Raw genomic sequence first — 67,165 nt, forward strand, 5'->3', positions numbered from 1 at the left:
TCAGCAAAGGGCAGTCATGGGAGAAAGGACACAGCGAGGGCTGGAGCCTGACGGTGAGACAGGGTTGGGCCCAGCAATCCTGGGGGCTTCCTGGAAGAGGCAGCTTCTAGCAAGTCCAGGATGGAAGAGCTCAACCAGATGGAGAGAAGGCCTCGCACTCACCACTGCTGGCACACGGGGAGGCAGGGGCTCCTGGGCCCTCCCCCACCCCCACTCTCCTGACACCCTGGAGCAGCGGCAGACTGTCCAGCTTGAGTTTTCCTACAGGGAGAAGAGCTGGGGTGCTGTCAGGGACACATCTGCCAGCAGCACCTGCGGCGGCTGGGAGAACCCGCCTCACTAAAGCACAGGGAGGGAGGGTGGGCCCAGCCCAAGATGACCTTCACCCCTCCTCCTTGCTGCCGGCTCCTGCCACGGACACTCTGGGCAGGAGGGGGCACCCCAGAGCCCTGCCTGGTGGGGCAGCCGCGCCAGCACCTGCCCGACATCACCGCCCTCGGCCTGCGGTTTGGCCATTCCAGCCCCTGTAGAAGCCAGAGGGCTTGACCTCGACCTCGGTGCAAGGCCCTGCCTCACTGCTCCAAGACTCAGCGTCCCTGTCTGCAAAATGGGGACACATCCCTGTGCCACTGGACAACCCAGGGCAAGCTGCCAGCATGGACACTGGAGACACTTGCCACCCGCACCGGCACTTGGCCTCTCCGCCCGGCCTCTGCTGTGGGCGGCCGTGCTCACTCCCGTTCACAGGTGCTAGTCGCAGCCCACAGACCCCTGCAGCCCCAAGCCCAGGGCCCTGCAGAGGCCACCAGCCCCGTTCAGAGGAGGGAGGCCACTGCAGGGAGGCCCCACATTGCAATGCGCCTGGGAAGGGCCCCAGACTTACCACGGCCCCCCACAAGAAGAGACCACCCAGACTCTCCTTCATGGTGGGCCCTCCCTGGACCTCGTGGGGGCTTCTCAGAGTGGGGATGGGAGGGGGGGCTCAGGCCAAGTCAGGGGCCTCAGGTGCAGGGCAGGGGCCCGGGGCAGGAGCCGGGGGCTCCCTGTCAGTCCGGCTGCCCAGGACCCAGCTCTGCCTTGGGAAGAAACCGGCTGCCTCTGAGGGATGGTGGGGAGGGGCGGCCGGGCACCCAGGTGGAGCTCCCTTCCACGCCGGCCCGGCGCAGCCGCCAGGGGCCAGCCTCCCAGTGCGGGTGGGGCGGCCGACGGCTGCCTCCCCCTGGCTGGGGGTAGCAGGGCACCCAGGCTCTGGGAGGGGTCTTCAAAGGACCTAGCACGGCTGGCCCAGGAGCAGGCTGGGACCTGGGCAGCAGGATGAGGGTGGGGCGCCGCCTGCCCGCACGCTGGACGGAACCCCCAGGGGCTCTGATGCGCTAGGTCTCGTACCCACGCCCCGTGACAGCCCCTGACATTCCCTACGGGCTGCCCCACAGACCGGCCCCAGGTCAAAGCAGAGAATAAGGGTCTCAGTGGGGGAGGGCTGTCCCGACCAGGCCGTCTCAAGGCAGACGGGTGGAGGGGGTGGCCTTGCACCCTGCATCCCGGGCGCCTCTGGGCAGCCTGCGAGTGAGGGTGTAGGCCAGTGGGGGATGCTGGAGGCAGAGCAATGGCCCCACGTCCCTCTGCCCCTCTCCTTTCCCTGTGATACAGCAGATCCCCAGGGATGCGGGCCAGGGCCGCCACGGTCAGGAGGAGGGGGGCTGGGGACCCACAGCATCTATCATCCTCCCAAGGCTTGTCCAGGGAACATCCCTGGGACGAGGGAGGCCCTGACAGGAGGCCAGCTGGTGTTCACCAGACAGACGGGCAACAGAAGGGACCATGGGGACTCCCGCTGCAGCTGGAGGGGCGTGCCCAGGCCAGGGGGCAGCCCTCCCCCTCTGCATCAGCAGCACCATCATCATCTTCCTCCTCTGCATTCCTCAAGGAGTGGGGTCCGGTCTGCGCCACTGCAGCAAGGCCCAACCCTCTTTGCTGGCAACTGGCCAGATGCCCTGGGCGTGGCTGCCGCATCCCTGACCCAGAGCTGGGATAACTGCCCCTGCCTCACCCCACCTGCCCCCCAAGACGCCGAGACACGCAGACGCGGGAACCAGACCTCGAGCGGGGACAGACAGATGACAAAGCACCTGCTTCCCATTCTGCGGGCAGAGGCGAGGGCGACACCCACCTTCCCTTGCCCAGCACCGGGCACTCTGTGGCCCCTCACCCAGCCGCAGCCCTCGGGGCCAGCCCTGCCGAGCCCCCGCCTCGCCGGCCAGCCAGCCCCACTGTGGACCCACCCAGCCCTAAGTCCGTGGTCCTCCGGCCCCAAAGCAGGGCCCCGGGCAAGCCTGGCTGCAGGTCCCCGTGCCAGGTGACCCACGGCCCGACGCCCCACTCACTCGCGGCCTCGCCGAGCGGCCGCCTCTAGGGACACGGGGCAGTGACAGGGAGGGAAAGCCAGGCAGGGAGAGTGACAGGCGGGAGCGACAGAGGGAGTGGCGGGGATGAGTCAGCGACCCCGAGACAGAGCGGCAGGATGGGAGAGGGAGGCAGAGCCAGGTGAGAGCGAGGTGCAGCGGGGCAGCAGGCGGGAGGAGGCGCACCGCTGCCGGGGGCTCCGGGCCAGGACGGCAGCACCACGTGGAAACAGTCGCACATCGCGGCGCCGGGCGGTGCGGGCCGGCGGGCCCGGCGCGTCCGGTCGCGGGTCTGGGCTCGGCGCGCGGGCGGCCGGGGAGCCGGGAGGGCGCTGCCGCGGGCGGCCGGCCTCGACTGCGGACCCCGCCGGCGCCCGGGACCCCGCCGCCGCCCCGCCCCGCCCCCTCCAGCCCATTGGCCGCCGCGCCCGGCCCCGCCCCCGCAAGGCCCCGCCCCCGTCCAGGCCCCGCCCCCTCCGCCCTCCGCCCGCCGGGCCCCGCCCAGACCGCGCGCCTCTGGCCGCGGCCCGGCAGGGGTCCCCACGCGGGCTGGAGCCGCCAGCGGGGGCGGGACCCCGGGGTCACAGGGGCAGAGGGAGCCCGAGGGGCGACGGGCCGGAGATCCGACCTGCCGGCCCCGCGCAGGGGCTCGCAGTCTAGGCGCTGCTCTGCCCGGGAGCGCGCTGCCGCGGTGGGGGTGCGTGGGGGGTCCCAAGGGGCCGTCCAAGCTGGGACCGCAGGAGTGCGCGGGAAGAGTGTTGCCTCGAGGCCACAGAGGGCCCAGGCCGAGAATTAGGTGCAGCGGGGCGGGGGGCAGCGAGACCGGTGGGTGGGAGCTGAGGAAAGACCCTCCCCGGGGCGGCGGCGGGGGGCTCGGTGCTTGGGCCCTGCTGGAAGTCGGGAGCCCTGCAAGAGGGAGGGTGGGGCTGGGCCCGGGCAGCGATATGAGGAGGGAGACAAGGCCACAAGGCCCCGGATGCTCCAGAGGGCCTTGGTAGGGACTGGAGTGGGGATGGCTGGGCGCCCGAGCTCCAGCCTGGGTGTTGTGCAGAACACCACACTCCTTGGGGAACGGCAGGGAGTGGGGAGGCCCAGGAGAATTCCGTTTCCACCAAAGTAGGAGTTCGCTGAGGCCCAGCCTGGTGTAGACCTGAGGAAGGGCACCTTGGAGGTGTGGGTCCCCCTGGGGCTGCGGGCGGGGAGCCTGGGCCAGAACAGACCCAGGAACGCATCGCTGCGCCAAGGAGGACCACGCCTGGGCGCCACCTAGGCATGGTGCCCGTGGTGCTGGGACGGACAGGTGGACACACACACATACCTGCTCCCGGGGCAGAGAGAGACAGGGAGCCACTCAGACACAGGGACGCACATGAGACACACCCAAGACACACAGGTAGACGAGATGACGCACATGTTCACACCAATACACAGATGGGCTTGGATATGTCTCCGCGCACGGAGAGGCGCACACACGGTCCCACCCATGCTGACACAAGTGCACCCGTTGGACCCAAGAGCCCAGGTATGCACAACCGGACACAGACACGCACATGCACACACAGGTGCACTCTCCTCCTGGGCCTCCTTGGGGATGCCGGCAGGGCCCAGGTGAGCCTGCCCAGCAGGATGACTCATGTGTGCCAGTTCCCGTTAGCTGGGCTGCAGCCGGGCAGCCTGCCAGCAGCAGGTCCCACAGACATGCACATCACTGCTGGGAAGAGGCTCTGCAGCCTCTCATCCATGGGGCCCATGGACAACGGGGCGCAGCTCTGTCCTTCAGGTGGGGACGATGGGGTGTGGGGTTTTCCCCATGGGCTGGGCAGCATTGCCCTGGAGCCACAGACCCTGCGCCCTCCTCCTTCCCTGGAGTCCTGCCCTGCTCTGTTCTTCTGGGAGTCAGCTGCTCATGGGCGCAGGGAGGGAGCACTTTTTGTGTGGGTGTGTCCCACATCTGTCCAGATCTGTTGGGATCCCAGCCTGCCCATCTGTGTATGTGAGCCTGGCATTGGGGGCCAGGGAAGAAGGGGCACTTGTCCAAGCGGGGACCTTGGGACAAAGAACTGGGTCTGTGTCCCCCCGCCCCATTACATCAGTGATGTTGACAAAGTTGTGTGTCCAAAAGAAGCGGTCTCATTCCATGTGACATATCCTGACGTCTAGCATGATGCACGTGGGGCTCTGAAGGGCAGAGGGGGATGGGTGGGGAGGCCAGGGAGCCGCCCACCTAAGCAGAGGTCAGGAGGAGGGGTCTCACATGGCTGCTGATGGAGCAGCCCCCAGCGGGCCAGTGTGCAGCTGGGCGGTCCCTGGGACCCTGATCCAGTGTGGGCTGGGGGGGACCAGGGCAGGGACCCTCCCTGCAGCCGCTTCTGCACTGGCCTTGGTGAGGCCTGGGTGGGCTTGCACTGCCCTGCTGGAGCCTCGCTTACCCTGCAGCAAGCGAGTTGGCTCGGCACTGACCCAGGGCCCTGGATCCAGGGCACTCCTGCCCCAGAGGCCGCCCCTCCCATCTCCTGCAGAAGGCTGGCATCACCTGTTCTGCTCACCCCTGCACACTCCCCGGGGGACCCTGTGGGCCTCATTTCATCTCTAGGAGGGCCTGGCCCCTGTGTAGAGGAAGACGGCCCCTAAATCAGCCCTCTCCCCCCTGGGCCAGCCAGACTGGGCCCTGCCTGTGTCCACTCCCTCCTCCCACCTACGGGGGCCTCAGAAGCCCCAGCCTGGCCCCAGGATCACAGGGTGGGCCCAGGGAGAAAGCTGCTCAGGTGGAGCCTGTGAAGCACATCCAGGCCTCCCCACTCCCCGCCCGTCCTCCCCCGAGCCGAAGCCTGGCAGTGAGCCTGCCGCAGAGCCCTGAGCTGCCAGAGCTGCTGTCGTCATGCCCCGAGACAGCCCGGTCCCCGTGGCCCCTCCGGGCACAGATGCCTGCTGGGGAAGGTGACAACAGTTGGACGTGGCTGAGGAGTCACTGTTCCCCCATAAGCACGGAGCCCTGGGCCCAGCCCGCCCACCCCCGGCCCCCACACGGCCCCCACCACTGAGCGCCGGGAGGGCCGTGGCGGTCGTGCAGTGCCCGGGCTCTCTCCCGTTGGCACGCACAGGCTTCACCGCCTCCCTGGGACCACCACGCCGGGGACCCCACGGCCCTCGTGATGCTCGGGGGTCTCCCGAGGCGGGCTGTCTGGGAACTGCTGGGGCCAGGGTGACGGGTGGTGGCTGCCGACTCCACAGGCCGGGGTTCCCCAGCAGAGCCCCCCACCCCCAGCCCGTGCGTCGCTCTCGGGCCTCTCCGGGCGGGCAGGGATGCCCGGAGCATCAATGATTCATGTCTCCATGCGGCAGCCACAGCACCATAAGCAAAAATAGCTCTGCCATTGTACCTGCTGCAGCCTGGCCCAGCGCAGAGTCACACGCAGGACCCCATCAGCCGCCATCTGCCCCCCACTGATCCTCACACAGCAGGGGGAGGGGTTTGCGGCAGCTTCAGGTCTCCTGACCCCTGGCTTCTGATTGCCTCAGTCTCCCCCGAACTGGGTGCCTGCTCCAGGCCTGGGGGCAGCGGCCTCCTTGACGTACCCCAATGATCTGGGGCTGAGAACCCCAGAGGAGCAGGATACCTAGATGCTTCTGAGAGCAAAGGACACCTCCTCATCCCTCACCAGGCAATGGCCAGGGGGTGCCAGGCTACTGTGGGGCTCTGGGCCAAGTGGAGGCAGGCCCCTTCCTCCTGTTCGGAGGCTGGGACGCGGAGGCTCAGCTTGGCGGCAGAGAAGCTGTCCCCACCCGTGTTGGGCAGGCTGGGGACCAGGGATGGACCAAGGTGTCCCGGGAGGAGTCGGGGGGGGGTGCATATGGACTCTTCCTCCTGACTACACTGCCTGCACCCCCTCCACAGCCCCTCAGGGCGTCCTGCATGTGTCCCCTGAACTCCTGCCTGGATGGCGCCATGCTCCCCCCTGGCCAGTCTCCCCCAGCAGGTGAAGCCTTTTAAACTTGAACAGCTATGTGCCCCGCCGCCCCAGCTGGAGGCCTGGCCCTTGGCTGGTGGCCCGTCTCCTGCCCAGTCTGCCCAGTTGCTGGCCGGAGGAGCCAGGGGCCGCCTGTCGGCTATGTGGGGCTGAGCACCCTATGTTGGGTCACCTCTGCCACTTCCTCTGAGTCTGGGCTCCCCCAAGGCAGCACCTTCCTAGTAGCCAAGGGCCACCCAAGTCTACTGACTTCACATGGCCGCTAACAAATAACCACACAGTGGCTTAAACACACATTCAGTCCCTGTGGTGCTGGGTGCTGGTAGGGCTGTTTTCCTTCTGGGGTTTCAGGGGAGGTGTACTTCCTCGCCCTTTTCAGGTTCTAGGGGCTGCCCCATCCCCTGCTTCCTTGCCCTGCATCACCCTGACCTCTGCTTCTGTCTGTCCGTCTCCTCAGACTCTGACCCTCCTGCCTCCTCCTTGTAAGGGCATCGGGCCCAACAGCATGACCCAGGACTTACTTCTCAAAAGCCTTAATGCAATCATGTCTGTCAAGTCCCCTGTAAGGTGTCGCAGCCACGAGTTCTGGGGATCGGGGTGTGGACATCTCTGGGTGGCCTTGTTCAGCTGCCACAGCTGTAATGCAGACCAGCCCACCCGCACCCTGACGGTCACAAGGCCATCCTCACTCTCCACTGAGGCCCAGACAGGGCGCAGGAGACTGCTGAGCTCAGAAGACCTGGTTCCAGCCCAGCAACACCCCCTCTGGGCCCGGGCCTCAGTTTCCCCACCTGCACACGAGTGCAACACTTCTCGTACCCCTTTCCAGCTCCCTGAACTATGAGGGCAGCAAGGACGATGGATGAGGAGGTCCAAGCAGTGGGCACACAGCAGAACTGCCTGGGACCCACAGTGTCCCTGGGGTGACACCCAGGCAGGAGAGCCGGCATCTGGTCACCTTCCCGCAGGGTCACCCAGGTGTCTGCCGGAGCTGGGTGCTCGCACACTGCACTGCCGCCTGATGCACCCCTCGGGAAGCAGGGCGGGGGGCCGGACTCTGCTGTCCCGCGGCCGGGGATGATCTCATCTGCTAATTTTCAAAATTAGAATGGTCAGTAGCGGGGAGGGCAGGTGGCTCATGCCAGCGGGACAGGGCCCAGGGAGGTCGCAGGGCGGAGACGTGGGAGCACGGAGGGGGGCGGGGGAGCGGGTCGTGCATCCGGGCAGGACGGAGTCCAGTGCACGCATCAGGCTGGATTTCCCGGGCCTGGGGGCGGGCGCGCAGGGAAGGGTCTGGAAGGGCCTGGAAGGGCCGGCAGGGAGGCCCCGGGCGGGTGGCGGCGGCAGGTCCCCCCCAGCTGGCAGCAGCGCGCCCCGGGGCTCGCGGGGGCAGCCCCTCCACAGAGGCCGCGCGGGGGCGGGGCCGAGGGCGGGGCCGGGGCACACGCAGCCCGCGGCGGGGCGGGCGGGGCCGGCGCGCTGACGTCACGACGGCCGCCGCGGCGGGGTTGGCGCGCTCCGTTGCCGGGCAACGGGCAGGCGTGGGGATCGCGGCTCGCGCAGGCCGCGGCGGGAGCGGGCGGCCCGGCCCCCGGCTGCCGTCAGCCCCGCCCGGGGCGCCCCCGCCCCGCCCCGCCCTCGCCCTCGGCCCCGAGGCCCCCGCGCGGCGCTGCGGGTGCACCTCCCCGGCTCCCCGGCTCCCCGGCTCCCCGGCGCGTGGACGCGGGCCCGGCGGCGCGGCCATGCAGGGCCAGCGGCAGCGGGGGGCAGGCCCTGGCCGCTCGCGCCCTCCCGGCCGGTGTCCCCGCGACCCCGCGGAGGGGCTGAGGACCGGCCCCCGGCCCCCGGGCGGCGCGGAGCCCGCGGAGCACGGCAGCGCCTGGGGGGAGTTCGAAGGCTTCCAGGAGGCCCCGGCCAAGGCTGGACAGTCCGCGGCAAAGTCGGAGGCCCCGGAGAGCCCCCCGCGTCCCGGGCGGCAGGCTGGGGGGACGGGAGCCGCGGGCAGCTCGCCTCGTGAGGTATCTGCGGGCCGACCCGGGCTCCCGGGAGGGCTCGGCTCTGCGTCTCCCCTGGGCCCGTCCCTGCTGCCCTCCTGACGGGGCGGGGGTCCTCCGGGGCTGGGCGCCCTGTGCCCGCTGCCCCCGCCCCCGGCGCCCAGTCCGCGGGCCCACTTTGCCCGCCGCAGTTCAGGGCACACTGGAAAGGGCTCTTCGTCCGAATTGTCACTCTGCTTCCTTAGAAAGCCTCCCCGAGAGTCCCTTCCAGCCTGCGGCCCATGCCGGGCGCTGGGCACGGCCCCTGGGCCCCTGGCTCTGCCCCTCCCGACCTCACAGCAGTTCCACCTGTCTTGTGACTGCACCTGATCCCTCCTCTTCCTCCACCATCTGCCCCCAAGGGCTCCCCCCTCCCCCAGCACCAGGAGAACAAAAGCAGTCAGATGGGGAAGGGCCGGGAACAGGTTTCTCTGGTTCTAGGGGTGAGCTGTTTGCTTCCTGAGCCAGGCGGTGACCCCTGGACCTCGGCGGGGCGCCCTCTTCATCAGTCCACCCTGCTAGGACGCTTGTCTTGGAAACAGGACTTGTCAGGGAACAGTCTGAGGATGATGGGAGCTTTGCAAGAGACACCAGGGGAATAAGGAAACCGCCCCCCGCTGCCGGGGGCGCACACGCACACCTCCAGCGCTCTCCGGGCCCCCAGGACCCCAGCTTGCACAGCGCCCTCACCTCCAGCCCCCCAGTTTGCACTCCTGCACTTGCTGTCAGACTTTACACAGCCCTCGTTCCAGCACTTGACACTAACTCCCAACCTTCCCACCTCAGGTCTCCGTCCGGGAAGGGCCACCTGGAGTGTCGTGTGGCTAGGTTTCCCAGACAGTTGACACAGGGGCGCCTCTTTCTCGTGAGTCACTGACGAGGCTTATGAGTATTGTGCCCTAACCCACTGCGCCTGCGCGTCTCATCGGGAGTGTGCATGGCGGAGACTTGCAGGAGCGAGCGTGTCCCGCCGTGGCAGCAGTAACGATGTGGTTGTTCACACGCTTCGTTTGCACCGAGACCGCGTGTTGGGTACAAGGTGACGCAGTGTGTGTGTTTCTCTCTTTCAGCTCGCGCTCAGCTACGCGGACGTTTTCAGGTTTGCATTTGAAGAAGTCCCGGTCCCGCAGGCCGCTGAAGGCATCTCCCCCTTAGACCACGTCTTAGGCACAAGCAGCGACGGGAAGCCTGGCCGTGAACCTGTACCCACACTGTGGTAATGAACCTACACGGGGACTGACGTTTCTTACAGCGAGTCTGAGTTTATACTTTTGGTTGATAAGTGGACCTTTCCCGAGCGCCCGTCTCTCCTGAAGTCCCCACAGCCTTGGGGTCAGGGGGTCCTCACACAGGGACTGGGTGCCACGGAGTGATGCTCTGGCCCCGGTCGCCCGCTGAGAGCCGCGTTCACCTGGAGCAAGGCGGACCAGGGGCGCCAGCTCCTTGTGTCTTAATGCGAGTGCTGGGGCTGTGGAAGGGCCTGGGGGCCTGGGCTGCGGCACAGCGCTGCCCCGGGGGACCCGACCCGCTGATCCTCAGCCACAGAGAAGACACGCCAATGCCCCGCAGGGACAGTCTGCACCCACAGGGTCAGCCAGCCTGAGCGCTCCGGGTGCTGCCAGCAAGGCTGGTGGTCCCCGGGACTAGTCCTGTGGCCTGTCACAAACACAGCTGTTCCAGATGGCCATGTTCTCAGACACGCTTTCACTGGGCACCCGGGGAACCCACGTGTAGCTCACTGGATCCTGTGTAGTGGTCGAAAAGCCCGAGGTCCTCTGGGTCCAGGCCCCAGGAGGAGGAGGAGAGGGCTGGTGTGAGCTGGCTTCCCTGGCCCCTGTGCTTGACCTCTTTGTCAAGGAGTTCTGCGGACTGGCCCTTCTGGGCTCTGGCTTCGGCCCCAGTCAGGGCCACCGCTGGGGTCCAAGCCAGTGCCTGCCCCAGGAAACCCCCGGCAGGGACCTGGGGACAGGCCTGAAACCCAGGAGTCTGTCACCACCATAGCCCAGAGGGCCATGTGCCCTCCAGATGTGGCGCTTCCCCGAGGTGTGGTCCAGGCCAGCAGGCAGGTGGAAGGACCTTCGGGGGCAGCATGAGCCTCAGACACCCAGAGACAGGGGCCCCCGGTGTCAGATCTGGCGGGGCCAGATGGGACATTGCTGTTACTCTGGGGTGTAAATGCGTGAGGACGGCTTGGAAAGGAAGCAGGTGCTTAGCGTGACTGCCCTACTGTGGTCCGTGGGCACCCCTCTCTTCCCTCGGAGGCACTGGGCTGGCAACTGTGGCCACTGCATGACGGACACCCAGCGGTCATCCTCTCGGCACCCCTCCAGCCCGAGTTGATGAGCATCTCTGGTACCCGAGATCATCAGGAACAAAAGTAGTACCAGGCCTCCAGGAGCTTGTGCCCTTGGAGGAGCGCTCAGCCATGACCATGAGCCCGGCGGTGCCAGGGGCGGAGGGTGGCGGTGCCACAAGGGCTGGGGTGTTCGCTGTCCCGGAGGAGGCGTGCTCTGTTCTCGCGGCCTCCGAGGGCAGGTGCCCTCCGGCTGCTGTTCTGAGGGCTTCTCCGTCACCTCTTAACTAACGTATGTCTCTTCCAGTTCTGAATCTAGAGAACTCTGGAGAGCCCTTCAGAACACAGCTGGCATGTCGGCCTCTCGATGCCTCTGGAGCAAGTCCCGTTGCCAGGAAAACTTCTTTCTTGTTCTTGGGATAGATGCTGCTCAGAAGGTGATTCAGGTGTACACGGGGCTCCTGGGGGTGCAGCTGGACTCCGCAGCGACTTTGCCGGCCACCATGCGGCCGCAGGGAGCTGTCTACACAGCATGAGGGTAGGGGGGCCTTGCTGCCAGAAGAAAGAGGTGGGGGAGAAAATGCACAGGTTTCTGGGGAGGGGGGTGATGAGGCAACACAGGCAGGGAAGGGGCGAGACGGGTCTGTACCAGGCTGACAGATGTCCAAGTGCAGGCCAGTCCTCGGCACCCAGTGGAGAAGGCGTCCTGGCAGGACATTGGCAGACTGCAGGGATGGACACAGCATTGCTGGTGGGGGTGGTGGGGGTGGTGGCAGGGTGGCCTCTGCTCAGGGACTGCAGGGGTGAGGGGGGACAGGAGCAGCCTCTGCTGGGGGCTGCAGGGGTGGGGAGGCAGGAGTGGCCTCTGCTCAGGGGCTACAGGGGGGGTGCGGGGAGGGGCACAGGTTCAGCGAAGCCACAAGTGCAGGCAGAGGTGGGTCCTAGCGCCTGAGGTGGAGCCAGCGCAGCTGAAGCAGAGGGGTGAGGGGTGGCCGAGGAGGGGCCACCGTGACATCAGAGACCCCACCAGTTGTATCCAGAACACTCTCCGTGATCCAGTTGGCAAAGACTCTCCTGTGTCCCAAGTATTAAGGACATATTCGAACACGGGGCACAAGAACGGGCTGGCGGCCTCGTGAGGACGGGGCCCTGGGACTGGCTGCTGCGTTGGCCGCGGGCCAGGGGGACCGCGAGCAGTGGGGACCCGGGGGCCCCGTGAGCCCACCCGCGCGTTGCCTTTGTGCGAGGAGCACAGCTGGGAGGACGGAGAAGGGACAGGCTGCAGGGTGCGGCCGGGCTGGGGGTGCAGGGCTCACCCTGGAGCGGGGAGGACTTGAGGAGGCAGAGGGCGCTGGGGTCTGGAGGGAGGGGGGCGGGGGCGGGGGGCGGGGGGGGGGGGCCGGGAGGGAGGGACGGTGGGACCAGCCCTGGGGCAGTTTCCCAGTGGCTGCGCAGAGGGGCGGGGTGGGGGGCGGGGGAAAGCGGCCCTTTAGCTTCCTTCCCGCTGGGTGACGGTTCGCCTCACTAGGACCTTCCGGGAGACCTGGGTCACATTCCGGAATGCTCCGACCTCAAAGAGCCTGAAGAAGCCGGCGCGCCCTCCCGTCTGCAGCCCTGCAGAGCCCTGATCCAGACCAAGGTGAGCCGCCCCCCGGGACAGGCCGCGTGGGCCTCCGTGGTGGCACCTCCGACCTGAGGCTCATGGACTCGGGACAAATGGGCACTGCCGCTGTCCGGGGGCAGCCGGAGCACCTGGAGGGGAGCAGCTGTCACAGGCCTGCTGGGCGGCAGCAGGGGCTGCAGGGAAGCCGAGGGCCGGCGCACCTGAGGCTCAAGGGAGGGGCGCGCGGCCAGGGGCCCTCCCACCCCACTCTGAGGGCCGGCACAGCCTTTCCTGGGGCCAGGCAGGGCCCCGGGGCACAGGTGGGGTTCCCTCTGCCCGCGCCCCTGCCCCGGAGAACACTGGCACCCAGGGGCGCCCACCGCAGGGTCTGCCCTGATGGTGCTTGGTGTGGAGAGCGTGTGCCGGGGAGGGGCCGGGCTGCTGCGGCCGCTGGGAACACACAGGGCAGCGGGGCAGACGGAGCACAGGAGAGGCCCTTTGTCGTCCGGTCACACAGGCCGGGGCCCTCTCCAGGGATGCCCAAGCACGCTGCTCCATCTGCTCTTTGGGAACCCCAACAGGTGGGAGAGAGAAGCTTCTAGACGTGCAAGCAGGGGCCCCTTAGAGCAGCCAGTCTAGAAACGTCCACAGCGGCATCACCCAGAGTAGCCCACACGTCCCAGCAGCTGGTAGCGGGAACCCGTGGATGCTGCAGACGAGAGCAGGACAGGCCAGACCCACAGCACCGGGGCCCTGTGACCCCACCTAGGCCCTCAGGCCAGCGTCCTAGCATCACTTGGGACCAGGAGGCCTGCGTGGCCCTGGGCCCGGGGACACAGGCCGCCGTCCTCCCAGCGTGGTGCCCCGTGCGCCGGGGGAAGCCGCGGAGCTAGCTGTGCGCTCCATCCCGCACACGCCCGGGGTGACGGCCGAGGACAGCAGCTTGAGGCAGTGGGGGGAGCCCCACGGGGCGGGGGGGCGGCGGCCGCTGGCGTCTGCGGGCCCTGACCGCGCCCTGCCCTTCCGTCAGCTCTCGGGGCCGCCCGGCGGCGGCCAGGGGAGCCTGCTGGCCTGCAGCCTCTTTCTGAAGACGCCCTTACGCAGAAACGGGCGGTACGTCCCAGTCCCATGGAAAAAGAAGATTTTCAATCCACGTAACCTGAAGATCACCTTGTTTAATAGTGACGTCTGCTGAAACAGGAGTACTTGGTATTTTTATGAGGAGTTTTATGTTTTCTTACTGGCTCAGCCGGGTAGCTGGAGCCCGGGACCGCGTCGTGGGCATGTTTCCTGGGACGCCCGGGGCAAACCTGTCCTGCGCCAACGGGCAGGGTCTGACCGCTTTAGAAGACTGTCCTCGGGCAGAGCCGTCTCCACAGGAAGGGGCCGCCCAGGGTCCCAGGAGCTCCGCCCCCGCCTGACACGGACCACGGTGGCATGAGGGGCCTGGCTGCCAGCGTGGCACCGCCCCGGGCACACCAGGCTGGACCGTCACGGAAGGCAGCCGTTTGCAGCTCAGGAAGTCCCACGTGCATTGCTGCCACCTGGGGCAGGGCACCTGGTGGGTCAGAGCGAAGCGTGAGCACCTGCCTGCCGCTCTGCCCCGCGGCCTGGCTCTGCGTCCGGACGTCCCCCCGACTCTGCGCAAGCTTTGCTGGTTCCGGCTGAGGCACGGGTTTTTGTAAAATTTTATTAAATAAAGTGGCCTGGATAAGCCCACGTTGTTGGTGACTCGTCTGCCGTCAGGGGACCGTGCCAGCAGTCCCGTTCCAGCCCGCCCCTGCCCGGGAGCCCGCCCGGCCCTCCGGGGGCGGCCTGGGGACCTGAGGCTGGCGGAGTGCCTGGCGCTCTCCTACCCGGGCCACCGTGCAGCTGGGAGGGCCCAGCTCCGCCAACCCAGGGCTCAGACCCGGAGTGGCCAGCAGAGGGCACCTGCCTCCGCCCCCTCTGCCAGACCGCGTGGCTTGGAGGCTCTGTTAAAGGGTGACCAGATGATTTAGTGCCGGGTGTTTGGGAAACGTGCCCTAAGTCTTCACTTTCAGGCACAGAGAGATGGACACTTGGAAACTGCTTTTCTTCTACGCTTTCCCCAAAGGGCAGCATCCCCCCGGGGACCCCTGGGGCCCGCCAGCAGAGCCGCTGGGATGCGCATCGTGTCCCAGTCTTTCCTTAAAGTCAGACGGGAACTCAAAATAGGCCGTTCCATGGTCTGCTTCCTCCCACCAGTCACCCTGACCCGGCGCTGAACTCCCCCAGCTGCCCTCCCTGACCTCTCCTGACCCCCAGCCGGCCCAGCACCCCCCACCCTGCCCCCCAAGCCCCAGGCCAGGCCTGCCCCTCACTCCGCGTCCACGCAGACGTCAAGTGTGGTTCTGATTCTGCGTCCTGATGTCTGGCCAGTCTGCTCAAGGAGGGCTTCTGAGCCGGGCGGGTGAGTGCCGACAGGTGCCCCGGCCAGAACGTGCCCCGGCAGCTCCAGGGCAGCTCCAGAATAGTCACAGAGCCCCGGATCCCAAGGAACCTACATTGATTAAATTCAGTGCCCCAGGGCCGGAGCGGGGGACCCCAGGGCCGCTCCATGCCCCTGGCAGGTTCAGACTGGAGCCCGGAGAAGCGAGAGACCCCCCTGGGGGAAGCTCAGGGTCCTGCTGCTCGCTCCAGGGGCCCCGTGGGGCAGCTGGGCCCTCGCCCCGGGCGCTCCCGGCCACGGCCTCTGCCCTGCTCTCAGGCCTGTCATCCATCTGACGGGGGGGGGGGGGGCTCCGCGGGCGGCCCCTCCTTGGGCCCAGCGCCCCGCCAGCGGCTGCGGCCTTCCTGAGACCCCAGCCCCCGGGTCAGCTGGCCCGGCTGCCTCCCACGGCCTCGTACTTGCACCAACGTGCCAGCAGGTGCCGGAGAGCGCGCCCGTGCAGAGGGTGGCCCCGGGCGGGCCCCATGCTGGGTGCTACCTGGGCGGGCTGGTCCCTGGGGGCGGGCCGCAGCAGGCCTCCCCACGGAGCGCTGGGCTGCAGTTTATACCTTCTGGGGCCTTTTCCCCAAAGACTACAAAAGTACAAGAACAAAATTAGCAACAGAAAGCAACTTGAGGCATAATGAGAAAAGGAAACATGTAAAGAGGCCAGATCCAGAAACGTCACAGAGCGCAGGGCAGCAGCTCTCTGCGTAACGGCCGCCTGCCTCCGTCCGCGCCTCTCCCGGGCTTCCTGACAGACGTCACCGCCTCCCTGCGACAGTACTCAGTACTTCCACCCTGTCACCTGCTCCCGGGAAGAGCTCCCGGAAGACATCCGCAGCAGGTGCCTCAGGAGGCTCTTCCAACCGCAGGCCCGTCTGGGGGCGGCGCTGTGACCTCGGGGCTGTGGGTCGGCGCAGTGGTCAGGGTCCCCTGCCACAGCCCGGACAGCAGAGGAGGTGGGGCGTTGGGGCTCAGCTGGGGAGCCGGGGTATCAGGGAGCGGGGGGGTCGGGGAGGTGGGGGGTCGGGGGGCCGGGATCTCCTGCCCTCCAGCCCGAGTCCCCGGTCCAGGTGTGGTGGAGGTACGGCCGTCCTCAGCCCCACTCCGGGGGACGCTGCACGTGCCGCCCGCCTGGGGTGGCAGAGGGGCCCCAGGAGGGAGCTCTGGGTGGGTGCAGCAGGGGGGGCAGCACAGCCTTGGAACTGCTCTACCGACCACAGCCAGGTGGGCGCCCAGATGTTGACACAGAATGTGACCTTGAAAGACATGAAGTCTGTCCCCCAGACGGTAAGCCCGCGCTTCTCCCTTGGGCAGGTGGACGCATCTGGGAATAAGAGCTCCCCTCCAGGACGAGCCCCCGGAAGGCCACCCACAGTCCTGAGAGCAAACTAGAGGCTCTTTGATGGGGCGGGTGGGGGGTGTTGTAAACAGCAAGTCCATTGGGGGAAACTGGGAGCTTGGAGTGTGGAGGTTTCTCATTGCCTGGGGCGAGACAGTCGCTCATTGGCTGGCTGGACCATCTGTCATTGGCTGGGCCGGGACAGTCTCCCATTGGCTGGGCTGTTGCCAGGGCAGGAGGAAACCTTCCTTCCTCCTGCTGGGATGGTAGCAGTGTGTCCAGGAGCAAGGGGCGCATCTTCCTGTGGGGTCTGCAGTGGTCAGTGAGTGGTGGGAGTGAGCGCTCCTGATGCCATTCTATAGGGGTGTCCTGATTTCCACACCGCTTCAGGTTATACCTTATAAAACATACTTTCTTTTCCACAAGAAAAAACTATGGAATGTGAAGGAGGCAGTGGGTGGAAGTCTCAGCCTGGTCCTGGCTCCTCCAAGGGCACCGTCCCCAAATCCAGCCCAAGACCTGGGGCAGGGAGGCGGGTGCTGAACCACGAGGTGTGGGTGGTCGGCAAAATGCCGATTTAACACACCCGAGTGCAATAGGTAATGCAGCCGAACTGAACTAGGAAAAAGAGATCCCCCGGAGAATTATGATGCAGCTGATAAAGAGCACATTTCCATTTGGTTTGATGGATAATTTTTAATGGAGACACATACATGGTTGATGTTAAGGAAAGGTCACATGTTGGAAAGAAACAGGTCTTTTTGGCCAAGGGCTGGGTAAGGAAGGAAAGGCAGAAGCAGGAGTGGGGCAGGGGTGGGGAGAGAGTGTGGTCTTACATGTAAACCAGTGAGACAAATAAAGGTCTGAGTGTTCCTAGCGTCCAGGACAGCGTCATGGGGTCACGCACGCAGGTACCCCAGAGCCCACTTAGGTGGCACTGCCCCACCAACCCCACCAACGGCCCCCGGGATTGGGAGGTCACATGTAGCGAGGGTCCAAATTTAATTCTAGACTTAACCTCTAAGTTCTGTCCCAGCACCAGCGTCCCAGAGCAAGCGTGGCGCTCTGCAGGCCCGCGGTACCCAGACAGCACCCTTCCCACACACACTGGGCACCCGGCAGCCTGTGCACGCCAGCCCAGTAAACGTGGGTCCAGCGGCCAGGCGAGTGTTGACCGTTTTACCAGCAGAATGGGTTTATTCAGGGATAAGAGAATTGCAACCCACTGTGGCAGAACCAGAGGCAAGGCCAACAAATGAGGAACGTTATTTATGGAGAAGGGAGGAAGTTGGAAGGGCTGTTTTGAACAGAAGTCCACAGGCGAGAAGTGGGAGTCCAGGGTGACAGGGACTCCTCTCTGGCCGTTTCTGGTGGGTTTCTTCCCGTGGGGCCTGGAACCAACTCTCTGGCCGAAGCTTCTCCTGCTGGGCCTGTGACTTACGATCCCTGATGTCCAGTGGGACAGCGGGAGAGCCCCCCGGCCTCCTCACCGCATTTTAATGACGCTTCCCTTGATCAATGTCCACGCCAGTCGGGGCCTCCACGGTGGCAGGGCACGTACAGGAGGGGGCCCGGGAGTCAGAGCCCCTGAAGGCACCGCCTGAGGCCCCCGGGGGCCTGAGACCCTCGCCTCCAACACTGACACATAAATAGGCATAAATAAACCCTCCGAGATCCACACTGGAGACATGGCTGGCACAGCAGATCTGGTAATGACACTCAAGAATAAGAGGTGGGGCAGCGCAAGGTGCTCTAATTGTAACAGGACGTGGAGAAGGCTCACGCCAACATAAAGAGAAAATTCATGATCCAGGTACGCTACACAGAATGTAGTGAAGCCTCGTGTAAAAAAGTCCTTATTTAAACCTTATAAAAAGAAATACACCAACTGCAACTGTTTAGGTTATAAGTTTCTAATGTAGCAGCAGAAAATGTTTATAGAAAAAATATACTTTTAAGAAAATAGCTGAAAAAATCTAAAAAGATAAAAGTATAAAAAGTTTAAAAAATATATCTTAAGACAAAATATTGCCCAAAACATATAAAACTTAATTTAAAAAAATTCACCTATCTAAAGTTAAACCAGGCTGGTCACGGAGCTGCAGCAGGACACCAGCGGCCGGCCTGGGTGACCAGCCCAATGGAAAACCGCGCAGCCCCTTCAGGAAGAAAGGGGAGAGGGCGACTAGATGTTGTTCTGGAAGGTTCTCCTCATCACAGACAAACCAGGCGCTGAGCTCGCAGATGCACGGCAGCGAGCACTCCGGGGCCAAGCACCCTGGACGCCTTACGAACCCATCCGTGAAGTGTCCCATCGGGGCACAGGGGCCCTCTCAGGTCTCCACCAGGATCTCCACCGCGTGGTCCAGCTCGCCCAGATCCGACCTGCAGCTGGAGCCGGGAGGCGGGGTGGCCGCAGAGGTGAAGGCCTGGAGCCCACTGCCGTGGCCCGACTGGGTGCTGCCCACCATCCCCGTGAGCACCGCGTCCAGGTCGTAGTAGGAGCTGTCCACGTCGGAAAACAGCTCCTCCACAGAGCCAGGGGTCTTACTCTCCAGCGTTTCAAAGATCTGATCTAGTGACTTCTGGAAGCCTCCTCTGTTCTCTCGAGAGCTGTCCACTTCCCAGAGGCTGCTCTGCGGGCTCCGCAGGGCCTGCGCAGATGGGACCGCGGAAAGTCCCGGGACCAGGCCTGGCATGCGGCCATCTCCCACGTCAGGGGCAGGGCGCTCCCCCTCCTGCTCCCGCACCGAGCGACACAGGATCTCAGTGGACACGAGGCGGTCCAGCGGCGCCCGCCCTGCCGCCTGGGGTGCCACCACCCGCCAGGTCCCGTCCTGGGTCATCTCTTCTTGGATCTGCCGGACCGTGTTGGCTATGAGGACCGAGCGACAGAGGTTGGGCTCGACCAGCATGTGGCACAACTGGAGTTTGACCAGGGACATGTCCAGGAGCGACTGGCGCTGCAGGCTGTAGGAAGGCGTGGCCTGGGTGCCCGCCAGGCCTCCTTCCACGTCCTCCCCGTCCTCGGCGCTTTTTCTCTTTAACCCTCGTGCAAACATCGTGCCCTGTGGAAAGCAAGGAGATGCCATTTAGCACACTGCAGAGTCCCCAGCAGACCCTGCCCCGAGACTCAGTCTGCAACTGTCAAAGACGGGGTTCCTGGGAGGGGACGGCTGCAGTTACATGACCGCTGTGGCCCCGTGGGCCTGTGTCCAAGCAGGGCCCGGCTCCTGGGACAGCCCTGACACAGAATAGAGCTCTAAACCGCCACACGGCCCCCCCACCCTCTGCCTCCATCAGAAAAAAGAGAAATGGACTGTAAGTAAGGGAACACACTCGTCGAGAACAAGGCTGGAACGCTACACCCGGATTCTGGGCACTGGTGCCCACCGGGCCCACAAGGGAGGAGAGTGGAGGAAACGGGACAGGTGCCTGCCTGCTGCCACCTGCCTGTGCCCAAGCTGACAACTGTGGGTCCCGGGCACTGGCAGCCGCTCTTCCCTCAGGGCTCACGGCAGCCCCTGGGCGGCTTCCCTACAACCGTGTGCCCTCCCCCAAGGTACAGATGGGACTCAATCTCACCGGGCACCGGTGGGGCCAGGCACCTTGCGTAGGCTCTGGGGTGGCACTGGTGTCACTCACACAGCAGGCCATTACCTCTGCTCGCAGAAGCCAAAATACGAGCAAACTGTCCTTCGAACTGATTCTAGGCAGAGAGAGCTCCGGAGAATCACAAGGCAGAGCAGGACGGGTCTGGGGGCTGCAGTGTGGCACCCGCACCCCCAGCCTGGCACCAGGAGGCTCCAGAGCCGGCGCGGGGCACACGGCGAGCAGCCTGAGGACCACCCTCTTAGACCAGAGGCGGGGGTAGGCATCAAGCGTCTCTCTTCTCAGGTTTGTAGGTACCTAACCGTGTTGATTTCCAATAATTCGTCTGAGTTATTCACGAAGAGGATTACGGTCTTTCAAATCTGCAAATTTCTGTATTTCCTTTTTTAGAAAGATCAATGCAGTGGCTCTCTGGGGCTGCTGCTGGCCGGACTTTGGCAAGCCCGGGGCCCCTGGAGACCCGGGTGGGGTGGGGTGGCGCCGGTGCTGTCTGCACTCGGGCCCCCAAGTTCGGCACCCCTGCCAGGAGCCCCTGAGAACTCCCTCCTGCCAGCCCCACCCTTCAACAGGGAGGAGGAGGAGCCCCATCCCCTGGGTTTCCTTTCAGTGTCGTAGATCTCATCTCCTGGATGTTTAACATTTTAAGACATTTTTAAAATGAAGTGTTTTGGGGGCACTTATCCCAAACAAAGGAAAGCCAACATTCATGCAATAACCTGCACAGGAATGTCCACGGTGGCTCTACACGGAAAGCCCTGCTCCAGGGAGTGGCTGACACCCGAGGGCACCGGCCACACACAGCCACTGGGCAGGAGGGCAGAGGGCCCTAGGGACACCAGACTTGGAGGGATCTTAGGGGAGTTATGCTCCAAGAGAAAGCCAACCTCAAACTGGTGTGCGTGGTACGCATATTTGGGGAACAGGACATAGAGATGTGGTGGGGGTAGCGGGTCCATGAAGCCGTGCGTGTGCTCTAAGGGTGCAGAACCCGGTGTGAGCACGCAGGATCGCGACCGGCTCTGTGGTCACACACAGGACACGCTGCCTGGGCATCTTGCCGAAGCTCCGACACCAGGGAGGCAGGTGTTCTCCAGGCCGGTTCTTTACAGCGGCCCGTGCACCTGCATGTATGTGTGTATTTATTTTAAAAGATTTTATTTATTCATGAGACACACAGAGAGGCAAAGACACAGGCAGAGGGAGAAGCAGGCTCCCCTGAGACCCGACCCCAGGGCCACGGGGTCACGCCGCGGAGCCGCCCGGCTGTCCCACCTGTAATTATTTGAAACTAAGTTTACAATACGAAGCGCCTGTAGCTTGTTCCCTCCTGGAGCAGCAGACCGGTCTGACCTACCGACTCTGAGGCCCTGAAGCCACCTGCCATTTCCACCACGACACCTGCCTTGTTGCCTATTTTTAAACAAACGAGTGAAAGAGCTACTGGCAACCGCGTGAAGATTTCACTCACTACGACAGTAAGGATCCGAGTGTTTCATGGCTGCAGACTCAACTCTTACAGGTTTTTTCTGTCAATCTTTGTGTAAAGGTCACTTGCTTAACACTGATGAGCACACGGAGGATCTCGGTGAGATGATGGGGGACTAGTGCCGCCTGGGGAGGACGTGCAGGGTGCGGGGTGCCTGTCTTCAGGGCCTCAGACCCCAAGTCCGTATGCAGCCCATTTCATATAGGGCCACTGAAGGCCCCGGAATCACAGGATGAGCCTGAGCCCCGCTCCCGCCCCCAGCAAGACGAGTCAGCAGCAGGGCCCGGCTGCGGCCGCGGGGGCTCCTCGGACGGCATCTCTGTCCTCCGGACGGCCGTCGGGCAGGGGGCCCGCGGGAGCCGGTGCACCCACAGCCGGGGCGGCCAACGCGGCCTGCGGAGCGGGAGCATCACGTTCCACCAAGAAGCCGGCGGGGGGGGGGGTGGGGGGGTGGGGGGTCACAGTCGCTTTCAGAGCCCGAGTGTGCACCGGGCACCGGCTACACCCGCAGCCGCAGCAACAGCCGCGGGAGCCCAGAGGAGGGGCGGGGGCCACGGCGAGCACCAGAATGCGCCCAGGGCACCCCCAGCTCCCCCACCGCGCCACCCTCCACTTCCTCGGACCCCAGCAGCCTCACGCCGGCTTACCATCTGTCATTGGCTGGGCCGGGAGTCTCCCATTGGCTGGGCTGTTGCCAGGGCAGGAGGAAACCTTCCTTCGCCCTGCGGGGATGGTAGCAGTGTGTCCAGGAGCAAGGGGCGCACCTTCCTGTGGGGTCTGCAGCGGTCAGTGAGTGGTGGGTGTCAGCGCTCCTCCTGCCGGCCTCCTGATGCCATTCTAAAAGGCATCGTTTTACTAAGTTTTACACCCTGAACTGCTATTGTTATTCCCAAATAAACCCATTTTTTGCTAGTGAAATAACGAACTTTCATTTTCAAGGTTAACACGGCCCAGGACGTCAGACTTCTATCTCCATGACAGGCCAGGACACCAATGACTTCTGTAACAATCACCCCCAAGGGCCTGGACTTCATCAGTAACAGACGGCTTTCCTGGTATCTGTCCCCACCTCCTAGAGAAATCCAAACGTGCTCCCCCCACAAAGCCACCAGGGCGGCTGGCTCCTCAGGCTGCAACCCCATCAGGGGCCCCGGAAGCCCTTCCAGTCCGACTCCCCCGCCTGTCCCCAAGTGTCTTTCTGCAAGCCAGAAGGTGGCCCAATCCCTGGCGGCAGCCACTTCCACTAACAGCCTTTGCTCTTCTCATGCAGGCCCTTCCCTGGTTTCCGCAGCTTACTGTACATGATAGGGAAGAACGTCAGAAAGTACAAGACAAAAATCACCGTGGCCCACTCCTCAGAGAAGCAGTCACCACACAGGTTCTTCCCGGCATCTCCCTAAGCAGCCTCCTCTCTGCATGAGGGCTCGCTGCGAGCTGTTCTTGGTTACCGCATTTTCCATGTCAGCAAAAGCCGACCCTCAGGATAAACAGCGCAGGAACTGAGCCTTATTCCCTGCATTTGCACCGCTCACAATCTCCCCAGTTACAGTGACGCTCGGCTCCGACCCGGGGCTTTATTGACAGGCACATGATCCACATTATCAAGCTGCTTTCTAAGAAGCAGAATCAATTCACTCTCCACCAGGATTTTCTGTATGGACTTCCTCACGTTTGCTGGCAAGTCCCCCCCCCCACCACCACTTCACCCATTATCCCTGCTCCATACTCCTGCCACAAACCCAGTTCACCACCCCGGGTGTAGACATTATTTTCAGATTCAAAATAAACAAGTCAGACATGTAAGCTGTGGTATGTCTGACAACCAAGCATGATCCACCAACAAAGTTCACGCTGATCTACGGAACGAGAGCAAACCTCGGCCACCACGCCTAAGCACAAAGCAAGAACAAAGAAACAGGTACCCTATAATTCTGTCCACGTGAACTTCGAGAAGAGGTAAAGCTAACCTAAGGTGGAAAATAGCAGAATGGTTGCCAACGGAGGGGCAGGGATGGTCTGGAGGTCTCCAGGATGATGGAAATGCACCCTACCTGGACAGGTGCACGGCCCTTGTCAGATCCACACAACTGCACAACTGCTAACTGCCCGCTGCATTGCATTAAGCAAACGATACCTTGGTTACAAAGAAAAATACAGAATCGAGTTGACGGGGGAGGCTACCACATTCACTTAAATTGAAACCATTTTAGGTAGGGCCTCCCGTGCATCACTAAGCGCCGGGTCTCACTCGGCACGCCAGGACTAGTATGTGTTCAAAGTCACTCTAATTATTCCCTTCTGATGTTCCAACCCCTGAACAACTGTTAACTTCTGTTACGCTCAGTACCAGCAAACGTGGGCCGATTAGGATTTCAGAAGGAGTAGCCGGAGGGCAGCACATCCAATTCCGGGAGCCGATGGAGGGTCCCCAGAGCCCGTGCGGAGGTGATGCGTCAGGCTGAAGGGGCCGGAGAGCCTCAGCCTCCTCACACAGTTGTGTTTACAACAAAGTCAGCACAAGGTGGGCACACAGACCCCCGGGGCCGGGCTGGCCCAAGTTACAGCTCCTGGGGCAGCCCGTGACAGGGGCCTGGGGCTGGACTTTTCCAACTGCGCACACAAGGCCCCAGGCTTCCGAGGCTGCCCTAACTGCAGCAGCAGACTCACGGTTCAGTTCTGGACAAGCAAGCGTCGGTACTACCTCCACCCCCCACACAGCCAGAGGGTCCCGCGGAGTTCAATCCCGTCACCTCCTCGGGGTTAAGGGTGTTTTGCTCCAAACCCTCCAACGTCAGGGGACAAGCAGGCCATCAGTGTTCAGCCCTCGGTCAGAGCACAGCAGCCTCCAGACCACGGGTTGATGGAACAGAGATCACGGGAGGGGTCCCGCGCGGTGGGTGGCGCCTGGGAGGGCTGCTGTGCCCATCCTTCAGGGCGCCCCCCAGACAAAGGGGGCCCGGCCTGGGAGCTGCCTCTCCCTGTCCTGCCGCGGCTCTCCCTATGTGGCCAGCAGCCCCCGGGCTGCCAGGAGGGCCCGGGGAGCCGGGAGCCGGGGCGCCGGGGAGCCGGGGCGCCGGGGCACACTCGGCCCTGACCTGGCGCATCCCTACGACCTTCAGCCACCCGCGAGCTCGCTCCTGACTCGGGCTTTTCCGGCAAAATAACGTGAACGTGCGTTTCGGTCACACGCTCAGGCGGTCTCTGAAACACGTCCCGGAAAACCTGCGGTCGGGCGGCGGCAGAAGGGCCCGGGCCCCCCGCGGGCGTCTTCCCGCGGCGCCGCGGCTCCCGGGCCTGGGGTGGACACACGGTCCGGGCGCTGGGGGACACTTCCTGGCGCCCTCCCGAGACACGGTTCCTCCTAGACACGGCAGAGCGGGGCCTCTCGTGCTGCATTTCCGCTTCGGGTGGAAAACACGGCAGAGCCTGCACCTGAGGTCACGCGCGGGGGGCGGGGGCGTGGGCCCTCCGTGCCCGGGGCCGCTGACCTCCGCTGACCGCCGCTGACCGCCCCGCAGCACCCGCGCCCCCCGGGGCCCGCACCGTTGCCCCCGCGGCCCCCTCGAGGCAGTGAGGCCCGGACACAAAGGACAAGGAGCCGGCGCGCAGGTGGGCTCCGGCGGGAGGGCGGGGCAGGCCGCGCGGCGACCCCCGGGCCCCGGCCCCGACAGCCGCGCCCCCGCCGCCCCGCCCCGCCCCGGGCGCCCGCCCGCCCGCCGCTCACCTGGCCGCCGCCGTCCGCGCCCCAGCCCCGGCCCCAGCCCCAGCCCGAGCCCGAGCCCGAGCCCGCCGCCGACGGAGGGGCGGGGCCGCGGGGGCGGGCGGGGTCGCGCCCACAAAGGGTCGCCATGGCGCCGGCCGCCCCGCACGCTGATTGGCCGAGCGCGGGGGCGGGGCCTCCGGTTCAAACCGCGGGCGGGGCCTGGCGCGAGACTTCCCGCGCGGACGCGTTGGCCGTTGGGGCCCGCCCCGCCCCGCCCCGCCCGCTCCCAGGTCTCCGCGCGCGGCCCCGGCGCGCCTGCGCAGGACCGGGGGGGGGGGGGGCAGGGGAGGGGGAAGGGAGAGGAGGGGAAGGGAAGGAGGGAAGGGGAGGGAGGGGAGGGAGGGGAAGGGGAAACGGAGGAGAGGGGAGGGGAGAGGATGGGGAGGGAGGAGGGGGAAGGACAGGAAGGGGAGGGGGAGGAGAGGGGAAGGACAGGAAGGGGAGGGGGAGGGGGAGGAGGGGGAAAGCAGGGGGAGATGGGGAGTGAGGGGAGGGAAAGGAGGGGGAGGGCAGAGAAGGAGGGGGAAAGGGAGGAGAGGAGGGGGAGGGGGCAGGGAAGGAGGGGGAAGGGAGGGAGGAGAGGAGGGGGGATGGAGGGGAGGAAATGAGATGGAGGGGAGAGGAGAGGAGAGGAGAGGGGCCCTGAGAGGAGGGGTGCAGGCAGGAGTCAGAGGGTGGGCGGGAGGGAAGAGGAGGGGGGGGCAGCTCCGCAGACAGCCTAGGACCACAAGTACTTCCTAGTTTGTTTTGTTTTGTTTATTCATGAGAGGCAGAGAGGCAGGCTCCGTGCAGGGAGCCCGAGGTGGGGCTGGATCCGGGACTCCAGGATCACGCCCTGGGCCCGAGGCAGGTGCCCAACTGCTGAGCCACCAGGCGTCCCAGGACTTCCCAGTTTACATGCAAGAAATGAAACCCTAAAAGTGCAAAGCAGGGGAGGTTTTGTAAAAATAATTTCTTAGTGGAAAAACGTCTTAGACTACAAGATCCTGACGGCATGAATTGAAGCAACATTGCCTGAGCGCAGGCTGGGCCGCAGGCCTGGGTGAGGGCCCCTGCGCCCTGCTGTCTGCTGATGGGGCTGAAGACATCACCCCCCTGCACCCCACCCAGGGTGGGAAGTGCTGGGCACCCTGTGCAGACAGCGAAGTGGGGGGAGTCCTGGGCTGGAGACGAGGAGCCCTGGGGTTCCCAGGGAATGTGCAGTGGGGGGGTTGGAGACCCCAGAACCTGCTGTGGAGGCCGAGAAAATTAAGGCTACTCCACCTCAAGTGTAGCGTTAGCACAGGTATCGCCATCTCAGGCCCCTGTGAATAAGAGCTGAACCTTACAGGGAAAACCGCAGAACACCCTTGACAGAGAGTCAGTCCCATAACAGAAAGAGAACAGAGCTTAATGCCCTTGACAGAAAATCCCATATCAGAATGAGAACAGAGCTCAGAACGCCCTTGACAGAGACAGAAAGTCCCATACTGGAATGAAAACAGCTCAAGAAATTCCTCCCCGCCTTCCAAAAATCCCCTAGACCAGCCCATAAAAACCCAGCTGTAACCCCCCGCCCCGGGGTCCCAGTCCCTGCTCCGCTGTGTCGGGTTCACGTGGCCCCAGGCTCGAGCTTGTTAATAAACCCTCGTGTGTTTGCATCCAGTCGGCTCCTCGGTGGTTTCTGGGATTCGCGATCTTGGGCACAGCACTGCGTGTGCCGGGGGCGGAGGGGCGCGTTCCCGGGGGCTCGAGAGCCTCGCTGTGGAGAACAGGTGTGCGGGGGACGAGGGGAGAAGGAGAAAGGCCGCCCAGGTTACGGCCACGTGCTCGGACACGTGGGACTTGCACACGCGTAAATGTCGGCGCGTCCAACGGTGGCAAGCTGGGGGAGCCCTTGGCCAGGCCACATGCCGCACAAGGGGTTAGGTTCCCTGATACGCAGACACCCTCCCAACGAAGGGCAAAGGATATCAACGCACAGGTCAGAGCTCAGGCGACAACGCTTCCTTTCTAGGTGGAAGGGCCTCGGCCCGGGCAGGAGGGCCGCGGTGTCACCGCTGAGCTAGGTGCGCGCCAGGCCCGCAGAGCCAGACACCCACAATCCTCTGCAGCACGTCTGTCTGCCGGAGCCACCAGTCTTTTTGACCCCAAATGTCCAGCATCAAATGAAAAGTTAATAGGCACCCTGGGACCCAAGCCCAGAAAATGGAAAAAACAAGGTAAAAAGACAAAACAAAAACATACAGAGTATATAGTAGTGGACTCACGGGTGATCCTGACATTGGAGCTTCCAGACTTTTTTTTTTTTTTTAAATTTTTTATTTATTTGTTTATGATAGTCACAGAGAGAGAGAGAGAGAGAGGCAGAGACACAGGCGGAGGGAGAAGCAGGCTCCATGCACTGGGAGCCTGATGTGAGATTCGATCCCGGGTCTCCAGGATCGTGCCCTGGGCCAAAGGCAGGCGCCAAACCGCTGCGCCACCCAGGGATCCCCAGACTTTTTAAAATAGTGATCATTGGGCAGCCCGGGTGGCTCAGTGGTTTAGCGTCGCCGTCAGCCCGGGGCGTGACCCTGGAGACCCGGGATCGAGTCCCACGTCGGGCTCCCTGCGTGGAGCCTGCTTCTCCCTCTGCCTGTGTCTCTGCCTCTCTCTGTGTGTCTTCCATGAATAAATAAATAATATATTTTTTAAAAAACAGCATTATTTTATTCACAAAAAGTAGTGACAAGTGGAACGGGAATGTACTAAAATGACTCAAATGTAAAAAAAATAAAATGACTCAAGTGGAGGGAATAACGTCGATCTTACACGAAGTTTTCTGGATGAGAATGAAGGAACTCTTCTCAGTGAAAGGGCCAGCAAGACCCCAACGCTAAAACCCCCGAAAAGGAGGCCGGAAAGGACGAATCGTAGGCTGATGGCTCTCGGGGCCACACCGGGAACTTGCAACAGTATTAGCTGCTCAAAGTCCCGCGATACACAGAGAAGACGACGCAGCACAACCGAGTGAGGGTTGCTTCTCCCTCTGCGGCTCTCTCTCTCTCATGAATAAATATATAAATCTTAAAAATAAAAAAACATGCAACCTACGTTCTTGATAAAATACTGAGCAAACCGGGGATCCCTGGGTGGCGCAGCAGTTTGGCGCCTGCCTTGGGCCCAGGACGCAATCCTGGAGACCCGGGATCGAATCCCACGTCGGGCTCCCGGTGCATGGAGCCTGCTTCTCCCTCCGCCTGTGTCTCTGCCTCTCTCTCTCTCTCTCTGTGACTATCATAAATTAAAAAAAAAAAAAATACTGAGCAAACTGAATATACGCAAGCGCAAGGTTAGGAGCAGCCCCCGCTCCCCCCTGACCTCGACACCCGCGGCAGGTTTGCGCCCACCAGGGCCGCCCTCGGTGCCGCGATGCACAAGGCCTCACTGGACAGACCCCCGCCCGGCGGGGGAGGCCCAGGAGGGCCCAGACCCGGGGCTTCCAAGCACGTGGCCCCAGGCCCCCACATGGAATCACGCTCCCTGCTGCCGCCAACGGACGGGCACGCGGGTGTCCGTGCTCCCGGGGTCCTGGGCTCCCTGCTCGGTGCGGAGTGCCCCCCTCTGCCCCCGCCCCCATTCTCTCTCTCTGTCAAATAAATAAATAAAATCTTTTCTGAAAGGAGGGAGGGATACTCCATGAACAGCCCCAGGGTGAGAACAAGCCGAGCGCCGCGGCAGGAGAGCGGGCAGGCCGCCAGCTAAGAGCAAGCCAGGTCTACACCCGGCAAAGCGGGTGGATCTCAGAACACAACAGAGAGGGAAGCCTGACAGGTGGAAAGCTCAGAGCAGACAGAGCTGTTCTGTGGGAGGGGAAGTGGGGGCGCAGGGAGATGTCTGGGACGCCGGACCCTCCATGCTCCATCTGAGTGCAGGGCCTTGACCCTAGGTTGACCCGTTCCCACGGGGAGTCCCCTCTATCCGTGCTCCGATAGATAAGCTGATTAGGCATCTAAGGCAGGCCCCAGGCCCCAGGGTCGGGCGACACACTGGCTGTGGGGCCCAGGCCGACCGGGCGCCTCGTGTGTCTCTTAGACCCTTGGAATTACGGGCCCCACGTGTGTGCGACCTGGTCCAAGCGTCCAGTGTTTTCTGTAATACAGGAAAGCATGCGTGTGGCTCCAGCCTCACAGCAGAGCCCCTTCCTACAGCCTCAGGGAGCACGTGCGGCCTCTCCAGGCGGGAGGAGGGGGCCACAGCCCCCACCTGCCCCAGTCTCCGGGGTAGAAGCGGGCGGCGGGCGGTGACAGGCCCAGGCACGGAGGAGACTCGGAGGTCGTGGGCCAGGTGGCCCTGCCGCAGAGATGCTCCAGGCCCGCCCGCTGCCCTGGACCCTCGCCAGATCCCGGCACCCTTCCCGGGATCTCTTGTCCGCTCTTGGAGGGGTCCCACGGGGCAGGGGACACGTTTGCTGCCACAAAGAATAGGTCGGGGGCTCATGGCCTCACGCATCTGGTTTCATCCCCCCAGTCCTTTGGATGCGGCCGGACATAGAATCACACTGTGAGAGGCCGACTTGACTTCAATGAACGTCGTCGGGAACCTTGTGCCTGTAGACGTAGACGCGTGCCCGGTTTTGGTGAACTTCCCGCCTGACACAGCCTGGAAGGTTCTTCATTGCTCTCTGTGTTGTCTACAAGATAATGGAATGACGTTAAGAGATGCTCTCCTTTACGCGTCTGCTATTTGCCTGGTTAGGGCCGAGCTGCCCCGTGAAGGGTGACCCACCTGGCAGCCGCTGGGTGGGCTGCAGACCCCAGGCCCGGGAGGGGCAGCAGGTCTGCGGGGCAGGAGCCCGCGGACAGGAGGCACGTCCGGCCTTCCCCTGCACCCGCCGCGGCCCTGCTCCTGCGCCCGGGGCTGTGCGGGGACCGTGCTGTCCTTCCTGTACACACCCCGCTCCCAGCTCCCCGGCTTTCGTGTTCCTGCCCCAGTGAACAGCCCAGGCCCTCTCGGTGCCCCGAGAAATAGGTCTGCCGGGGCCAGCTGAGCAGCGGGCCCCCTCTGTGTGGGTCCAGGCCGCGGGGATGGGCAGGGGGTCATGGGCTGGCACCCCGACACTGCCCATGGCAGCCCAGCCCACCAGCACAGCCTTAGGGTGCCCACAGGCAACACGGTGCTTGAACCGCAGATGCTGCCGGGACTCGGGGTCCCCCGGCCACCGTCCCCCCACATCTCAGGGTGAGCCCTGTGGCTGGGCACCCTTGGGGGGGCAGGGATGTGATGTTGTTGGAGGAGCCCTCCGTTTCCGAACACGGGTAGCTATTTCGGTGTGCACCTCCCCTGTCCGCATCCACCACCGGGTGGGCCCTCGGGACCCCCTAGAGGCCTGGTGGGCCCCCTCACTGGTGCCTCCTCTTCTCCCCCCTCCAGATGTTGGGGTGTCCCAGGGCCCAGCCCCTAAACCCCTTCTGTCTACACCCACTCCCCGGGCTGCCTCAGCCCGCCCCCCACTGAAGCACCGACTACCCCACACCAGAGACCTCACCCGCCCGCCGGTCCAGTCCCCCGTTCCGCTCACGCACCGCGGGGCAGACGGGATCCCATGGGTGGCGCCCCCGGCTCCCTGCACCCCAGGCCCTGCGACCGCCACCAGACGCCAGCCCGAGGCTGTGTTGTTGCGCAGCAGGGTGACCGAGTACCCAGACTTTGGGGGGCGGTGGCCACCTGGTCACAGGAGCCCTTGGGGAAGGCTGGGCGAAGTCAGAGGCCCAAGCAAGAGAAGGACGGGGGCGCCCACCCCTGCTTGTTTGGGGGGCGTGTGAAGGTGGTTGGACCACCCGCACAGCAGGGAGCACCTGGGGGGGCCACGGGACCTTGGGCCTCCATCCAGTCCTACAACCTCCGGGCGCCGAGCCCTGCCCCGCGTGAGCCAGCAGGACCCCCGGGGACCCTGAGCCTCCGGCTACCTGGAGCCCCGCAGCGCCCCCAGCGCCCCCTCCTCTCCCGCCCTGAGCTCTCCTCACTCCCTCCGCAGCTCTCCGCCCAAACTAACGTCTGAAACAGAAGTCCTACCCGGCCCCCAAGTGTCCCGTTTCCATCGCCGGTTCACTCAGCCACTCGTGGCTCAGCCACGGACCTTTGGGTCCTCCTGACCCCCACCCCCCACTTTGCTCATCTCCACCTCCAATCTGCCCCGGCTGCCCCGCTGGGACCTGGGCCGGGACCCTCCAGCCACTCCAGAGAGCCCCTCCCACACCCGGCCAAGCAGGCGGTGACCGGCCTCAGAACCTGGTGACGCGCGGGCCACCTGGTGTTCCAGGCCCCGGAGGGTACGTGGCGGGGCGGGGCTGCGGGGACAGAGCGCGCCTGGGACGGCTCCACCGTGGGGACAGCGCCGCCTGCTGCTCCCCCAGCGCCTGGACCAGAGCTCAGTCCTGTTGCTGCCCCGGAGGCTGAATGAAGACCCAGTTTGAGCACCGTCGGTGCTGTGTGTGCCGAGGCCGTCGGAAGCTGCAGCCAGTTCAGTGGGCCGGGAGCCAGCAGGTCCAGGAGGACCCGGTGTGGACCCCTGGGCGGTCAGGTAGGGCCGGGAGGATTAGGGGGAGCAGCGGGCAGCAACACACGGAGTGTGCAGTTACCCCTGAGAATGAAACAGCGCAGAGGTGCCGGGGGGCTCAGTGCTGAGCATCTGCCTTGGGCCCAGGGCGTGACCCCGGAGTCCCGGGATCGAGTCCCACGTCGGGCTCCCTGCATGGAGCCTGCTTCTCCCTCTGCCTGTGTCTCTGCCTCTCTCTCTGGGTCTCTCATGAATAAATACATAAACTCTTAAAAAGAATGAAACAGCGCAGACGTGCGTGGAGGACAGTCCTCTGGGCCCTGCGATCCGCTGTCTTCTGAGCAGAGGCCCTGACAGCTCTTTCCAGGGGTGTTGTGAGCAGACCAGCGGGGAGAAGAGAGAGCTGCGTCTCCCTCGAGGCGGAGGACGGATTTGCTGTCCTGGATCCCGACGACGCCTCTGTCCGGGGCCAGGATGGACAGGTGGGGCCACCAGCGCCCTGGGACGGTTGGTGTTTCCCAGACGCAGGCAGACTTCCACCCTGTGTGCACCGCACCCACCTGGGCCGGAGGCTGGCTCCCGTGTCCCAGGTCTTGGGCGGATGCATCCGTCACTTGCAAGCAGGGTGAAATCTCAGACCCTTGGGGGTTTGACCCTCAGCTCCCTCTTTCCTCCTTCCCCTTCCCCCTGTGGGAACCTGCCCTGGGCCACCGTTGGGGAGCAAACGGGTGAATCCGACCACATGCTGCAGGGCTCTGTGTCTCGTGGGGGTGAGGGGGTGCACGGGAGAAGCCAGGGCCCCTTGGAGAAAAGGCTGAGCCCAGTAAACTCAGCATCCGGTGCCAGAAGGGGACGCCGCATCTAAACAAAACAAGGCGTGTCAGAAGGGACCCCGCAGGGGATCCCTGGGTGGCGCAGCGGTTTGGCGCCTGCCTTTGGGCCAGGGCATGATCCTGGAGTCCCGGGATCGAGTCCCACGTCGGGCTCCCGGTGCATGGAGCCTGCTTCTCCCTCTGCCTGTGTCTCTGCCTCTCTCTCTCTCTCTCTGTGTGTCTCTCGTGACTAAATAAATAAAATCTTAAAAAAAAAAAAAAGTCGGGTAAAAGAAAACGATTCCACATGGTCTCCGCGGGGGCCGACACAGACAGGCCAACGCTCAGGGGTAGTCGGGAGGGTGTGCAGAAGCACGGAACGGGTGGCCTCAGAGGAGGAGAGAGCGGGGTGGCGGGCCGTGGTCGGAAGAGCTTCAGCAGGGCCCGTTGTCTGCAAGGAGGAATCAGGGCAGCTCGTGTGAGCACACGTGGGCGTGACAGTAGGAGAGGAATCGCAGACACAGTGGGGGTGCCGGTGTGGGAGCGCCGAAGGAGGGGGGCGCTGGACAGGGATGGCTGCCCCACCTGCCGAGGGGAGCAGCCCTGGGCACGGGAGCAGACGTGGAGTTCAGGGGAGCATCACTTGCCCTGACGGGCCAAGGAGTGGGATGGCAGGTGCGGGACGCAGAGGCTTTGTGCAGGCTTTCTCCTCCGACGGCTTTGCCCACAGCGTGGCAGAGAGGCTGCCGCAGCTCCGGACCTTACACCTGGCCTCGAAGTCTGTCCAAGGAGAGGGAGAGCCTTTCCTCCAGGACGCAGGAAGCCCCAGCCTTTCTCTGACACAGAAAGCGTGGAGCTGGGCCCCCCGCCCCCTGCGTGATTTGGATGCAGGCTGCCCGGCCAGAAGCAATCAGAGCCCCCCCGGGCCCACCCCCAGGGGCGGAAGGGCAGCTGTCCCAGGCCGGTCAGGAGTGCTCGTGATGGAGGAAGGTGACTTCTGAGCCGCAGGAACAACCGGTGCCCCGCTGACCTCCACACCTGACCACCCCGGGCTGACCCCACCCCCTGCTCGCTCCGCCTCCCTGTTGCCTCAGATGACACAGGGGTGGGGGTGGGGGCCTCCCCCTGCCCCGGGGGCCGAGCTGTGGTGGCCCCGACTGTCGCCTCGGGGCTTTAGGGCTGCAGTCTGATGTGTCTTATTTGTTTTTGAACTCGAGGAGACACACTCGCACACAGACAACTCACTCTCTTAAAAAGCACAAGTCGGTGTTTCCAGCGTACCCACAGGAGGAACCCGGGCCCTCCATCTGCTCCGTCCTGAGCAAATCCTACCCGCGGTGGCCTCCCGTGTCGCCTGTGTCGCTCGGGCTGTTTTCGGGTGGCCGGCGGTGCCGCCTGGGCCGGGCTTCACTCCAGAGCACGGCTCGGTGCTTCCCACGGTGGGAGAGACCACATTTTGTTCGGCCTGTCTCCAGCCTCCGGCCGTGGCCAGGTACCGCTGTGGACCTGTGTGTCCGTGTTCCCGCGTGGACCTGTGCTTTGGGCCCCGGGGGGCCCGAGGAGTGGTGCCACTGGGGCCCCGGTGACCCCCGCTGGGGTCGTTTCCACTACGTTCCCACCAGCGCCCCACAAGGGCTCAGGGCTCGGGCTTTGCTCTCAGCAACACCTGTCACCACCTGACTTTCTGGTTCGGGTGCGCGAGGAGGCCGCCCGTCCTGGAGGAGGCCCGCAGGGGGGCTGCCCACGCCCTGCCGCTGTTGTTCAGGGGGGCACTAGGCACCCCTGGGGAGGGCTCCCCGCAGCTACCGCTCGGCCTCCGCCAGGCTGCCCTACCCCGGAGCTGAGTCTCTGCCCGGTGGCCTCCACCCACTCCCGGATGGGCCAGTGGGCTCCCTGCTGGCCTCTGGGCCCGCTGCCTCCGGAGCCCAGTCCTGAGGCCACCCCTGGCCCAGCGGTGTCTCACCAGCCAGGTGGAGGAGGGGGGCACTGATGTCACTATCAATAATGCCGTGGCTGTCACTTGTCCCCAAGGCTCCAGGCTGCTCACCGGTCCTCTTCTCAGACCCCGCTCTGGCCCCGGGTTTGGGGGGGGCACTGGGCTCCGCCTGCCTGTCTGTGGGCCTCGAGCCTCTGCCTCCCTGAGGGTGGGGATGGGGATGGGGGACCACTGGGGCGGTGCTGCCCCCTGGTGTCTGCACACGGCACCTCCTGGCCGCCACTGGGCCACGTGGGCCTTTGTCGGGAATGAGCTTGGCATCCTGGCAGGACCCGAGAGCGTCTAGTGTACTTGGAGCGCACACTCGGTGTCGGGACAGCTTGAGCCAGGGACGCGATCATCTCAGCGTCCCCACCAGCCTGGCAGGCAGACAGGTGAAGACACGAGGGTGAAGTGACCTCTCCACAGTGAGCTGTCCTCAGGAGCCCTGTGGGTCGTGTTGGGGCACATCCCACGGCCAGCGCCCTCACTCCCCGTGCATCACTCCAGAGGGCGTGCGCACGTGCTGCCCCAAGGCCCTCCCCTGCAACAGCCCTTCCCGGGGGGTTGGGGTCCCAAGGCCTTGGGGTGGGGGACGTGCCACCCCTCCTCCACGGACTGCAGAACACCCAGCCACACCATCCCGAGCCCACCTCTCCTGAGGGGCCACCCAGGGTGCGACTTGTGGACCGCAGCCACCAGCAGCCAGGACACTGCGGTGGGGGTGGGAGGTGCGTTCGTGGGGGCGGGAAGCTGCAGGGTGTCTGTGCAGTGGCCAGTGAGTGGAGACAGCATCACGTCACTGGTCATCAAGGAGAGGAGCACAGCCTGGCCGGGGGGACCGATGCAGGCTGGGCCTTGGGTTCAGCTGGGGTTCGGGCCTGGTACCCTCTGCCTGCTGCCCCCCAGGCTCTCAGACTCAAGGCCACGCTGGCGTCTTAGAGCGGACACCGAGCTGGTTGGGCCGTCAGCACAGAGCTTCTCCTTGTCCCCCGTGGTCACTGTCCCTCCTCACGCATTTTCCAATCTCGTGAGGCCCCAGCCTTCACCGCAGACCCCCTCTGAGATGCCCCAGGGAAAGGAAGCCTCTAGGTCACCCCTTCTTTTTTTTTAAGATTTTATTTATTCATGAGAGACACAGAGAGAGAGAGGCAGAGGGAGAAGCAGGCTCCATGAAGGGAGCCCGACGTGGGACTCGATCCCGGGTCTGCAGGATCACGTCGTGGGCTAAAGGCGACGTTAAACCGCTGCGCCACCCGGGCTGCCCTAGGTCACCCCTTCTGACCCTGGACCCCGGCTCACCCTGGTTCCAGCCACGGAATCCTGCCCCGTATCAGGCCCCGCCCACGGGCCCCTCCAGCAGGACCAGCGGGGAGGCTTGTCCCAGCAGCTCTGCTGCCCCAGCGGCTCTGCGACTGGCTACCGCGGAGGTCTCCATCCAACATCGCCCAGAGCTCAGGCCACCGCACCCGCGAAGCTCGGCGCACCTGTCATCTGAAAACGCTGGTCCTGGGGCAGTGCCGAGGCACCGGGGCCAGGTGGCTTGTGGCGGCTTCTCAGGCTGAAGACCCCTCTCCCCCGTGGGACACTTGTGCACCTGCCAGGGCCTTCAGGCAGCCTGGTCACCCTGGTGCCCGAGGGGCAGTGGGCCACGGCAGAGCACGCTGGGTCTGACCGCTGCGCCCGGTGTCCAGGCGGCCACTGGAGGCCAGGGTGTGGCCGTGAGACAGGAGATGCAGAGAGGCTCCCAGAGGAGGGCACGAGCAGAGGGAGGCAGAGACGGGAGGCGGCCAGGGATGGCCCCCTACGCCCGAAGCTGAGGGACGGACGAGCCCGGACCGGGTCCTCCCCCAGAGCCCCCAGGAGGAGCCAGCGCTGCCCACGCCCTGGATCCTGGACTTCAGCCCCCAGAACCAGAACGAGGAGAGAACAAGCTTCGTTTCAAGCCCTGCCTCCCCGGCCCCGGTCTGTGCTAATGGGTTACAGCAGCTCCCCACAAACTGGCATGGGGGGGGCACCACGGAAGCCTGACGGGCCCCTCCCGCCGCACCCAGCTCTCCCCCCAGTGCTGAGCATTCCCGACGGTTCCCAGAAGCCAAGCCCATCACTTCCGGAGCCCGGGGGCCCACACGCCTCCGGGAGAGCCTGAGAGGAAGACGCCGGCCCGGAGAGGGGCATGACGTCATTTCATCAGAAGGAACTTGGGGCTGGCCTGCGTGTGTGCGCTGTTTCCACTAACTTCTTAGACGTATCTTTTCAATGTCTGTCGCGCCAGGGAAGGGCGATGGGCAGCGAGCTGCCTTACAACCACGGGGACGCAACTTGGCACGACGGCCCGGCGCGGCTCCTGTGAAGAGCAGGTGCCTGGGGCGCCTGGGCCCCTCCGCGGGCGAGCAGCCTGCTGGGCTCCTGTCTCAGGAGCCTGAAGCAGAGGCAGCGGGTCAGCCCCCACACTGACCCTCGAGGTACCTGTCATTGACCCTGTTACAGGCAGGAAACCAAGGCCTCCCAGGCTGGTCGGGGCAGAGCCAGGCCCTGGCCCAGGGCTGTGGGGCTCCCAGGGAACCCACCTCCCAGGCCCCACGGGGACCTGGTTCCAGGCCCCACCCGCACCTCGCCAGGAGGCTGGAGGCCTGGGGTGTCACCTGCTCACTCCTGATGCCCCTATTCGAGCCTCGGGCGGCTTCTCCCCTGACCCTGAAGCCAGGAAGCCTTGATGGGAGGAATTCCAACTATCCTCTGAACCTCTGGGGCGGCCGTGTCACCTTCCTGGGGTGTCCACCAGCCTTTCCCGATCTGGGCACCCTACAGAGGATGCGTCGGCTGCCCCTCTGGAAGCCAGAGCAGCCGGTCGCCCACCTCACGGCTGCCCTGTGGGGCTCACAGCAGCCTGCGGCGTCAGACGTGCTGGGCACAGAGCCAGCCCAGCCAGGGGCCGCCCCCCCATAGGCATTGGCTGTCCTGCTGCGACCTGGCACTGCGCGAAGGTGCCTGCTTTGCATGGGCATTTCGAGGCAGAACACGGTCGTGTTGTACTATCACAGTTATCCAAGCAAGGCTTGCAGAAAAGCACAGAAAATAAAGTCATCACTGTGGACAGTGACCAGGCACCTACCCCGTGTGTGGCGTGTGCCAGCTGCCGGCAGCACCAGGCAGGCACGAGGCCTCTGCCAGCAGCCCTGCTGTTTGCTAATAGCCGAGTGAGCCAGCCAGCACCAGTGCAGAGCAAGAGGCCGTCCTGCCTGCCCGCTGCCGCGGCACCTGTGCCTGGAAGCATCGCCCTTCCCGTGGGCTGTGTGGGACCCAGTGGGACAGCCTAGGAGGGCTGGGACCCCGAGGGGCAGGGGCTTACAGAGAACATGTCTCCAGCATGAGAAATCGGTGGCATGTTTTCATGGCCAGCGTTGTGGACACCGGCTAGCAGGCTCAGTGGATGGGGAAGCCACTGGCCCCTGGGCTCCCACGCCGGCCACCCTGCCCTGCAGGACCGTGGGCTCAGTGGGGCTCTCCACTCAGCCTCTCCAAAGTGCCCTGTGAGCTCCACGTAGCCAGCTCTGACTCTGGCGGGTGGACAGTCCTGGGCCACGTGGAGCCGTTTGTGAGTGACATGGGCAGTGGCAACTCCTCGGAGTCCTTCGAACTTGTGTGAAGCTTGGAGATGTCTGTTTTTGCGGAGCACTTTTTCCATTCCTTGTGGATTCTGGACACTTCCTGCCGCGAATGGTCCGTGGCCAGCACGTAGATGATGGGGTCAGCCACGCTGTTCACCGTGGACAGGCACAGAAACACCGCGGAGAGCGTGCACAGCCTGGCTTCATAGGTCCTCATGGTGCCCGGGTCTCCCTTATAGTAGGAAAAGGCGACGGCTTTAGCGAGGAGCACCAGGTGGTAGGGGGCGAAGCACAGCAGGAAGATGGTCACGACCGCGATGGCCGAGTGCTTCACCTTGGCCTTCTGGGCGGCGCTCAGGCCGGTGCTCAGCTTGATGCTCCTGAAGATCCGCTGGTTGGTGAACGCGATGATGAAGAGGGGGACAGCGAACCCCAGGGCGAAGCGCAAGTAGTAGAACCCGGCGATCCTGGTGTTCATCGACCCCTCGAAGCACGTCCCCCTCTCTTCCATTTCAAACACCGGGTAGTGAACGAGCCCGACAACAACGAAGACGGACACGGAGATGAGGATGGCGGTCCTCTGGTGGCGGCGGCCGCGGCTCTCCAGGGCGTACACCACCGCTAGGAAGCGGTCACAGGAGATGCAGCACAGAAAGAGGATGCTCACGTACAGGTTGCAGAAGAAGATGTAGCCCGTCACCTTGCAGCCCCCGAGGCCCAGCGTCCAGCGGTGGTGGTTCTGGATGTACGTGATCCAGAGGGGCAGGGTGCTGATGTAGAGCATCTCGCAGAGCGACAGGCAGAAGAGGTAGACGGCCAGCACGTTGCCCTGGAGCACCTGGAGCAGCGTGAGCCAGGCGGTCAGGCAGTTGGCCGGCAGGCCCAGCACACACACCGCGCTGTACACCAACACCAGGGCCAGTCTGCTGTCCTCAAAGGACTCGTTGCAGTTTGAGGTGCTCATGCTAGGAGCCAGGGTCACCAGGACGGGGCTGGTGACCACGGTGGCGTTTCCTGTGGGGCAGAGACAAGTGTGAGGACAGGCGTCCCTGGGAGCCACCCGGGAGAGACTTTCTGGCACTAAGAAAGGAGAAGGTTCGGGCTAACTCCAGACTCAACACACCAGGGGCTTACAAATAAACTTCCAAGTGGGTTTCTAACTTTTTTTTTTTTTTTTTTTTTGATAGTCACAGAGAGAGAGAGAGAGGCAGAGACACAGGCAGAGGGAGAAGCAGGCTCCATGCACCGGGAGCCTGACGTGGGATTCGATCCCGGGTCTCCAGGATCGCGCCCTGGGCCAAAGGCAGGCACCAAACCGCTGTGCCACCCAGGGATCCCTCCAAGTGGGTTTCTAAACCTTTTTTCTGTTTGTTTTTGCTTTTAATTTTTATTTATTTATTTGAGAAAGAGAGCGAGCATGAGTGGGCTGGGGGGGTGGTGAGGAGGGGCAAAGGGAGCAGCAGACTCCCCGCTGAGCAGGGAACCGGATGTGGGACTCGATCCGAGAACCCTGAGATCATGACCTGAGCCAAAAGCAGACGCTTCCCCGACTGAGCCCCCCAAGTGGGTTTCTAAACATGACCCTCAGATCTTCGGTCTCCAACCGGACGGCATCGTGGCCGGAGCCTGCAGGCTGGGGCAGTACCCAGTCCGCGCCACTCCCGAGGCGGGTCCTCAAACGGTCGTTTGTGGGCTTGGAAAGCAAGTTCCTTCTTTCATTGCTGAGTGAGTGTCGGCTTCCGCACGTTTCCCACCATCTAGGTGCTCCACCCTGTCCCCTAGGGCCTGGCCTGTCCTAACCTGTCACCTGTTTTGACTCTCAATTACTGAGAAAAAAGATTAACCGCCCCTGTCGTGATGCTCCATTTGTCCACGTCTCCTCATGGCTCTCGCAAAATTTGCTTTCCATACTGCGTCTTACCGGTCAGGTGTCCAGGCTCTGGCTGTGCTTCCTGATGCACCCACCCCCGTATCATCGTGTCGTGATGCTCTCAATCTCCGTGGTAGGCAGAGTTCCCGCCCCCACAGGGATGTGGCACCCTGTAACTCTGGCTACACAGCAAAGGGGACGTAAGGTCGCAGAGGGAGTTAAGTTTGCTAAATAGCGGACAGTAGAGAAAGACGGAGATGATCATGGATTATCACAGGGCCCTTGCTTGCAGAAGAGGGAGGAGGACGGACAGACAGGTGGAGGGACGTGACAACTCAGGCAGCCCCGGGCAGCTTCGACGACGGAGGAAGGGGCCGCGAGCCCCGGGATGCAGGAGAGCCCTGGGATGCTGGCTGGCCCCGGGATGCAAGCTGGCCCCGGGGTGCAGGGGAGCCCCAGGATGCTGGCTGGCCCTGAGATGCAAGCTGGTCCCAGGATACAGGGGAGCCCCGGGATGCTGGCTGGCCCTGAGATGCAAGCTCGTCCCAGGATGCAGGGGAGCCCCGGGATGCTGGCTGGCCCCGGGGTGCAGGGGAGCCCTGGGATGCAAGGGAGCCCCGGGATGCAAGCTGGTCCCAAGATGCAGGGGAGCCCCAGGATGCTGGCTGGCCCTGGGATGCAAGCTGGTCCCAGGATACAGGGGAGCCCCGGGATGCTGGCTGGCCCTGAGATGCAAGCTGGTCCCAGGATGCAGAGGAGTCCCGGGATGCTGGCTGGCCCTGGGGTGCAGGGGAGCCCTGGGATGCAAGGGAGCCCCGGGATGCATGCTGGTCCCAGGATGCAGGGGAGCCCCGGGATACATGCTGGTCCCAGGATGCAGGGGAGCCCTGGGATGCTGGCTGGCCCCGGGATGCAAGCTGGCCCCGGGGTGCAGGGGAGCCCCAGGATGCTGGCTGGCCCTGGGATGCAAGCTGGTCCCAGGATGCAGGGTCAACCCGAGATGCATGCTGGCCCCAGGATGCTGGGAGGCCTGGGATGCAGGCAGGCCCTGGGATGCGGGGGAGCCCTGGGATTCAGGGGGGCCCTGGGATTCAAGCTGGTTCCGGGATGCAGGCTGGCCCCCGGATGCAGGAGAGCCTTGGGATTTGGGCGGGCCCCAGGATGCGGGTGGCTTCCGGAGCCCAGAGCCCAAACCGGCGCAGAAACGGATCCTCCCCCAGAGCCTCCAGAAGTTGCGTAGCCAGCGCCACCCATCGAGCCCACCTCTCGGGGCTCGCCCCAGGACAATGATCCTGTCTGCACTCTGGAGTCTCTAAGCGCGCGGTAATCTGTAGCAGCACCGTAGGGAGGCGCTATAATCTCTATTAGTGCTTTTCGTATAAAGTCTCTTGATTTGTATCCATTTGGTGTATTTTTCCCAGCTGTCCACCTGCGAGGTCCCTGCAACCCAGGGCTTTAGCCGTGACACGTACAAAAACCTTCCACACTCCGGGCTCTCGGTTACCGAGCGGGTCTGTTTACACTGACGGTTTGTTTCCCACACCTCCCGTTCTCCTTTGCCCTGTTTCTCTTCCCCTTTTGTCTTCTCTTAAGGGTTGAACTGTGTCCCCTATGCTCCCCCCCCCCCCCCCCCCCGCCAAAAGCCATGACGAAGCCCTGTCCCCAGCAGCTCAGAGCATGGCTGTGTTTGGGGCTGGTCTTGACAGAGCTGGTCAGGTGGGACGAGGGCCTCCGGTGACGGCCGGGGACGTGCGCACACGGGGCGGCACACAGGGCAGCCGCAGGCCCCGGAGAGCGTCTGGAACAGAGGCTCCCTGCCACGGAGCAAGTAAGCACAACTTCTGGATTTGTTCCGCTCTTAAATTCTGTTCCCCCTCGTTGGTTTTGAAATGATTATTAGGTCCATTTTTTTGGTCTCTTGGAGATGACCCTACAGATTTACTGTAGCAGCTGGAGCTCCTCAGAACCTGCACCCTCCGGACCTGCGAGTGCCCCGACGGCCCCTGGGCCACTCCGGCTCAGTGCGCCACTCGTGGGGGCTCCTCCGTTTGTAGCCTCACATGAGGAGCCCAGTGGCAGCCAGTCTCCCCTCCCTTCCCCTCCAGCCCCGGGAGACCCCGCTCCTCCTGCCTCAGGACCTCCTCCGCCCGCACGTGAGCAGAACAGGACCTGCCAGGACGCCCTGTTCACCCGGCAGGCGGACTCCCAGGGGTCTGCTTTAGCCTTCCCTGTCCTCTGTCCCCTGGAGCCCTGAGGAGCCCCGCGGGTCTGACTCTCATGCCTTTGGACCTTCTGCATCGAGGGCACATGGGTTCCGCCGTCGCACACGGACCCACGTTGGGCCTGTCAGGGTTCTGCTGGTTGCATCAGCCGCCCCAGGCTTCCCCTCCCGCCCGTGGGAGCTCGGGGCCTCCACCCTGACCTCGACCCGCACGGCCGTCCGAGGAGCCGGATGGATGCCCACCTACAGCCTGTGGCCTCTTCGTCCAAGTCGTGCTTTTTAAACACTCATTCACTGGAAAGTCGGCGATCCAGCTTTCCTTTGTGAAGGACCCCCATCTGGGTCCTTCTCTGGTGTGTCTGGATGGCCTGCGGTGCGGTCCCCACCCTGATCGTCCATGTTGCCCACGTGCCCGTGGCACCGCGTGAGGCCATCGGAGAGGCTGGCGGCGCGGAGCCAGGTCTCTAACCCCCGGCGCTAGCTCTCTGCGCCCTGCCGTGCACCGCAGGGCCGGCTCCCTCGTAGCTGGGGCGGCGGTTCTGAGACTCCGTTTGGTGCGACGTGACCTGTGAGCATTGCCCGAGTGGAAGGGGCCATCCTCAGAGAGGGTGTGGGCTTGCTGCCACCAGTCACCAGGGTCCCCCACCTGAGCGGGGGCAGCCAGTGGGCAGGAGTCCTTGGACTTGTTCCAGAGCTGGTTTTCTAGCAGCCCTCACACTTGGGGCTGCTCTTTGGGGTGCACGGGGGACAAGCCCCACACCAAGCCCCATGCCCACCCGTAAGCAAGAGCCCGGGGCTTGCCTGCTGTCCCCATCACGTGGGAAATGGACAGCCATCAATCAGCACAGGGACATAAAACAGACTCTGTGACGTCTTCTCACTGGGATTCACGGTACCATGACACACGGAGGCCAAGGACCAGAGACGTTCCGGGGACCCTGACGCCCCGGGACTGGAGGGACCTCGTCCGTGCACAGCCTGGGGCACCCTCCCAGCCCAGGCCGGTGGTGAAGACGTGCTTTTCCGGAGCTCTGCCAAGGGTGACCCAGGCTTCGAGGGACCTCGTAGCGGGCTGTTGGGCCGCGGCGTGGAGAACAGGGGCCCCAGTACTCACCCTAGTACCCACTCACGCCCACCTGCGAGTTGCCACCCTGTCCAACAGCCAGGAGGCCTGTAGGCAGAACCAGCCCCAGCCCAGGCTCGAGCGAGCTGTTGGAGCCCGAGGCTGGTCCCGGCCCAGCTGTGGCTGCACACCTGCCTTCCCCCAGCCCTGCTCGGGAGTGCAAGGACAGACGGGAGGGCGGGCCCCCAGCTCGAAGGACCAGGGACCTGCCCTGACTCACCTGCTCTGGGGCACACCCGGGAAGGAGGCTGCCACCCCCAGCCTCCCACGCACCCCGTCCCCTGCCCGGCCTGCTCTCCTGCACCCCTCCGTGACCTGCACCCAGAGCCACCCCGGCCCCCCTCCCTCCCCGGCCTCCTCTGGGACCTGTCAGGGAGATGAAGGGCTGCGGCCTCGCGGTGACACGTGCTCCCAGAGGCCGTGCTCCTGGGCTGAGCCTTTCAGTTCCTCAGGAGACGCCGTGACAGCTCCGCACCTGGGCCCCGCGGTTCCTCCCCGGTGCGCTCCCGCTCCCAGGTGGACCCTCCGGGTCAGCGGGGAGCGTGCCCAGCCGCCAGCGGGCCGCCCGGCGCAGGCCGAGCTTCACGGTGCCTTCACCGTCCGGCCGGGCCTGGCCTGGCCCCATCACAGCGCGGAAGGTGGCTTCTGTCCTCTAGCCTGGCGCCCCTGGGGCATGACCCCCGACCTCTCCGCCGGCCAGACCGTAAGGAAAGCCGCGCGTTCCAAATGCTGCGCTCGCCCAGGGCACCAGCCCGGGATCCCGCAGGCCGTGCACCTGCCTTGAGGGGTCTCAGCTGCCCTCCCACCGAGTGGGGGCCGCGGGGGGCGGAGTGCGCCCTGGCTTGTGCCCCTGCTGAAGCTTCATCGGCGTGTCCCCAAGCGACAGGGTCCGCCGTGCCACTCCCTGGTCGCCCCCAGTGCCCTCACTCCAGTAAAGTGCACATAATCTAAAGGTCACCGTCTTCATCATTTTTAAGTGTACAGCTCGGGGCACAAGGACATTCACACTGTCCGCCCGCAGGACTCTCGTCATCTTGCAAAACTGACACCCTGTCCCTCGCTCCCAGCGCCCGCACGGCCTGCTCTGGAGGTCCCGCACACGGGGGGGTCGGGCAAGACTGGCTCCCCCGCCCCAGGCCGTGGCCCCGAGCTCCACCCGTGTGGCAGCAGGTGCCAGAATGGCCTCCCTGGCCAAGGCGGGGTCCCAGTCCCGTGTGTGCCCGTTCGCCTGTCCGTCCTCCGGCGGGTGGACACCTGGCTTCCCTCCACTCTTAGTTGCCCGTGAGTCATGCTGCCCAGATTACGGGCACAGAGCTATCGCTGCAACGCCCTACTTTCACTTCTTTTGGGTAAAAACCCAGAAGTAAAATTGCTGTATCACAGGGAAGTTCTATTTTCAGCTTTCTGAGGAACCGCGGAGCCCCCCGCAGGGGCTGCGCCCCCTCCCGCGCCCACCGGCGGCGCAGAGGCTTCCAGCTTCTCCCGCGTCCTCGCCTGCACCGGGCCTTTGGTTTCCACGAGCGGCCAGCGTCCTGGCTGTGGGGTGGTGCGCGGCTGACCTCTCCGGGACCTCCCCTTCCTAGGCCTGGGGACAGGTGCCGCCGTCCCCGCTCCCGGGCGAGGGGCTGGAGCAGGGCCCAGAGGTGACCAGGCCCAGGAGCCAGGGGCAGCTGGCTGCGGGGCAGTTCTCAGGCAGGAGGGCAATGACGCCCTGTCTTTGCCGGGGCTCCCGACAGGTGGAGGGGGAGAGCTTCCTGGGGGACCAGGTAAGGCCCAGGAGACAGGGTGACAGGCTCCTGCGGGGCCTCTGAGAGGCTCCGGGGCTTGGCCGTGGGCAGGAAACGGGCCGGGAGGCCCTCATGCCCATGCATCCTGCTCCAGGTTCCCTCCTGCCCGCGGAACAGAGCCCCCCCAGCTGCTTCCCGAAGTCTCCACGGGAAGCCGACACCTCCCTCGCTTAGGAGTTAGTTTTCATTTTGATAAATCTGTTGCCTCACGCTACGTTTTGAAGGAAGTATCCCCGCTTGAGACGAGGCGCGTTGTAGAACCATCCTGACAGGCTCCCTCCTCAATGTGTAAAGTCGGAGGAGACGCGAACGGAGGACTCTCTCACCTGGCATATTGGGGGGCTCCAGCTTCACGGTGGCCCCAGCGGCCTTTCTAGCACACGTCATACATCCTATCAATCCTACCGAGAAGCTTGCTCTGAGGGTTTAAGACGACCTGGAGAAAGAGTAGGATGAAATGACTTTGAGGAAATCAGATTAAATCACAAATCATTTGACAGATGCTCAGTGAGCATTGACTTTGTGCCAAGTGTTGTGCTTATCCTGTGGGATACAACAGCAGGTCCTTCATGCGTAAAGAATGTCTACAAATCAATAAAAACAAGAAGTTTCAAAACCAAAGAGCACATAATTCACAAAAGAAATAAAAACAGATCCTAAAACTCCAAAAAAGAAAAAGCTGGGCAGGGATCCCTGGGTGGCGCAGCGGTTTGGCGCCTGCCTTTGGCCCAGGGCGCGATCCTGGAGACCCGGGATCGAGTCCCACATCAGGCTCCCGGTGCATGGAGCCTGCTTCTCCCTCTGCCTGTGTCTCTGCCTCTCTCTCTTTCTCTCTGTATGACTATCATAAATAAAAAATAAAAAATAATAATAATAATAAAAAAAAAAAGAAAAAGCTGGGCAGCCCGGGTGTCTCAGCGGTTTAGTGCCGCCTTCGGCCCAAGGCATGATCCTGGAGACCCGGGATCGAGTCCCACGTCGGGCTCCCTGCATGGAGCCTGCTTCTCCCTCTGTCTGTGTCTCTGCCTCTCTCTCTCTCTCTCTCTGTCTTTCATGAATAAATAAGTAAAATCTTAAAAAAAATAAAAAATAAAAAGCTCAACTCTACTTATAATCCAAGAAATGTGAACAGAAACATCGAAATGGCAGTCCTTTTTTGCCTGTGAGACTGGCAAGAATAAAGAACTTTAATTCTTAGTGTTGCCAAAAGAGTGAGGAAGTGGGTACCCTTTACTGGGCTGACAAGAGCATAAAAAATATAAAAAAAAATATTTTTAAAGATTTTATTTATTTATTCATGAGACACACAGAGAGAGGCAGAGACACAGGCAGAGGGAGAAGCAGGCTCCATGCAGGGATATGGGACCCATCCCAGGACCCCGGGATCATGCCCGGGGCTGAAGGCTGATGCTCAACCACCGAGCCACCCGGGTGCCCCTGACACAAACGTTTCTGAGCACAATGTTGCAACGTGCTTCCCCAAATCCTCAATGTGCTTACCTTTGGATCAGATAAGCATATTTTTTTTTTACAAAAAATCCTTTCTAGGAATTTTTCCTGGTAGAGTAATTACCCAAGATGTGAACTGCATGTGACCTGCAAGCATGTCTCTGCACATCGCCCCATGTGGGAGGGTCCAGGACCCCCAACCCCCAGGACAGCAGCTCGAAGCCTGCAGAGCACAGAGGGTGGGGGGTCCGAAGGCACAGTGGGCCCTGCCTGGTGAGGGACTGTGTCCAGGGTCCTTATGTCTCTACATCCTTCCCTGAAATAGCCTCTGTCCTTGTGAGCCAGAGTGTCTGGAGGGTGGGAGGTGAGTGCTGTACACTGTCCTCCCAGAACCCGGGGGCCCGCTGGCTCCTGCTCCCTGAGGCTGGGCCCAGAGGGGCTCCTGCAGGGGCTCCCCATCCCACCCCAGGCCACCTGCTCAGAGGGAGACGCCCACCGACAGCCAGCAGCTGCACCCTAGGAGTGAGTGCTGTGGCCCAGCTGCCCCCAGATTAGCTGCTCAGCCCCTAGTCACTGTTTTCCCACCAAGCAGAAACAGCAGGAGGCCAGGACGTGTGCCTGAAGCTACAGAAAGCTTCTAGAGTACCTCGGGGACTTCGACTGAGCAGGGACTGAGTACCTGGAAAACGCAGACAAAGGTGAGTCTAGAAAGGGTGTCTCCCATGTGATTAACCTTCTGGGGCTGACATTCCCCAATAGGCCGGCAGGCCTGGGCTTGGAGGGTCACTGGACCTTGCCTGTCCTACCCCCGGGTCTCAGATCAGCCCCCCAACAGCTTGGGCCGCCCCTGGGGCTTGCAGCCTAGCCTAGGAGGACCGCACGGAGGACCTGCCCTTTAGAGAGCTGGACCAAGGTGTCCCGGCTGTCACGAGCAGGGCCTGCAGGACGCAAACCCCCAGAACAGAGACCCAGCAGGCTGGGGGCGAGGGGGCGGCCCCCAAGGGAGGAGTGGCCCGCAGGCCAGGCCACCTGGGAGGCATCCGGATGCTTCTGAGCCCCAGGAGCATGGGTGGGCCCTGGGCCGGATTTCCTCCATCAGATTAATAAACTGCCTGGGGGCGGGGCTCCGGGGAGTGTGCTGCCTCCCCGAGGTACTCTAGAAGCTGGGGTGCCGAGCTCTGACCCCTCTTCCCGAAGCACATGCCAGGGGGGGTGGGGGGTGTCTCTTGAAGCTGCTTCTGCAGATGCTGGAGGAAGTGGTGGCCCCACAGAAAATGTGCTCTGTCTTCCCAAGTGAGCCCGGCAGGCAGGAGGGCCCTTCACAGGCTGCCCCCCGGGGCCTGCGCTCTGAGGACACGGGCTGGCCAGCAGTGAGTGGGGGCCTGGGGGCCTGGGGGGCCTGCCCACGTGGCCTGAGTAGTGCGGGGTGCTGAGGTCCAGGTCTGGGGCCATTCCACTGACCGTCAGGCACCAACAGCCTGGCTGGACGGAAGGCACAGGGAGGGGGTGCGAGCACCGTGAAAGAGCCAGAGGCCCGGCGCCAGGCCAGGCCGGAGCAGCGGGGTGCGGGGGTGGCCGGCAGAGCAGCTCGCGGCCCTCCAGGGCTCCGGGGCGTCTAGTACCACTGTCTCCCCGGCCTCAGAGGGCAGCAGGCCCCAGAGCAGGCCAGAGCCTCACTCCTGCCAAGCTCACTGGGTTCTTGCATCATCGTGGCGCTGGGACATGGAATCCACCGGGCCTGGTTGTGGAGCCGGGGTGCTGACCGCAGCATCCGGCCGGGCAGGGTGGCAGTGGACTGCTCCCTCCCCGCGTCCCCACCCCGCCCTCCCCAGAGCACCCTGGCTCCTCTGGGGGCTGGGTCGGGGCTGGGGTCGGGTGGGCCTGGGCCTCCCACGGGGCTGGACGTTGAGTGGGAAGACAAGAGCCATGGGGGTGGCTCTCCTGGCTCCTGCAGGCCAGCAGCGGGCCACCCTGGGGACCCACAGGGGCGGATCTCAGCCGCGGGGCAGGTGGAGTGAGAGACCCAGGGGCTGGCCCAAAGCTCCTTCCACCTGCCCCTGTCAGCCCTAGACATCCCCAGGGGCCCCGGTCCCCACCGCCTCCTGGCCAGCTGTAGCAGGTCCCCTCCCGCCGGCTCCTTCCCCCCTTGGGGGCTGACAGCTGGCCTCCCCCAGTAAACGCAGGGGCCGTGAGAGGAGCCCCACGTGCGCCGGCACTGCCCCTGCGCTGTGTCCTCATGGATTTGAAATGACCCTCAAGCTTTTCAACATACGTTCTCGAACTTTACTACGTTAACTTCTCAAGCAGACCCCAAACCGCAGCCACAGGATACGCACAGTTTTATCCTGCCCCGGCTCGCTTGACCTCTTGACCCGTGATTTCCCATCCTGACACGATGCTGTCCTGTCCGCATTGGGGTAAGGGCTGGGGAGGGAGTTGCTGCGCTCCCGGCCCCATCGGCAGGTGGTCCATGTGTGCTTCCCACACTTCTATTCTTTCATTTTGATAGTTCTTTTTTTTTTTAAATTTATTCACGAGAGACACAGAGAGAGGCAGAGACCCAGGCAGTGGGAGAAGCAGGCTCCCTGCGGGGATCCCGACATGGGACTGATCCCAGGACCTGGGGTCACATCCTGAGCCTAAGGCAGATGCTCCCCTGCTGACCCACCAGGTGTTCCCGATAGATTTTTTTTAAGGAATCCCTTTTGTTTTCTTAAGTGATCTCCAAGCCCAGCATGGGGCTTGAACTCACGCCTCCAGATCAAGAGCCCCAGGCTCTACCCATTGAGCCGGCCAGGCCCCCAGTAGATTTTCACCTGCAAGGTTTAAGAACTCATTTGCATGTCTTTGATCAGTAATGAGGTTGACACACCCCCAGCCGTCCGCCCCGACTTGTCCTGTCCCCCTCCGCTCCGGTGACTCTGTGTCCCCTCTCTGCCCGGTGGGTCCCCTAAAACACCATCGCATCACCCTCCGGGGCACAGACACGCCTGAAAGAACAGTGCAGCCGCCTCTCCGCACTTGTCGCCCGTGTCGGCACCACCCAGCCCCAGGCCCGCGCCCGCCGCCAGGCTGGCCGTCCCCGCCCCTCCCCCTCCCCCAGCCAGGCAGCCCCAGAGCCGAGGGAGCCAGGCCCTCGGTATCTCACCCACCAACACTCGGGGAGCCAGGCACAAGCCAGCACCCAGGGAGCCCACCTGCCCACGGCCGAGGATGCAGGAACCAGCCCGGCCCCGAGCTCCGACTCTCCGGCGCCCTGGACCACCAGCCACGGGGAGAACTTTACAGAAGAGTCTCAGGGTAGGCAGAGACTCGGGGCGCCGCGGAGCTGCCGTCCCTGCCCCCCACAGCCGTGGGCACCGGCCCCTGGGTCCTCTCTTGGCGAAGGACCCCAGGCTGGGACCCCTGGCCCAGCCCCTACCCTTACCCACGAGTCGCCTCCGCTTTGGGACTCCCACTGTCCCGCCTCCCTGCCCGCGCCCGCACGTGGAGCCACACTCACACTCACACTTACTCCGGGAGGGGGGAAGGGGTGTGCCTCTCAGCTCAGCCCAGCTGAGGCCTTCAGGAAGCAGCGGGGAGGGGGGCCGAGCCGGGTCTTAGACAAAGCAGCCCCGCCTGGGCTTGGCCAAGCAGGGCCCAGTCTGCTGGGGCTGGTGCCTCGGAACTTCTCCCGGGCGGCGGAAAGCCACAGCAAGTCTACTTCTGGGCTGTGACGACACATGACACAGGCTACGCCGTCATGGGCTCCCCAGCTGGGGCAGGCCGGTGGGGCCAGTCCCCCTGAGCCTCCCCAGACCCCGCAGGGCAGCCCTCAAGGAGAACTCCGGCTCGGGCTCTGCTCTCGGGGCCGTCCATGGTCCCCGGGCAGACCCAGCCGAGTCACATGTGCCCTCCCTCTCCGCTTCCTGTCCTGGGGGCGGTGGGGGACGGGGGTGTCCCTCGGAGGAAAGAGGCCAGGCGTGGTGCCCTTGGCTCTGCCTCCGGGTCCCCGGAGCTGATCCCAGGGGGCCCAGTGGACCCCGCTGGTGGGTTTCTCCGCGAGGCCCCACGTGTGCTCCCCCAGCAAGGCGCTGCCCAACCCCGGGCCGAACGGCTGCTTGTCCCTCAGGCTAAAACCCTGTGGGTCCAAGCACCCGCCCCACTTCCTTGGAAAATGACACGGGCTGGAGGCGACTCCCGGCCTCACCCAACCACCCTCTGCCCTGGGTGTGCAGTGAGGGGAAACCGCGTCCGCGCCACCCAGGCCTGCCCGGTCCTGGCTCTCCCAGCCATGGGGCGGGGGCTGGGGGGCTCTGTGCCCAGCCTGCAGCAGGGACAGTGAATGGTGGTGGGTTCAGGGCTGGGAGACCACCCCCCGCGGATGCACCCCCGCGCGCTGCACTCTCCCTAAGTGACCTTCGGGTCACGGCCGCCCCTGGCAGAGCCTTGTGGCCCTGGGCGGTGTCCCACTCAGCTGCACCCTGAGCAGTGATTTCTCACTAGCGTGGGTGGCTGCCGAGGACCTAGAGAGCGCGGCACGGAGTCTCTGCCGGCGAACCCAGGGCTTACTTCAGCCTTCCAGAAACACCCGCCCGGGGGCTGACCGCTGCCCTCCCCGGGCTCAGGCCCAGGGCAGCCCTTCCCAGGGGAGCAGCAGCAGGTGAAGCCAAGACTCCAGGTGGGGCTGGGACCCACCATCCCTGGGCAGCAGCCACCAGAGCCCGGGGGTCCGTGGGAGGCTGAGCCTCAGCGGGGCCAGGTGTCTCTGGGGACAGTGGGCGTCCACACTGGCAGCCCAGGCCCTCTTCCGGGACCTGCTCCCTTCGGAACCCCCCCCCCCCAGGGATCCATGTCTCCCGTTGTTGGGTGCGTGGCTCCAACCCGGACCATGATCAGCTCTGTGCCATGGTAGGTCTGGGAGGACGGCAGCTGACGCCTCCTCCCGAGGCACTGCGCCCGCCTCCCCGCCCAGGGCCTGCACCCCCTCTTCCCGAGCAGTAACTCCCGAGCATGGAAGGTCGGTGTGAGAGGAAGCTTCAGGGGAGGACAGGGCTGCGGGGAACCGGGGAACCGGGAGGGGCTCACCTGTCGGGGGCCTGAGGGTGCACCGTCTTCCAGGCAGGGGGAAGGGGGCCTGTAACCACCTGCCGACGCCCCCGGCGTCACTGACTTCCTGACTTCTGGGCAGGTGCCCACAACCTGGAAGGGCTCTTCGTTTATCCTGTTTACAACATCACACTCATCATCTCTCGAGAAGTGAAACTTCTTCACCATTTGAAATAGGTCCTACAGCTCTGAGTTTGAGGAGGTAGGAGGGGTGGGCGGCGACGGCTCTCTGCCCCCGCCCCCTCCCGCCTCCGCTGGGCAACTGCCCAGGGCAGGCACCGAACAGAGGTGCCCATTCGGCCCCCGATTTCTGAGGCCTTTATAACGAGGAGGGAAGGTGATGAGCCCCCGTGCAACCACCACCTAGAGTCAACAAACGTGAAGATCTGGGGCGCCCGGGAGGCTCAGCGGTTTACAGCCTCCCTTCGGCCCAGGGCATGACCCTGGGTCCCGGGATCGAGTCCCACGTCAGGCTCCCTGCATGGGGCCTGCTTCTCCCTCTGCCTGGGTCTCTGCCTCTCTCTCCCTCTCCCTGTCTCTCATGAATAAATAAATAAATCTTTATTTTATTATTTTTTAAAGATTTTTTAAAAAAATTTATTCATAGAGACAGAGAGAGGCAGAGACACAGGCAGAGGGAGAAGCAGGCTCCATGCAGGGAGCCCGACGCGGGACTCGATCCCGGGACTCCAGGATCACACCCTGGGCTGCAGGCAGCACTAAACCGCTGCGCCACCGGGGCTGCCCCAATAAATAAATCTTTAAATAAAAAAGCAGGGCAGCCCTGGTGGCGCAGCGGTTTAGCGCCGCCTGCAGCCCAGGGCGTGATCCTGGAGACCCTGGATCGAGTCCCATGTCGGGCTTCCTGTATGGAGCCTGCTTCTCCCTCTGCCTGTGTCTCTGCCTCTCTCTGTCTCTCTCTGATTGAATAAATAAATAAAAATAAAAAAATAAATAAATAAATAAATAAATAAATAAAAAAGCAAACGTGAAGATCTTCGTTGGGCTTGATCAAAGCCCATCACGTTTCTAACTAGAATGCAGGTCCCCCACCCAGCACCCAGATACTCCCATGTCCATCTCCGGCAGCAAGTGTGAGCCCCTGCACGCCCCCTCCTCGCCCCCGTGCACGGTGCCAGCCCGGCGTCGGCCTCCCCTGCTCCCCCGGGTGGCCTGATGGTGGGTCCTCAGACCAGGGGCCGAGCATGAGCGGAGCCCAGCCCTTGGCTGGCAACTCCCCGGCCCCCTGGCAGGGAAGCGGCGCCCCCAGCCCACCCACAACGTTGACTTTTTAAGGTGACCTGGCCGGGGGTCTGTGAAACGTCGCGCGCTGTGGGTCTGCTAGCCTGGGTCCCCGTGTGGCCTCGGAACGTGTCCTTCTGCCGGCCACCTGCTTCCCGAGACCAGGAAGCGGGCTCCAAAGCCCCGGTTGGGCGCAGTTGAGCGTTTCTGGCCACGGTGCGTGCGTCTGCAGAGCGAGCGACAGCGCACCAGGAGCCTCGCCACCTCTTCCCCGACGGGTGCAACTGACCGCCCTTCCCCGCACCCTCCGCACCTGCCCTGGGGGCTTTGGCATCGCTCGCGGTCCCGCCAAGTCACCATTTTGCTCCTTCGCTAAGTGGAGATGTCCCAAAGACACGGTCCTGCCAACGCATCAGCCGGCAGGACGGCCCCCGGCGCCGGGCGGCTAAGGACCCCCAGTGTCTGCCTCGCGCTCCCCCTGGCACGGAGCACGCAGAGATCCGTTTCGAGCTGGTCAGTCATACACAACATCGGCGATGCCAACCGCTTTTCAGTGTACAGCTCGGGGGCATTAACTGCACTGGCTCACGGTGCCGTGCGGCCGCCACCGCCAGCCTCTCCGGGGCACTTTCAGCTCCCTGAACGGAAGCCCTGTCCCCGTTAAACGCACACCCCTCTTCCCTGGCAAACACCATCCTGCTGTCTGTGTCCACAAATCTGGGTACTTGGGGGACCTCATATCTGTGGGTCATATAGGATGTCCTTCTGGGTCTGGCCCACTTCACTCACCTAGTGTCCTCGAGGTCCCCCCGCGTCAGAGCAGGTGTCAGAACCTTCTTCCTCCTTTTTTTTTTTTTTTTTTTTTTAAGATTTTATTAGGATCCCTGGGTGGCTCAGTGGTTGAGCGTCTGCCTTCAGCCCAGGGCGTGATCCTGGAGTCCTGGGATCGAGTCCTGCATCCGACTCCTTGCATGGGGCCTGCTTTTCCCTCTGCCTGTGTCTCTGCCTCTCTCTGTGTCTCTCATGAATAAATAAATACAATCTTAAAATTTTTTTTTATTTATTTGAGAGAGACAGAGCATGTGTGCATGCGAGTGGGAAGAGGGGGGGCAGAGGGAGAAGCAGATGCCCCGCTGAGCAGGGAGCCCAACGTGGGACTCGATCCCAGGACCCTGAGGTTGTGACCTGAGCAGAAGGCAGACGCTTCACCGCCTGAGCCCCCCAGGCCCCCCCAGAACATCCTTCCTTTTTAGGGCACGGTAATGGTCCCTCGTGGGGATGGGCCACGTTTCACCCGGCCCATTCCCGTGGGAGTGGACACGGGGCTGCTGGGGATGCGGAGGGGGAGGGGGGCGTGGGCACGAGGCTCAGGGGTCTTCACGTCCTCAGTGTCTCCACAAACCACAGTCATCGTTCTGCGAGATACGTTGCCCCAAATTTGGCAAAGGATCCCCCGGCCTCTGTGGGGTTGGTTACGTGGTTTGTCTCCTTCGATGAGTTATCACGGTTAACGTCACCACTCGGTTCTCAGGGGCCCCCGCCTGGGGCAAACCCTGCCCGTACGCAGCGCGCCGGCCACGGCCTCCGATCCTGTTGGCTAAGACCCTCCTTTTTCTTCTCCTTCCAGCGGGTCTCCCAGCCTCCCCTCCCTGACTCCTCTTGCCATCCCCCTCTGGCCCAGCCTCCTCCCCCTTGGGAACTTCGGATGCTGAGTCAGGGGCCGGAGGAGAGGGTGGCCGGGGGGCTGCCGGGGTTTCCAGGGACTTGGCCGTCCTCAGAGGAGGGCAGGAGTTCCCCAGGCACCAGCCGGAAGGGGTTTTCGGGGCAGTTCTTACGAGAGCCGCCCTGAGAGGGAAGGGCTGGCGGGAGGACGGGGCTTTTGACAGGGGCCACCCCGAGGGCTCAGTGATTCTGAAAGTCTCACCATCAGGCCGTGTTCCTCCGACTGAATGTGACACTCACCACAGCTGAGTGTGACCCTTGAGTCCCAGTTCAGCCCAGGTCGGGCTGCCCCCATCTCCCCGGACAACCGGGCTGCCCCGGGGGTGGCCTGGCGGCTCCCGCAGCCCCGAATCCCTGCCTTGTCTCGTGCCCGCAGCGGCTACTCCGTCGGCCCTTCAGGGGTCGGGAAGGAAGAAGGTGGAGGTGGCAGAGCCAGAACCCACCCGCCCTGGTCCTATGGCCCGGGAACGCCATGCGGGGGGCTGGACGCGATCTTCGCTGCGCCCGCGGGGGCTGGGTGCTCCTCCTAAGCTCCGGGGGCGGTGGCTGCCCCGGGCACACGCTCTGAGCTGGCAGGGGCAGTCCCGGGGTGCGGGTGGGTGCGCCCTGGCCCGGCCCAGGGGTGACAGGGCCCCCACACAAGGAGAGGGTCCAGAGAAGCTGGGGACACGAGTTCTGGGGGACCCCCCAGGGCTGATGGGCCAGAGCAGGCCCCGCAGAAAGCACAGGAGCAAGCAGGGGTCCTCCTGCCCCGGGGGCTGTCCGGGGTGCCGCGGGCCCGCTGCAGGGTGCACTGCCCCTCTCCTGGCGGGACGGGGGTCTAACAACCCACGAGCAGCGCGAAGCCACAGAACCGGGAAGTTCGTAGAAGACGGCGCTGGACGACATCTCAGCTGCCCAGGACACCGGAGGACCTAAGGAATCCCCCAAAGCACGCCAGGGGGCCCCTCCTGCGGCCCGCCCCCCGCTGCTTGGGGAGGAGGCTCGAGCAGCTCCCAGCCGGGGCGGGGGGCGGGGCAGGCAGCCACGGAGGCTCCGCTGGGAGCACCTCGCGGCCAGGCAGCCGGCGGGGCTCCCAGAACACAGTGCCCAGTGCCCGGCTTCTCCTCGGGCTCAGCCCCCCAGGTCCCCCATTGCCAAGGTCAGCAGCAGACAGGAAAGGAAAACCTGGTCCTTCCTGCTGGATTCGTCCTCAGGAGACCCCCGGCCACCCCCACCCACCCCCCTGCAGCAGGGCCAGGCCAGGGCCTCATGCATTGGCCCCGACAGGGCGATGCCTCTCCCAAGGAGGTGCCAGGCCTTTCTGGAGACATTCTTGGGTTTCACAACTGGGGCGGGATGCTCCCGATGTCCAGGGGGGCCTACCCACGACGCTACACATCCCATCAGGCCCGGGACAAGCCCCCCCACGCTGATCATGCTGAGGGGGCAGCCCGGTGGCCCAGGGGGCGTTTGGGATGGCTCTGCGGCTCCCCACCACGAAGAGGCTGCCCGCTGCAGCTAGGAGGGCCCCCACCCGGGGGGCTGTGGACTTCCGGGCGGCCTGCCCTCGGGGCCTGGATCAGACCCCACTCCGGGGTCTTCCCCGGGGGGCTCTGCGACCCTGTGCCTTCCTCCTGCCTGTACCCTCTGCCATACAGAAGAAAGCAGAAGTGTGCTGGGGAGGGAAATGCCAGGGGTGGAGCTGCTGCGGGGGCTGCAGTGAGGCCACCTTCCCTCCCTCCTCACCCCCCAGGCCTCCCCAGAATGACTTCTAGACTACACAGAAAACACTGTTATCTGAGCCTGCCACTCACACCGGAAGCAATTTGGTTTCCTCTGCAGGGTGTCGGGCCTCCAGGCAACCTCACTTCTTGACAGTCTGGGTAACACCCTGGTGAGGGTCGCAGGCTGCTGGGCTGGGGGTGCTTACAGAGCGCCTGCTGTATGCGCCATCCTTGCAGGCTCTGGAGGGCAGGGGACCTCCACCGCTCCTCCGGGAGCCGGCAGTGCAAGGAGGGGGCCCTCCCGTCAGCAGGTGCATCGTGGCTGTGGGAGCGTGGCCACAACCCTGGAGTGCGACGGGAGCACAAGCAGGGGAACTTGGAACCTGGAAGGGTGCAGGGGCAGAGGGACAGGGAGAGGGAGGCTGGGAGGGGTGAGTGTCCCCGGGGCCTGCGGGGAGGGAGGGGACCAGGACGTGCAGCTCGTCTCCCAGGGCTGACCATACAACCTTTCCATGGGGGCTGTGAGGTCAGGTCACATGCTGCTCTGAGGTGTCGCGGGGTGAGGACAGAGCCAGAGGGTGGCCAGAGGCTAGGGAGTGGCCAGGTCTGTGACCCCAGGGCCAGGAGACAAAGAAGGCAGGGGCAGGGGACCCACTGGCCGTGGGCGGGGAGGCAGGAGCTGGGCACCGCGGAGTGGAGAGTATGCCGGGGGTGGGGGCACAGAGGGCTCCCCAGAGGAGACCCTGGGGCCTGAGGGCCTCAGAAGCCCCACAAGGCTGACACTGCGGTCACCAGGCCACGGTGAGAAGAACCAGGACAGAGGCAGAGAGGTGCCGCGGCCCCACGGAAGGGGTTATGCCCAGGGCCGGCGGAGAGGCCGGGCAGGGGCCGGAGGGTGTAGGGAAGGGGTGCGTGGGAGGGGGGTGAAGCCACGACTCCTACGGTGTGTGGCCTGGTTCCGTGACCATCTGCCGGGCACCTGGGGCAGCAGAGGACGCCTCTCAGGCTCAGAGAATCCAGGTCAGAGGCATGAGCCGCCTCCACTTCCTGCCTTCACCTGCAGACTCCACCTGGGGCCCGGGCTGCTTTCCGGAGGGGAGGTGGAGCCACACCACCTGGGCAGGGCATCAGGACCCCCCCCCGCCATCCAGGCTTGGTCATCTTCACACACACACACACACACACACACACACACATACACACGCGTGCGCGCGTGCACACAGACGCACACTGGCACGCGCAGGCACCCTGCTCGGGGCTGCAGGTGGACAGGGGCGTGCACGGTGCTCAGGCCTGCGGGGCCCCTTCCTGCCGTGCGACCCCAGTGCATTGCCCAGCTCCTGGGTGAGAAGCCAGGAGGGCAGAGGGCAGCCCCCCAGCGGAGGGCCCAGCTGCCCCCCCGCCCCCCTGGAGCAGAGGCCGGCAGTGCTGAGCGGCGTCAAGCCTCACCCCGTCCCTCCCTGTCTGCCCCCCCCACGGCCCGAGTCTCCAGGGCCTGCACCTGCCCTCGGACCCCTCGCCCTGGTCTCTGCCGGCCAGGCCGGGGCCCGCGCGGAGGTGCCCGTCCCCGACGCCACCCCAGCATCATCTCCCTCCCTAGGTGGGGTCTCTTGAGACCCCGTGCGAATTTTAGGACGGATTTTTCTATTTCTGCAAAACACATCATCGAGGTTTTGGCGGGGATTGCGGTGACTGAGGATCACACGGGGAGCGACTGGCCTGTGAGCTCCGGGTCTCCCACGGCCCGCGCCGCGGGTTTCCCTCGTCTTCCATCAGTTCTCTCCGCAAGCGCGTAGCTTCGCTGTACAAATCTGGTGGCTCCTCGCAAGACTTAACCCCGAGTGTTTTATTCTCTTTGATGCGATTGGCAAGGAAGCTGCTGTCCCGACTTCCTTTCCCTTCGGTTCATCGCTCCGCGCACAGAAATGCCGCCGGTGTCCGTGGGCGCTCGGCCTCCTGCGACTTCGCCCACGTCGGTCCTCCTAGCAGGTTTCTCACGACGGCTTCAGAGTCTTCCACGCGTAAGATCACGTCATCTGCCAACCCAGAGTCTCTCTTCTTCCCGGCAGGGTGGCCGCCTCCGATGGCCCCCTCGGCCGTCCTGTAGGGCCCCCTCCTCCTGCTCACGTGCGTGACCCTGCCCGCAAATCCGCATCCCAGCCTTACTCTGCAAAATAGCACCCCCTCCCCCTCCCCTTCTCCCCCTCTCCCCCCCTGCTGGGCTGCAAACTTTCCTGTCTCTGTTGGAGGCCGTGCACCACCCTTGGAGCCTTGTCCTCCGGGGTGGGTTCCCTGCACCGGCCGTCCCTGTCCAGTCCTGAGACTCTCCAGCAGGGGGAGGCGATAGCCCATCCAGAAGGCCCAGCTCTCCTGCCACCTTCAGCCTCTGCCGGGTCCCACCTCACCTGCCTGCCCTCCAATGTCACAGTGGCTGTGATCAAACAGTCACAGGCCTCAGGCTGAACCTCAGAAACCCCAGTCAGCGCAGGGGTGGGGGTGGGGGTGGGCCTGCAGTCAGGCTTCCTCCCCAGCTGCAGCCCTGGCTCCTGGCCGCTGTGGCAGCGGGTCATCACCCGGCACACGCGGTCAGGAGAGCTGACTCCGGCCGGTTTGGGGGCCGCCGTGCTCTGGTGGGGTCACCTCCACGCTCTTCCGGCCCCAGGCGCCCCCATGGCACGCTGTTTGGACGTTGCCTCGATTGACCTGCTGCCCATACAACTAGTCAAACGTTTTATTTCTCTGTTTCTTTTTTTGTTTTAAGATTTTATTTATTTATTCATGAGACACAGAGAGAGAGAGAGAGAGGGAGAGGGAGAGAGAGGCAGAGGGAGAAGCAGGCTCCATGCAGGGAGCCCGACACCGGACTTGATCCTGGGTCTCCAGGATCACACCCTGGGCCGAAGGTGGCGCTAAACTGCTGAGCCACCCAGGGATCCCCTATTTCTATGTTTCTAACAGTTATTTTGTGTCATCTACGTTTTCAGACACCCTGACACAGTTGTTTACAGCATTCTCCTGTTAATGCCTTGGAATTGATTTTTTTTTTTTTTGCATTTTTAAATTTATGTGCAGTAGAGTTCACTCTGTGACGTTCAGTTCTATGGGTTTTTTTTAAAAGATCTTATTTATTTATTCATGAGACGCAGAGAGAGAGAGAGAGAGGCAGAGGCACAGGCAGAGGGAGAAGCAGGCTCCATGCAGGAGCCCAACGTGGGACTCGATCCAGGACGCCGGGATCACTCCCTGGGCCGCAGGCAGGAGCTCAACCGCTGAACCACCCAAGTGGCCCAAGTCCTACGGGTTCTGACAGACGCGCACAGCTGTGTCCCCACCCCTCTGCCACCCCGAGCTCCCTCGTGCCACTGCCCCTTGGCAGTCAGCACCCCCTACCCCAGCCCCTGGCAACCCCTGGCCTGCTTCCCCTCTCCCTGCTCCTGCCCTTTCCAGAACATGGTGAGCAGAATTCCACAGCCTCTCGAATCTGCTCTTGCCCACAGAAGGTGCGTTTGAGATCCACGCGCGGTTTCCTTGGGAATGGCCCCTTCGTCTTCACGCCCGGACGGTACTGGGCTGTGCGCAGACACAGCAGGTCATCCGTCCGCCAGTTGGGGAACCCCTGCTGTTGTTTCCCCCCCAGTTTTGGATGATCATGAACCCCGCTCCTGTAGAGGTTCACGTACAGGCTTCTGCACGAACACGAGATTTCCTTTCTCTGGAGTGAACACCTGGGAGTGGAATATCTGAGTCATCGCAGGGGGAGGAATGACCCGGCCCGCGCCCACAGCCGCGCCGCCCGCGTCCTCACCGGCAGGCCGCGAGGCTTCCTCTGGCCTCCGGTCAACTCTCCGCGGTGCTGGCGCGGCCCCTGTCCCACCTAGTGGGGAAGCCAGGGGGACCACGCGGGGCTTTAATTTGCATTTGCCTGATGACACAGGCCAGGCAACACCTTCTCAAGTGGTTGGGGCCACCTTCCTTCCATGCGCCCCCCTCGGTACCCCGGTCTGATCTCTGGCCCATTTTTATTTATTTGTTTATTTTTAAAAGATTTTATTTATTTATTCATGAGACACAGAGAGAGAGAGGCAGAGACACAGGCAGAGGGAGAAGCAGGCCCCACGCAGGGAGCCCGATGGGGTCTCGACCCCCGGACCTGGGATCACGCCCCGGGCCCAAGGCAGATCCTCGCCGCTGAGCCAGCGCGGCGTCCCTCTGGCCCACTTCTAAATCGGGTTGTCTCCACTGTTGAGTCCCGAGAACCCCTCGGCCGTGCTGCAGAGCTGTCCTGTGCCCGATGGGTGTCTGCAAGCATTTTCTGCCAGTCTGCGGCTTACTATCTTTTAAATCTGCAATTACAGCCTCTTGTTGGCTCATGTTATTTGTTGGTGTCTTTTCTTTCCTTTCCTGTTGTTTTTATTTCTCCCAGACGCTGGTCTGCTCCAGCGGCAGATGGATTTTTGGAAGAACTAACCTTGTCTCCATCGCCCTCTAGCCCGTGGTGTCCTTCAGCTCCTTGATCTCCAGTCTTGCTTTTAATCTCTGGCTTTTTAACTTCCTTTGGGCTTGTTCTGCTTCCCCCACCCCCACCCCGCCCCTCAACTTTTCTTTTTTATTTGATTTACACAATTGGGGATAACTTACACACGGTACGGGGCGCCCTTTCCGGGATGTGGCTCCGACTTTTGACAACTGCATCCAGGTGGGCAACTGCTGGCAGCACGGATGTAAAACACCTCCGCACCCCGCTCGTGGCCTCGGGCCCCTTGGCAGCCGCTGCCTCCCCCACGCCGGCCCCTGGCTTCCCAAGGTGGGGGCCAGCTCACAAATCCCGAGGCTTGCGTCTGTCCCGGCTCCCTGGAGGCGCTGCTCTGCTGCCCTCCCCACGAGTCTGGACATGCACTCGTATTATCACTCAGTTCTGGGTATTTTAAATTTTTCCATTAAGATGTCTTCCTTAGGGCAGCCCGGGTGGCGCAGCGGTTTAGCGCCGCCTTCAGCCCAGGGCCTGATCCCAGAGACCCGGGTTCGAGTCCCACGTCGGGCTCCCTGCGTGGAGCCTGCTTCTCCCTCTGCCTGTGTCCCTGCCTCTCTCTCTCTGTCTCTCATGAATAAATAAATAAAATCTTAAAAAAAAAAAAAAAAAAAGATGTCACCCTTAGCTCCTGAGTTATTCGGCAGTACGGGTGCATGTGTTACTGTGCTTGTCCATAAAAATTTCTCTGACGCTGGATTGTGTTTTCAAACACTCAGTGCAGTGAAAAGAGCCGTACAGTGAACCCCACGTGCCACCCTTAACATCGCACAGTTACCGACTTGCCCCGCCTGTCCTTTCACACGTCCCTCCCTCCACCCATCTCCCACCCCGCTGTTGGGGAGGAAAACTTCTCCTCTCCCCTTCAAAGCTTCTTCTGGGTGGTCTAAGAATGAAATTGGCGCGAGACACACCGGCAGAAGAAAAACAAATTAATTTTGTATGTACGGGACCCGCCCCCCCCACCAGGAGAGGTTCCAGGACAGAAGGGTAGAGGCAGGCACTCATGCGACCCCGAGCCGAGGAGTGGGACCGCACTGCGAGCGCAGGAGGGCAGCTCACAGGGTGCTGAGACCAACAGATGTCTGATAATTAGATGCTTGCCCTGCCACACGGCTGGGTCACTCCCATCAACTGTATCTCTGATGATAGCTCTTATTGAGAAAGACTCCCAATTTAGGCTCTTCGAGGTTATTTAAGGAAACAAAAGTTTCACCTGAGCCCACAGGGTCTTCATTGCGCTCGGCTCTAAAGCAGCCTTCATACCACAGTGGCGTATTTCAGGGAGACTTGTCTGGAGCCTCCTCACATGCATCCTCCCGTCCACCCATCTATTCTTCTCTCCCTCATCCCTCCCTCCCTGCATCCAACCATCCCCCTGAATTCCCTGCTCCACTTCCCCGTCTACCCCTCAGTCCACCCACCCATCCACCCATCCTTCCACCTGCCCACCTCTCGATCCATCCACTCCACCCCCTCCCTTTCCTCCACGAGCCCCTTTCTTCCCGAGGCGGGGTGAGGGGCTGACCCCGAGTGACAGTGCTGCTTCCAGGGTGAATGGGTCCTTGGGCCGCCACACATGGCTGCTGCCTGCCAGCCACCCACCCCCAAGGCCTGTATGGCCTCCTCTTGTGCCTAAATTCCTGACCAGCAAAGGGACAGGGGTCTCAGATATTCCAAGGGCTCAGAGGTTGCCTCCTGGGTGCCAGGCAAGGAGCAGACCTTCCTTTGGGCTGTGCGGGGCGTGGACAACTGGGGCCTGCTGAGGTAACCCTACACTGCACAGGCTCGGGAAAGGGTTCTCAGATGCTGAAGCCAAGCCCTGCTGGGTGAGTGGAGAGACGATCTTGGGAAAGGTGGAGCCCTTGATGGCTGGCTGGGACACAGGGTGGGAGTGAGGTGGGCAGGAGAGGGGCAGGTGGCCAGGGGCTGTGCATTCTGCTGAAGCGTGGATTCGGGTTTGGATACATCTATTTACACCATAATAAATATCATTTCGGCTTGCCCAGGGGTCTGTGACAACGTTTTTCTGCCATCAAGCAGTTGTGCCTTTCTCAGGATGGGGAGGATGTTAGAGTGTGTGCCCTGCCCTGTGATGCCCCGGGCCTGGGTCCTCAAGGCTTGGTTGGGGGTGAGGGGTCATCTGTTTGCTGATCATGCTCATTAGTCCAGTCTTGGGGCACCCACACCATGTGGCTTCCAGGGGTCACAGCAATCATTTCAGCCCAGAGTCTGGGTTGGCAAGTAGGGCACAGAGGGATCAGGGGCAGCCTGGGGGCTTCCTGGGGGATACCGACCTGCCCCTCCCCTTACCTCCTGCATCCCTACAGCTGCCAGGCCCTGACATGGGAAAATGAGGCCCCACATCCCTGCTCCCCTGCTGGCCCTGGACCACCCCCAACACCACCAGCCCGAGAGGAGAGGAGGGGCCAGCACTGGCTAGTACCTAGGACCCTCTAGATACAAAGACCCCCCGGCCCTTCCCCTCTCCTCTGAGCCCTAATCCTCTCGGTGTACAGAGGAGGGATGCTGCTGGCTCCCGCACAGGTGCAGCTGCCGGCCACCCGAACGTGGAAAGCCCACGAACTCCTGTAATGACGGGGCCTCTGAGTGATGGCAGGACTCTAGGCAATGCCACGGCTGGAAGAGGGGAGTCCAGCCCAACCTGCTCCCCCCTCCAAGGAGCTGGGCCTTGGTTGGGCACCGTCTGGGGAGGGGTCCCCGGGGTAGGCTGGCAACCTCCACTGGAGGGGGAGGCCCACTCGGGGTACAGCGCCCTCAGGCTGGTGCCTACGGCGGAGCTTTGACACGGGCTGGGGGTCCCTGCTGCAGGCTGCACCCCCACCCCCCGCAGGCTGCTCTCTAGACAGTAAATGACTAATGACTCAGGCCGTGCCGACTGCTGGAAAGTCTGCTGGAAACTTTCTTCTGTGATTCAGGGAATCCCCCAGCTGTCTTCAGACAGAAAGTCCAGCGGATCCCTTCTCTGCCGTGATTGACACGTCCCCAAACCACAGGCCACGGCGGTGCCGGCTCAGGGGCAGTTTCCCGGGCAGCCAGGAAGGTAGCCCAGGTGGCCCGAGGCACAGAGCTGTGTCCCTCAGAGACCCTGTCCTGGTCCCTCCGAGCTGTGGAGAGCCTCTGGCCCCCGAGCCCCTCCATGCCACCCCCTGGCTAAGTGCTTGTCTCTGGGGAGACTGGCCCGCCTTCCTGCCGGGCCACAGCGCCTGGGATGGGAGGGGTGACATGCCCGCCAGCCGGGGACCCGTGGGTCTGGGCGTGCTCAGCGGCATCCCCATCTGTGAGTGGCCAGGCCCTGGCGGGAGACCCCGTGGCTGGGCCCTGATCAAAGCACCCCCAGAGGACCCGGGGCTCCCCTTCCCCTCCTGCAGCTCAGCCTGGGTCAGCCCCTCTCCCCACCCCTTCTTCCTAGAAGCCAGGACAAACTGCGGCCTAGGAATTCCCCTCTCCCTGACTCGCATTTTCTTTTCTCTTTTTTTTTAAATATATTTTTTATTGGTGTTCAATTTGCCAACATACAGAATAACACCCAGTGCTCATCCCGTCAAGTGCCCCCCTCAGGGCCCGTCACCCAGGACCCCCACCCCCTGCCCGCCTCCCCCTCCACCGCCCCTAGTTCCTTTCCCAGAGTCAGGGGTCTCTCCTGTTCTGCTCCGTCCCTGATATTTCCATTTTCATAGGGAACAAAAGCACAGAGGCCCCGAGCCAATGGCTCAAGGTCCCGGTGCAGTGGCCCGGGCTGGGGCGGACCTCGAGTTTCTCTCCCCTCCCTGTGTCCCTCCCGCACAGGGACTCCAGGACGAGGGATCGGGGCTCGGTGAGGGGCCGAGCTCCGCACCTGTCACCCCTCCAGGCAGCTCCCTGGGGCGGTGCTCGGGCGGGACACCCAGAGCCCAGGGCTGCCCGCTCGGGGCTGTCCTGCCGCCTGGTGGCTGCTGCCCGCGCTGCGCCTGCGGGCCTGGCCGGGTCGCCCCCGCGCCCTGGGACCCGCCCTGGGACCCGCCCTGGGACCCCCCCTGGGACCCGCACCCCGGGCTCCCCGCACCCCGCTCCCCGCGCGCCTGCGCCCCCAGGGGCTCGCTGCTCCCCTCCCGCCCGCACCGCCCCGGAGCCCCCGGGGGCTCGTCAGCACCCCTGCGCTGGACAACACCCCGCGGACCCTGGGGGCCCCTCAGCCCCACCCCCACCCCCACCCCCACCCCCCGCCCCGCCAGACCCGCGCCTCGCCTTCCCCTGCAGGGGCAGGGCGGACAGCGCAGCAGGGAGGGGAGGGAAGGGGAGGGGAGGGGCACCTGCGGGGGGGGGGGGGGGGGGGGAGCGGTCAGCGGTACCGGAGGCTCCCCGCACCCCCAGGGCCCCTGCCCTGCAGCACCCCCCGCGGCCAGGCGGGGGGCAGGGGGGGCAGGTGGGGACAGGCGGGGGCAGGGGGGCCCCCCAAAGGCCACGCACACGGCCCCCTCCGCCCGCCAGAGCTTGCCGGGGCCTGTCGGGGCCCAGGGCACAGCCCGGCCGGCAGAGGAGGGGGCTTCGGAGGTCGAGGGGCGGCCCCGGGGGCCCTGCCGGCCCCGGTCCCCAGGCGGGACCCCTGGCGGGTTGCGGGGCGCTGGATGCAGGGCCCCCCGGGCGGGACGCGGGGCACACCCAGGGCGCAGATGCCACCTGGGCCCGGAGGGGTCCGCAGCAGCGGGGGGCACTGGAGTCCAGGAGCCCCCCCAACCAGCGCTGGGCGTGCGCCCTAAGCCCTGGGGCTGCCCTCAGGAATCCTGCATCCTGGGGGCGGGGGTGGCCGACACCTGCCCCTGGAGGTCCCGAGGGGGCCCGCGGCCCCGAGCCCCGCCCGCAGGGCCCCTCAGGCCGCTCCCCAGCACCGGCACGACCCCCGCCCCGGGGCTGGGCCCCCTCCCCACCGCGGCGGGCACGTGGCCCCCAGCAGCCTGGCCCACCTGACCTAAAGGTCTGTGCCTCCGTTTCCCCATTGTGCAAAGGGCGTGCTTCCATCACAGCTTGCTGAGGACCCGGGGGATGCACAACCGTGTCTGGGCCCAGGTGCCCCGTGCTGCCCGGGGCCCGCTCAGTAAGGCAGTTCTTGGGACAACTGCCGGGAAGACGACCGAAGCCTCGGGCCAGCTCTCCCCCGCCCCCGGGTTCCAGGTGGGTGGGCCCACGCTCCTGCGTGCTCCCGGGTGTGAGGCCTGTGCTGGTGTGAACGCACTCGTGGAAGCGGGCATGTGTCAGCTGAGGGAGCGTGTGTCTGTGTGCCCACAGGAGTAAGTGCACGTGTGCACGCACGCGTGTTGTTGCCGGTCCCACTGCTTAGGAGGGGAGCTGTGTAGACACCCCTCAGGTGCCAGCCCCTGGAGCCGAGGGGCTCGCCCCCAGCCTGCCTCCTCCCCTCCGCTGGTCCAGGTCCACCCTCACCAGGGAGCACATCCTCATCCGGGATTCCGGGGAAGTAGGTAGCACCCAGGTCCAAGGGAAGGAGGCCTGTGCCCCAAGCACAGATGTTCAGTCCGGGGGTTCAGGTGACAACAGGGCCCAGGAAGGAGGGCTAGTCCTGGGACCATCCCCTGGAAGTTCACAGCCGGGCACCGGCCGCAGGACAGGTGGGGGCCCTCAGCAAAGGCCTCTGAGACCCACCGGTCCCAGGGAGGAAGTGTGCTGGGCAGGCACGCTCGAGCTGGGGATGTGCAGGGCGACCGTCACCGCCTAGACCCGAGGTCCTAGGGTGCCCGGAGCCCCGTCCCCCGGGGATGCTGACAATGCTCCCAGGCGCCCCTCCCCAGCAGAACCCGTAGCTGCTTCTCAGACCTCTCCTGTGCCCGCCTTGCCACTCGGCCCCTGCCCTGTCCCGCACCCCACTGCCCTCACGGCGGCGCTAGCTCAAGGAGCAGGGGCCCCAGGGCCACAAGCCAAGACCCATCCCTTCGGCCTGTGCCAGAGACCGGGCAGGAACCGCCCCCTGCCCAGCCTGAACCCAAAGGCCAGGAGGCCCCGTGGACTGGCCTGGCCCACCCAGGACCTGCGTCCCCTCCTCCGGCATAGCTCCAGCCCACGGGCTCTGACCAGGAGGGGGCAGCACGGTGCCCGCAGCGGGGCCCAGGCCGGACGGGAGGGGAGCCGGCGAGGACTGCGAGCCCCACAGGAGGCTCCTCAATCATCCGCTCATCAAAGTCCCACGCCCCACGCATCCATCCTCATCTCCAGCAAACACTGACCGGGCTCCCAGGCCAGTGCCGTGGCGGCTGCCACAGAAGACGGCGTAGGGTCCGGGTGGGCCTCTGGGGCTGGGGGCAGAGGAAGACCTGCCCACTTGGTACTTGGGTCTGAAGGGGGGTGAACATCCCCCAGAGGCCTCAGACTGACCACACCGCACGTCCGAGCCCCACTGGGGCCTGTGGGGTCGCGTGCCGGGAGCCTCTGCAGCTCCCATAGCTGGGGGTGCCCTCCTCTCGAGTGTAGGCCCGGCCCCGGCCCGCCTCCCCCAGCCATCCTCCGGGGCCCAGTGCTCCTCAGTCCTAATGGCCTTAAGCTGCCCA

At 63.9% G+C, this 67,165-nt stretch overlaps 3 protein-coding genes across 7 annotated transcripts; 1 reads left to right on the top strand and 2 right to left on the bottom strand.

Annotated features, from left to right (window-relative positions):
* The first annotated feature begins 375 nt into the window (after positions 1–375).
* CLBA1 (clathrin binding box of aftiphilin containing 1) lies at positions 376–14,015 on the top strand. The gene is made up of 10 exons (XM_072760489.1): positions 376–506; positions 2,068–2,356; positions 2,612–2,692; positions 2,908–3,099; positions 6,380–6,513; positions 7,764–8,388; positions 9,474–9,619; positions 11,004–11,133; positions 12,225–12,335; positions 13,330–14,015. Exons 1-10 carry the CDS (start codon positions 376–378, stop codon positions 13,492–13,494), a joined length of 2,004 nt encoding a protein of 667 aa, XP_072616590.1. The 3' UTR covers positions 13,495–14,015.
* Positions 14,016–16,769: 2,754 nt separating this feature from the next.
* Positions 16,770–24,995, bottom strand: CDCA4 (cell division cycle associated 4). Of its 4 annotated transcripts, XM_072762497.1 has the most exons (5): positions 24,916–24,950; positions 23,243–23,325; positions 21,839–22,028; positions 19,679–21,584; positions 16,770–19,161 (listed from the first exon to the last, which is right to left on the bottom strand). In XM_072762497.1, exons 4-5 carry the CDS (start codon positions 19,748–19,750, stop codon positions 18,427–18,429), a joined length of 807 nt encoding a protein of 268 aa, XP_072618598.1. In that variant the 5' UTR covers positions 19,751–21,584; positions 21,839–22,028; positions 23,243–23,325; positions 24,916–24,950; the 3' UTR covers positions 16,770–18,426. The 4 variants fall into 4 exon arrangements, with proteins under 4 accessions (XP_072618598.1, XP_072618602.1, XP_072618601.1 ...); XM_072762501.1 differs by lacking the exon at positions 19,679–21,584 and having other exon boundaries at positions 24,916–24,944; XM_072762500.1 differs by lacking the exons at positions 19,679–21,584; positions 23,243–23,325 and having other exon boundaries at positions 24,916–24,974.
* Positions 24,996–35,364: 10,369 nt separating this feature from the next.
* GPR132 (G protein-coupled receptor 132) lies at positions 35,365–51,606 on the bottom strand. Of its 2 annotated transcripts, none has more exons than XM_026012722.2 (3): positions 51,390–51,606; positions 45,200–45,309; positions 35,365–38,886 (listed from the first exon to the last, which is right to left on the bottom strand). In XM_026012722.2, the coding sequence occupies exons 2-3, from the start codon at positions 45,258–45,260 to the stop codon at positions 37,757–37,759; spliced, it is 1,191 nt and encodes a 396-aa protein (XP_025868507.2). In that variant the 5' UTR covers positions 45,261–45,309; positions 51,390–51,606; the 3' UTR covers positions 35,365–37,756. The 2 variants fall into 2 exon arrangements, with proteins under 2 accessions (XP_025868507.2, XP_072618603.1); XM_072762502.1 differs by lacking the exon at positions 51,390–51,606 and adding an exon at positions 49,837–50,206.
* Between the last annotated feature and the right edge of the window lie 15,559 nt (positions 51,607–67,165).

This window comes from Vulpes vulpes, chromosome 6 (genome assembly GCF_048418805.1).
Source record: "Vulpes vulpes isolate BD-2025 chromosome 6, VulVul3, whole genome shotgun sequence".
Lineage (NCBI taxonomy): Eukaryota > Metazoa > Chordata > Mammalia > Carnivora > Canidae > Vulpes > Vulpes vulpes.

What these genes read in the sequence shown, in the direction of transcription:
- CLBA1 (XM_072760489.1), top strand. Translation starts at nt 376, where the DNA reads ATGACCTTCACCCCTCCTCCTTGCTGCCGGCTCCTGCCACGGACACTC. An exon ending in AGGGGCCGCCTGTCGGCTAT is followed by an intron (nt 6,514 to 7,763) that starts GTGGGGCTGAGC and finishes TCGCGGGGGCAG; the next exon opens with CCCCTCCACAGAGGCCGCGC. An exon ending in CGGGCAGCTCGCCTCGTGAG is followed by an intron (nt 8,389 to 9,473) that starts GTATCTGCGGGC and finishes TCTCTCTTTCAG; the next exon opens with CTCGCGCTCAGCTACGCGGA.
- CDCA4 (XM_072762497.1), bottom strand. Translation starts at nt 19,750, where the DNA reads ATGGCCTGCTGTGTGAGTGACACCAGTGCCACCCCAGAGCCTACGCAA. An exon ending in CCTGGCCCCACCGGTGCCCG is followed by an intron (nt 19,162 to 19,678) that starts GTGAGATTGAGT and finishes TGCTTTCCACAG; the next exon opens with GGCACGATGTTTGCACGAGG.
- GPR132 (XM_026012722.2), bottom strand. Translation starts at nt 45,260, where the DNA reads ATGACGTGTGCTAGAAAGGCCGCTGGGGCCACCGTGAAGCTGGAGCCC. An exon ending in GGAGCCCCCCAATATGCCAG is followed by an intron (nt 38,887 to 45,199) that starts GTGAGAGAGTCC and finishes TCTGCCCCACAG; the next exon opens with GAAACGCCACCGTGGTCACC.